We start from the raw sequence: 72,089 nt of genomic DNA, 5'->3' as shown, positions 1-72,089 counted from the left end.
CAGGCTGAACGCCATACACACACTGCCCAGCGAGTGCAGCAAGGTGGAGGTTCCCTGCTGTTTTGGGGTGGCATTATGTGGGTCCGACGCACGCCACTGGTGCTTATGGAAGGCGCCGTAATGGCTGTGCGATACGTGAATGCCATGCTCCGACCGACAGTGCAACTATATCGGCAGCATACTGGCGAGGCATTCGTCTCCACGGACGCCAATTCGCGCCCCCATTGTGCACATCTTGTGAATGACTTCTTTCAGGATAACGACATCGCTCGACTAGAGTGGACAGCATGTTCTCCAGACATGAACCCTATCGAACATGCCTGGGATAGATTGAAAAGGGCTGTTTATGGACGACGTGACCGACCAACCACTCTGAGGGATCTACGCCGAATCGCCGTTGAGGAGTGGGACAATGTGGACCAACAGTGCCTTGATGAACTTGTGGATAGTATGCCACGATCAATACAGGCATGCATCAATGCAAGAGGACGTGCAACTTGGTGTTAGAGGTACCGGTGTGTACAGCAGTCTGGACCACCACGTCTCAAGGTCTCGCTGCATGGTGGTACAACATGCAATGTGTGGTTTTCACGAGCAATAAAAAGGGCGTATATGATATTTATGTTGATCTCTATTCCAATTTTCTGTACAGGTTCCGGAATTCTCGGAACTGAGGTAATGCAAAACATTTTGGATGTGTGTACAAAAAATTTTCGATTGCGTAACAACGAAGTCTGACTTTCATGTTAAAAATCGTCTCTTGCAATGACCAAGCCAATATTTAGTCATTTGATGTCGGCGAGGCTTGGCGGCACTATCTTTCCCTGTCTCATTTCGTTTGAGGGCACTTTACCGTATGTGATTGAGAGGTAGCTCCTGGACCTGCTTATGAGATATCTATCGGCAAACTTAAATCCTTGTGACTTGTGGAGCGCCCTGAGTCCAAGTTGTGATTTATTCAGGCCATTACTTCTGGACACTGCAGTTCTCGATGCTATCTGCAGGTAGTGGCTTACAGAAGGAAAACGTAAAAGATGTATAGGCACTTGTCAGTTCTCTTGTGCTTCAATTCGGTGGAACACTTTTTATTGTTAAATAATTCTACGCCCCAATCCTTGCCTGTTCGTTTCTGACTGCTAAGGTACGAAACTGTCATACCTGCTGTAATTATTTCACGGTTACAGTTGGGATGTTTTTATTAACAGACTTAACAAAACTTAGACTTTAATTTCTATCTGTGGTACAGGCTGTTCAGAAACTGTTGGCGTATTTCAGTGGTAGTAAAGTGACTGGATATTAATGATTTCCAGATGCAAACAAGACACTCTCTTCAGTGCTCTTCTTGTCTGAAGTTTCTTCTGGCCTCTCCATTGTATACCAATGGAGAAGACTTGATCAGATAAGTTTGTTGATATGCATAGGTAAGCCTCGTATGAGATTTCGAATTTCGTCTACTATTTGTGTTGAGAAAATGTAAAATAGAAAGTCTAAATTACCCTTACTGCTAAAACGAAACTAAATCAAACGAAGACAACTGTTCATGAGAGTTCAGAGGAATAGCAACCTCGTCAAAGAATCCCGTAACGCTTGTTGAAAAATGTATGAATAGGAAGACGGGTAGCATACTGAATTACTAAGAGCAACACAATGACTAAGTTATTCTCCCCAGAATTATTACAAGACGGACCACCCATCAATATACAATTTGATGTGGCCAAGTTAGAAGCTGATTAATAATTGAGGAACTGATAAAATTTTAACACGAGATGGAAATATTACATTATTTGCGGATTTTAACAGATAGCAGAATTGCCAAAAGTTATGGATGAGGTAAATAAGTGAGAGAACAAACACATAGAAAGCATTTATAGTGAACATCTTCCTTGTACCTCGTAAGTGAGAAAGCTCTATTGGGAAAGGAGAAGGACATGCAAGTAGTATTAGAAGAATCGCGCATTGTTGAATAGGGATTTGGACAGAAACACTAGTGCTGCAGCCAGTGATTCAAATGGTTCAAATGGCTCTGAGCACTATGAGACTTAACATCTGAGGTCATCAGTCCCCTACAACTTAGAACTACTTAAACATAACTAACCTAAGGACATAACACACATTCAGGCCCGAGGCAGAATTCGAACCGTGGCGATCGCGCGGTTCCAGACTATACCGCCTAGAACCGCTCGGCTACTCCAGCCGGCCCAGCGATGCAGCTAGCTAGACTATGTACTGGCTCCTACAACTGGTGACCCACGTATGTGCAGCACACTGCAGTGGGCCAGAGACACGCCCTCCTCCACCTCGTCACAATGCGTCGCGTAATCTGGTGATCTCTGAAGTGGGATAATGCAACCCGGACTGTGGCAACACACTAGTGTCGTATTCAGTATAAATGCTTAAAACATACACACCGGATACCCTCTTGTTGACGAACTACATAATGAGCCCTGACTCTGGCTGGTCCTTTGATAGCGAGACGACCGACTTGGAATTTGCTAACGACCTTCCAGAATTTCGCATTGTTCATTTGTGGTGCACATGCAGATAGTGAGAAATTTGTCTTTTGCGATTAACTTTCAACCTTGACAGAACTTTTCACTAGTATTTTTGTGCAAATAAAGGGAACGTAAGAAAAATTTATTGAGGTGTGGATACATATTTTTATTCCAAATATTCCTTATTGGACCCCCCCCCCACGCCCCCCCCCCAGTGTTAAATATGCAGCGAGAGAAAAATCGGTAAAATGCGTAGCCTAGCAATGATGTAACATAGGATGAAATGCAAGGAAACAAATAAACACTGAATTAAAAGTGGGGATAGTCTGAGTTTGTGTGTAATAGACGACTAAATGTATGTAAGATACGTCAGTAGAATGGTAATAAGATGAATTAATTTATCATAAATGGTATATTGTCCACTATATACACTACTGGCCATTATAATTGCTACACCACGAAGATGACGTACTACAGACGCGAAAATTTAACCGACGGGAAGAAGATGGCGTGATATGCAAATGATTAGCTTTTCAGAGCATTCACACAAGGTTGGCGCGAGTGGCGACACCTACAAAGTGCTGACATGAGGAAAGTTTCCAACCGATTTCTCATACACAAACAGTAGTTGACCGGCGTTGTCTGGTGAAAGGTTGTTGTGATGCCTCGTGTAACGATGAGAAATGCGTACCATCACGTTTCCGACTTTGATAAAGGACAGATTGTAGCCTACTGTGATTGCGGTTCATCGTATCGCGACATTGCTGCTCGCGTTGGTCGAGATCCAATGACTGTTAGCAGAATATGGAATCGGTGGGTTCAGGAGGTTAATACGGAACGCCGTGCTGGATCCCAACGGCCTCGTATCACTAGCAGTCGAGATGACAGGCATCTTATCAGCATGACTGTAACGTATCGTGCAGCCACGTCTCGATCCATGAGTCAACAGATGTGGGCGTTTGCAAGACAACAACCATCTGCACGAACAGTTCGACGACGTTTGCAGCAGCATGGACTATCAGTTCGGAGACCATGGTTGCGGTTACCCTTGACGCTGCATCATAGACAGGAGCGCCTGCGATGGTGTACTCAAGGATGAACCTCGGTGCAAGAATGGCAAAACGTCATTTTTTCGGATGAATCCAGGTTCTGTTTACAGCATCATGATGGTCGCATCCGTGTTTTGCGACATCGCGGTGAACGCACATTGATAACGTGTATTCCTCATCACCCGGCGTGATGGTATGGGGTGCCACTGGTTACACGTCTCGGTCACCTCTTGTTCGCATTGACGGCACTTCGAACAATGGACGTTACATTTCAGATGTGTTACGACCCGTGGCTCTACCCTTCATTCGATCCCTGCGAAACCCTACATTTCAGCAGGATAATGCACGACCGCATGTTGTAGGTCCTGTACGGGCCTTTCTGGATACAGAAAATGTTCAGCATATTCTCCAGATCTCTCACCAACTGAAACCGTCTGGTCAATGGTGGCCAAGCAACTGGCTCATCACAATACGCCAATCACTACTCTTGATGAACTTTGGTATCGTGTTGAAGCTGTATGGGCAGCTGTACCTGTACACGCCATCCAAGCTCTGTTTGACTCAATGCCCAGGTGTATCAACGCCGTTATTACGGCCAGAGGTGGTTGTTCTGGGTACTGGTTTCTCAGGATCTATGCACCCAAACTGCGTGAAAATGTAATCACATGTCAGTTCAAGTATAATATATTTGTCCAACGAATACCCATTTATCATCTGCATTTCTTCTTGGTGTAGCAATTTTAATGGGCAGTAGTGTACATTGCAAGGTAAAAGCTATAGGTAGCTCATGATGTCATCAACACTGATGAATAAGGGAACTGCAAGATGCACAAGATATATAAGTCATGAGAGGAAAATCATAGTTGTAATAACCTCAGAGATGAAATCAGCACCCACTTCTCTTTGCTATCAATTTAACCATATTAAAAGTAGACTTCCTCCTTGACAAAGGTGTATTCATAGGTTCAGCATACAGATAGTTTTATTACTTCCTACTCTCATGGTATCACATTCCATGTAATCTCTCTTTATCGTTCGTAACTGTACAGGCCGACCCCTGTGGCCGAGCGGTTCTAGGCGCTCCAGTCCGGAACCGCGCTGCTGCTAAGGTCGCAGGATCGAATCCTGCCTCGGGCACGGATGTGTGTGATGTCCTTAGGTTAGTTAGGTTTAAGTAGTTCGAAGTGTAGGGGACTGATGACCTCAAATCTTAAGTCCCATAGTGCTTAGAGCAATTTGAACCATTTTCGTAAGTGTATATGGGCAGGGAAGGGGGAAGAAGGTTGTTGCGCGACAACGTCCAGCAGGACGAGCGGTCTGGACTTGTGAGTGGGCATCCTGGGCTGCCGTTAAATGACAGAACAGGAAATAAGATAAAATAAGCAGAATATATTTCAGTGTACGGTATACAAAGTGCCCGCCTAGGGTCGGAAGTTACCAGGTTCAGGCCAGTCTAGGAGGTCGAACAACTACGTGAAATGGGCAACGGAAGAGGAGGCGGTTCATGTTAACTTACGTTGGTAGCCGGTCGTGGAACGCAGAGCCAGATGCTCTGCCTCCCATGAAAGACATCTATTCTGCTCGAGGTCTGGATCACAACAGAGCGAAGCAACTGTGTTCCACACTGCAGAATCCTCCAGAATCCACACACGTGACCTGTATCCCACGCACGCTATTGGCTAAAACCGATGGCGTGAATCCGCTAGCCATTCCAGCATAGGGCTCAGGGCGTCTCTTTGTCAGCAGCCTTAACTGGACAGAACTGGCTCGGTTCTGAAACGCAGGCCTCTTGTGTCACGTAGGCACAGCGGAAGTTGCTCTGGGAGAAAACTTGTAAGGATTTGACTGGTCTTTTGACATAAATTTTTTAAACCAATTCCCTAAAATATTCCTCGACTACCTGTCACCCTGTGCATTCCTTCCTCTTCCAGAGGAGGGTGATTCACATAGTTTACAAAAGAATGTCAGTCACTCCCCGGAAAGACGGTTTGCCGCAGTAGGGGCCTTAAAGCTATGGGAGGGATTTCTTTTCATTTAGTGTAAGTGGGAAGGGACCTACATTTAGTCAAGTTTATCAGATTACACGAGTTACGAAAATGGTAAAATATTAAATGTTCAAAATTTGTGCAGAAATGCAATATCTCCTGTAATAACTTAAAACATCACTGTCTACATAATCAAATCTTAAAATAAATGAATTTAAATGGTGCCAGGGAGCTTCACAAAAGAGGACTGAACTATTATTGTTTCTCTTAAGTTGAGGGAGAAAAATCCGTTATTAATTTACTGTTGCAGTACTAAACTCATTCTCATAGAAAGTAGATGCTGGCCGAACTGAATCAGCACTGATCTTTTAATGATTTACAGGCCTCTCTAGAAATGTGTAGCTGTTTGTATTGTCTGGAAGATAATAATCTCGTTGCTACATAGTGGAACTAATACCAAAACACAAAATGTATAAAAAAAACAATAGAATACTTAATTCTATGGCAATCAAAGTATTTAGGGGAAAAAAACATAATAAATGTACCTTAAAGCACATAACCCAAACCTTATCTTATTAACCCACGTTAAAATACAGAGTAGAAAGCCTTTTCTTATACCGACAAAACACTGGGATTATAGAAAAAATAAGGGGATAGCAAAGGCTACACATCAAAACCCGTGAATTTCTAATATTGACATTCTACCTACACAATTTAAAATACCTTATATCACCTCGTAGAGTGACAGTCCTTCAAAACATTGCACATTATGACATACTTAGGAGGACACAGTAAGAGAGAGAGACAGTGAAATATTACACCTAGGTCAAAATTATTCAGTAGTTTCAATCGGATAGCTATAAGCAATATTTCTCTTCAGTTTGTGCTCAAGATACAGCACAATATTGTCCAATTACCAAATGAGTGTATGGTGTGACTTCAAATATTTGTGGGTTGAATACACCTAGTGAAGGGCTTCCGTGTCATAAAACATTTTCGATATATACTCATTGATTGTAGAAACCACATACTCCTTTAAATGCTTATCTAATTCCCAGACCACAAAATGAAATCATCAACATGTGTCACATCATTGCATCACATTTATAAAAAGAATATAAGGCAAAAGTGCTTGAGGGTTGTGGTAAATTGTTAATATCCATTATGTTACATAAAAATACTGCTCATTAACTCATCAAAAATATGGTGTCACTCAAAGCATCTTTTGCAGGAAACACATGAAAAATGACTAATTCCCATTATCTATTAAGATAAAATATGAAAATACTCCAAGAAAGTACAAGATCTAGTGTTCTGGATAACACAGAGATTTAATGTTTTTCTCAAGAGCGTCATTCGACCACAATGCTCTGAAAAAATGTTACAATAATTATTAACAAACTACCCACTACAACTAAAATTACAACTAGAAATTCAGAAGTACAAAGCCAGAAACAGCACTTATTGGATTGTCAATTGAAAATAAGGAACGCTCACAACCTTATTTTTTCCTCTAAAACAACAAAATTCCAGAAAAATATATGTCCTGTCTAGAGTTTACAGTTTTCAGATTAACAGGGGACCTTCATTGGCATAACATAAGCTTGTAAAACAAAGTTATAGGCATGAAGAAACACAAGGCAAAACCCTACAAAAGATAATTAAAATGTGTGGCCACAGTGACAAAACAGCTAACAATATCCTCGCCCTGTTCATAAAACTTCACACAAAAGATGGGAAAGAATGCAGTTAGTTTATAATCAGTTCATAAAATTCGAGAAGACTCGCAACTAGAAAGTGATTCTGCGCGACAGAAGCGCATGCACTGTTTGTAAACAAACTTCCGAATGACGGGAGATGAGCACATGGTTTGTCCGGCGGGGAAAGAGAGATATACGTGTATGACCTCGACAAGCTTTAATGGCGCATCTATCCAGTAGGGTGATGGAGGGGGTACTATCTGAGGCGTAACTCAAGTCTTGCGGAGGGAAAAAGAGCGGAGAAGTAGGCGCAAGGGAGGTGTAAGGGCGGGAGGGGTGAGGGGGAGGTAGCACTTGCAACACTCGGCACAGAACACTTATGCTTACTAAGGCGATCTTGAAGAAATCATTTTTTTTGAAGCAGAGCTGCTGGCGTGTACTGACGGTAAAACACTAAGAACGCGCAGAAACAGAGTAGGACAATGCTATCTGACAGCAGGTTAGACACCAAGCACAGGACGACACCAAATCTGAACATGAGAGGATCTTAACTTTTGTAGGACAAAACGAAATGCGTGGCAGCACACTAAACAACGTTTAAGAAATCTCAGTTCAGATCGTTAGCACAACGCGCATTAATTCAGAAACAGACATAGGATGATTGACTGTATCTCTTTGTCGGTTTTCAGCAAACATCTTGTCTGTATAAAAACTACAACAGAGTCGCCTCAAGACGAATAAAATTCCGATACGTAACGGTCGGAGGGTGCGATAGAGTACTGCAGAACTTAATATACAGTGCCGTGTAAAACACGTAGGTCAGAAAAAGTCAATATTAATTTCACGGGACACAGTACAAGAAAGCTTTGTAAAGACAGACTGAAGGGAAATAGTTAATTCGGCGGCTACGAGAACTAAAAACATGGAATCATCTTTAACTCCTAGTGACAGCTTGAAAGAAAACAGTGGACTAAATGCTTCTAAACGGTAACTGGAATTAGCTCGTGTGAAGAGCAGTGGAATGTCAGTTATGAAAATCAGATGAAGATTCGAAATATAATCGTCCTTTGAACAATAAAAAACAGTAGAATAGACACCGCAATGACAGCTGCACATTCTAGGTTTGACAACAAAACGAAACATTCAACGACGTAGGCTTGTAAAAAGTAGCATTCTAGAAAAAGTTTAGTAAGCTTAAATTATACATTCTTTCAAAAGACAAAACAGAAACCTTGTCAATAAAAGAGACCTACAAGTGAATACAATACAACATCAAAATTCTACGACAAAGCTGAACAACGCAGATAGCTTAATTCATCACATGACATCTATCCTGGCCGACCGAAGTGGCCGTGCGGTTCTGGCGCTGCAGTCTGGAACCGCGAGACCGCTACGGTCGCAGGTTCGAATCCTGCCTCGGGCATGGATGTGTGTGATGTCCTTAGGTTAGTTAGGTTTAACTAGTTCTAAGTTCTAGGGGACTAATGACCTCAGCAGTTGAGTCCCATAGTGCTCAGAGCCACTTGAACCACATCTATCCTCTAGATGAGAGAGAGTACCTTTAACCACCTCAAAATTTTCAAACTAATACAAATAGACAAGTACCAGGGCCATCCTTCTCACAAAAATTTTCAAATGTTACTTGCAGTCACTTAATGGTTCAAATGGCTCTGAGCACTATGGGACTTAACTTCTAAGGTCATCAGTCCCCTATAACTTAGAACTACTTAAACCTCACTAACCTAAGGACAACACACACATCCATGCCCGAGGCAGGATTCGACCCTGCAACCGTAGCGGTCGCGCGGTTCCAGACTGCAGCGCCTAGAACCGCTCGGCCAGCCCGGCGCAGTCACTTAATATTTGTGCTCTACATAATACTCTCAGTAGATTGTCACTGAAAACCTATGCAATAAATGAATTATAAATCACATAAAAATATAAAAGTTACACACTATTATGGCAGACAAGGCGAAGGAGAGAGAGAGAAGTGTTAGCGTGTGGGGGCGTGGCTGGCTTATGGCAAGACGACGGCTGTGGCAGTCCACGTGTTTGCACCATGTGGGCTCTGCTTATAGTAAGCGTTCACCAGTAACATAACCTGCAATTTAAACGACTAAAAAAACATAGTGTGAACTGAAAATTCGCTGCATGGTAGAATGAATCGCGGGTAACGGTTCCGCTCTGACCTCTGACGGCGACAGCGTAAAATACACCATTTAAAATCACTGAATCATCTCCTCTCACACAATTAGAAACGTAAGTAGCGATCATTATATGCTCCTCAGCTTCCACAACAAAACATTATCTGTGCAGCAGAATTTTAGAACATGTTTTTTGCTCGCGTATCATGTCATTTCTGGAAACCTAGAATCTACTCTGTAGGAATCAACATGGATTCCGGAAACAGCGATCGTGTGAGACCCAACTCGCTTTATTTGTTCATGAGACCCAGAAAATATTACATACAGGCTCCCAGGTAGATGCCATTTTCCTTCACTTCCGGAAGGCGTTCGATACAGTTCCGCACTGTCGCCTGATAAACAAAGTAAGAGCCTACGGAATATCAGACCAGCTGTGTGGCTGGATTGAAGACTTTTTAGCAAACAGAACACAGCATGTTGTTATCAATGGAGAGACGTCTACAGACGTTAAAGTAACCTCTGGCGTGCCATAGGGGAGTGTTATGGGACCATTGCTTTTCACAATATATATAAATGACCTAGTAGGCCGGCCGCGGTGGTCTAGCGGTTCTGCACTGCAGTCCGGAACCGCGGGACTGCTACGGTCGCAGGTTCGAATCCTGCCTCGGGCATGGGTGTGTGTGATGTCCTCAGGTTAGTTGGGTTTAAGTAGTTCTAAGTTCTAGGGGACTTATGACCTAAGATGTTGAGTTCCAAAGTGCTCAGAGCCATTTGACCCATTTTTTTGTCCTAGTAGATAGTGTCGGAAGTTCCATGCGGCTTTTCGCGGATGATGCTGTAGTATACAGAGAAGTTGCAGGATTAGAAAATTGCAGCGAAATGCAGGAAGATCTGAAGCGAATAGGCACTAGGTGCTGGGAGTGGCAACTGACCCTTAACAATGACAAATGTAATGTATTGCGATTACATAGAAAGAAGTATCCTTTATTGTATGGTTATATGATAGCGGAACGAACACGGGTAGCAGTTACTTCTGTAAAATATCTGGGAGTATGCGTGGGTAACGATTTGAAGTGGAATGATCATATGAAATTAATTGTTGGTAAGGCGGGTGCCAGGTTGAGATTCATTGGGAGTGTCCATAGAAAATGTAGTCCATCAACAACGGAAGTGGCTTACAAAACACTCGTTCGACCTATACTTGAGTATTGCTCACCAGTGGTGGATCCGTACCAGGTCAGGTTGACAGAGGAGATAAAGAAGGTCCAAAGAAGAGCGGCGCGTTTCGTCACAGGGTTATTTGGCAAGCGTGACAGCGTTACGGAGATGTTTAGCAAACTCAAGTGGTAGACTCTGCAAGAGAGGCGTTAGCTTTCTGTCCAGATTTCGAGAGGGTGCGTTTCTGGATGAGGTATCGAATATATTGCTTCCCCCTACTTATACCTCCCGAGGAGATCACGAATGTAAAATTAGAGAGATTCGAGCGCGCACAGAGGCTTTCCGGCAGTCGTTCTTCCCGCGAACCATTCGCGACTGGAACGGGAAAGGGAGGTCATGACAGAGGCACGTATAGTGCCCTCCGCCACATACCGTTTGGTGGCTTGCGGAGTATAAATGTAGATGTAGACGAACAACATCACTTAAAACTACTGACACTAGAATTCATTCCTGCACAAAAGTATCTCCAACCACATGAACCACAGGACTTCTTGCCTGCTCACGAATAATCTCAATGAAACAACCTCATCCATGTTTTCGTATCAACAAAAATTCGCTGTCCCTGGGGGATAACAGCAGGGAGTCATCATATCCTCCCTCATCAACTTAAAGGGGTACAACAGATCAATTCTCCTTCATCATTCATTATAACTCTGGTTACGGCACTTAACTTAATACACCTTAGCTTCGTGTATTGAGGTAACCAGTTAAGCAATTACCACTTAGGAAAGACAGACGGAATGGACAGAAAAAGAATAAAAAGTCAGGAAAGATAATGTAGAGAGACGAGAAAGAATAGAAAGAGAAGGCAGGAGAAGGTCATTCATTTCGTTCCGCAGTCCGGCACACCATTCAGTGTCCTATCGGTTTCGGCAACACATCAGTTAATCGTGTAATTACGACTGTGTTTGCGCTTGAGGCCTCAAGTCGCCTAGCACCAATATTAAACTATGGACAATACCAGGATCGTCAGAATTTAATGGTTTGATGCTTTTCGTACAAGACTTAGATGTTGTTTTCGCATCTGTGCTGGTCTAGCAGTAAAAACAAATTCCCACCAAGGAAAAGAGATTTAGAGCGCCAACAACTTCGGAAACCTTGAAGACGTAGTTTGGAGGCGAAGGGGGTTACAGAGCCCTTAAGGCGCTCACGTCTGTGGAACAAGGAGTTTCCATCAGGGGGTGAAGAAATGATGCTTATAGAAAATATGAAAGAAAAAAGAATTGATCGTGACACGAAAACGAAATGGAAGAAAATGCCATGAACGGCTGGGAGACTGTGGTTACCAAACACATTTTGCAAGCTACAAGTCTCTGGAGATTAATCGAATACTGTCGAAGATGTACCTTAAGATATTTCTCATCACAACTAAGATGACATACTTCGACAACAACACAGCTTAAAACAAGTATAAGAAATTTACTGCAGTACACAGGTTAAACGGAAGTGTTACACAGGCATTAACTATCCTTTGAAAAACATCTAAGTGCTTATTTAGGACTAATTACACATTCAACGTACCTCATAATAATTGGACTCGCAAAAATTTATAGGTCAAAACGTCCTAAATATAGACATCTCAAAAAAAAAAAAAAAAAAAAAAAAAAAACAGGCAATAACTGCATAAGATGCAAAATTTAACTGTTTACTGTAATTTACTAATCTCTACTTCTTCTCTGAACAAATGGCTCCAAGCGCCTCACTGCATATCAACACTCACAGTAGAGTCGAAGCGTCGCGACGAGCAGAAGCGGCGGCGACGGTGGGGTGGCAGCTGAGGGCCGTACGCGCGTGGTACTCGTTTAGCAGCGGCATGGGTAGCGGGGCGGCTGGATGCACCGCGGCTAAAGTACCGCCCCGGGCGTTGAGGCCAGGACCCTAACGCAGATGGCAGCGAGGGACTGACCGGTGGCGGAAGCGGGGCGGCGCCTCTGGTCGGCGCGGCAGCAGGTGGGCGGCGCAGGTGGGCGGCAACAGCTGAGCCCGCGACGCCGACATCTCGGCCGATGCGTGACGGCAAAGCTGTGTGATTTGCCACATTGCACTCAGCGAACGCACGTCGTCAGTGGGCGACGCAGATGGTGGGCGGCAACAGCGGCAGTGGGTAGCACGCCCGTGCGCTCATTGAACCACGGGAGCGATACGAACGCAACTCCTGTTTTTTGTTTATGTCTCGGCTCCACGCTCAGAGACAGGGGGGGGGGGGGGGGCGACTGAGAATCTGGGTCGGCGACGGCGCTCAAATGGGGCCGGAGCGAACGCAGCCCACACGTGTGCTGCGAGGCACGGCTCGCTTTATCCGGCGCGCACGTGTTGGTACGGCGCGCTTGCGCTCCGGGCGCTGGCACGGCATCGTAGCCGACGCGCTGCAGCACACAGGCTTGGCTCGTAACGGAATAACAGCGGAAGCGAACCAGAAGTAAACGGTCGCCCTATGGACCGAACGATGGGAACGAACCGCGTTTCTGACACCAACGTACAGTCGTGGACAAAAGGAGCGAGACCCCTCGCCTTTTCGTTATGCTGATCCGCACAGCTTTAAAGTCTGCTACACAGCATAACAGGCAAGGCGACGAAGTGCTACCAACATACTATGCACAGGCGTGAAACTGAAGAACTATCCGAACTTTGTCAGACTGTCTAAGACTATATTAATGCTGATTAGTGTGTTAAACACAACACGTAATTATTAGATATAAGTGAAACGGCCTGTGTCAAGGTTCAGACCAGTCACACTAGATTACTGTTGCGTAAATTTGCTTTACATAAACAGCCGTATCTTTAGATTGTGATCACATAGAAGCTCAATTTTTTGCACCACCAAGGGTCGTATACCGCAGGAAGTGCGATACGTTTCCGCTTATTATGTCTACCCGTTCACGAGGTAAACGGGTTTTAAGGGTTGGGTAGACAAACAGACGGACAAGAAAGTGAGACTAGTAGGGTTCCATTTTTACCGATTTAGGTGACTAAATCCTAACAACGAAAATAGCTACGACAATTACTGAAGACGAGCGCCGCATAAATAATTCCCTCTACTCTTTATTCGAAATTTTCTAGATGTAGTCGATTCATCAGCATATTAATCGTAGCTACGCTTTCGATCCAAATCACGTTTACAGGAAAGCAAATAAAATCCATTTGCTTATACACATGGTAAGTCAGATCCTAGTATTAATGCCACCGCGTTTTAGAAGTGCTAGCATTCCCATAGCTTAAGAAACATTTCGGCTAATGAACGTTTCCTGGCTGTAGCGAGTCTAATGGAGAATTCGAAACATTGTAGTATACGTTTGGCAGCTACGTCGCCTTTTATTTCCTGGGGTGGTGCAGAATTATCCTACTACGTTTACTCGCTAATAATAGTATTTGGTATTTCGATAAACATCCCGAATGGCTGTCACATATGTGGTGACATAAAGGTAGAAATGTCATGTTTTTGAGTCCAGAAAGCTCTATGCAACAGAAACTGCAAATCATTTTGCCATTTTCATTGCGAAATTGCCAGCTTATTCATGTCAGGGGTAATAATAGAGGGCTATTTGCCTAGGCAGTCTGCTAGCGTAATGAAAGGTGTTTGCTACTGCAAAGGAGGTCTGGTTTGTTTTCGGTTCTAATATCGATGAAGGGAGATAGACTATCAATAAAGCAATTTTAAGAACTTCTCGCGCCCCCAATACGTTTCATTGCTACCTATATTATGTACCGGCGCCCTGTGGATGTCAATATGAAACTGTTGTAGAATTTCATACTTGTTACTGCGTAGTTTTTCCGATTCTGTCAGTAATTGAATTTCGTTATGAATCTTCACGCATTGCTAAATTTGCACACTTTCATGGCAGGTCATCAACGGTTATCCAATATGACTGGACTGAACTTTGAGACAGACCGTTTCGCGGCCGAATGTGCATAATATTTTGCTAATTCGTAGCGATCTGGGGTATTTTGTCTTATTAAAACAGTTATGGTATCTCGATAAGCTGAAATTCATTTTTATTAGTACAGTTCATACTAATTAGCATTTCTTCTTTCATTTATATGTTATATTTACGTGTTGTGTTTAACACACTAATCAGCATTAATGTAGTCTTAGACACGACTGATAAGAGTCTGACGAAGTTAGAGTAATTTTTCAATTTCTCGCCTGTACATAGTATGTTGGTAGCACTTCGTCGCCTTGCCTGTTATGCTGTGTAGCAGACTTTAAAGCTGTGCGGATCAGCATAACGAAAAGGCGAGGGGTCTCGCTCGTTTTGTCCACGACTGTACGTGGGCTGCGAACGGGGAAGAAGGTTGTTGCGTCCAGCTTACGACGACAACGTATAGTAGGTCCAGCGGTCAAGACTTGTGAGTGGGCATCCAGACCTGCCGTTAAATGACAGAACAGGAAATGAGGTAAAAATGATAATATATTTCAGTGTACGGTATACAAATTAAGCGCCTAGGGTCGGAAGTTAGCAGGTTTAGGCCAGTCTAGAATGTTCTGCCTCCCAAGAAAGACATCTGTTCTGCTCGAATTCTGGATAACAGTAGAGCGAAGCAACTATGTTCTGCACTGCAGAATCCTTCAGACGTGACCTGTACCCCACGCACATCACTAGGTAGCGTGAACTCGCTCGCCATTTCAGCATAAGGCTCAAGGCATCTTTTGTCACCAGCCTTAACTGGACAGATCTGCCTCGCTTCTGAAACGCAGACGACCTGGGTCACGTAGGCACAGCGGAAGTTGCTGTGGGAGAAACCTTGTAAAGATTTGACTTGTCCTTTGAAATAATTTTTCTTTAAACCAGTCCCCTAAAATATTCCTTGAGTGGCTGCAACCCTGTACATAACACTACTCTATCGACAAATAATGTTTTCCACCGATAGCCAAACAGATAATGTGGTATTAGGAGCGTTAGAGCTCCCCCACAGGTTCGAACCCGAGAGGAAACATGTCATGTTGCCCAACGTGTTATACAGCTCATAACATGTTACGTGGGACACCGACACAATTAGACTGCTTCTGAAGAATGACTTTGTTCGTTGCCCTAAATGTATACACTATGTGATCAAAAGTATCCGGACACATGGATGAAAATGACTTACAAGTTCGTGGCGTCCTCCATCGGTAATGCTGGAATTGGACCACCCTTCGCCTACATGACAGCTTCCACTCTCGCAGGCATGTGTCCTATCAGGTGCCGTAAGGTTTCTTGGGGAATGGCAGCCCATTATTCACGGAGTGCTGCACTGAGGAGAGTTATCGATGTCGGCTTTCCAAAACATCCCAAAGGTATTCTATAGGATTCAGGTCAGGACTATGTGCAGGCCAGTCAATTACACGGATGTTATTGTCGTCTAACCACTCCGCCACAGGCCGCGCATTATGAACAGGTGCTCGATCGTGTTGAAAGATGGAATCGCCATCCTCGAGTTGTTCTTTAACAGTGGGAAGCAAGAAGGTGCTTAAAACATCGATGTAGGCCTGTGCTGTGATAGTGCCACTCAAAACAACAAGAGGTGCAAGACCCCTCCATGAAAAACACTACCACACCATAACACCACCGCCTCCGAATTTTACTGTTGGCACTACACCGCTGGCAGATGACGTTCACAGGGCATTCGCCATACCCACACCCTGCCATCGGATCGCCACATTGTGTACCGTGATTCGTCACTCTACACAAAGTTTTTCCACAGTTCAATCGTCCAATGTTTACGCTTCTTGCACCAAGCGAGACGTCGTTTTGCATTTACCGGCGTGGTGTGTGGCTTCTAGACAGCCGCTCGACCATGAAATCCAAGTTTTCTCACTTCCCGCCTAACTGTCATAGTACTTGCAGTGGACCCTCATGCAGGTTGGAATTCCTGTGTGATGGTCTGGATAGATGTCTGCCTATTACACATTATGACCCTTTTCAACTGTCGGCGCTCTCTGTCAGTCAACAGACGAGGTCTGCCTGTACACTTTTTGTGCTGTACGTGTCCGTTCACGTTTCCACTTCACTATCACATCGGAAACAGTGGACCTAGGAATGTTTAGGAGTGTAGAAATCTCGCGTACGGACGTATGACACAAGTTACACCCAATCAAATGACCACGTTACAAGTCCGTGAGTTCTGCTGAGCGCCCCATTCTGCTCTCTCACGATGTCTGACTACTGAGGTCGCTGATACGGAGTACCTAGCAGTAGGTGGCAGCACAATGCACCTGATATGAAAAACGTATGTTTTTGGGTTTGGTCGGATACTTCTGATCACATAGTGTATATCTATATTCAGCCGACAACCATGTCGTTGAACACCATAAAATCAACATCATCAAATGAACAGCATAGGCCGAGAATCATAATCAGGTAAGGTGAGAGGAAGTATGAAATAGCTGGAACACAGACAAACTGTACTTCATATGGAGACAAAAGTAAATATTAAAACCTACAAAGCGTACGATAAATGGGAATTCAGTGTGCAATACATGAGACGTAATTACCTAATGGACATATTGTGCACCCTGCAAAAGTTAAACAAATTCTACACCACAGGTGGCTGTAGAGGAGCTGAACGTTTATCGGAATGTATGAAGTTCACACCCATAAATGGGAAGCACTCAATCCAGTTATTTGCATTTAAATTGCTTTATTGCCAATACTTTACTCTGCAGGCATTATTATAGGAATGTAACAACTGTTTTATATTGTTCCCTTTGTTAATTTTGTAACTCTACCATATATTAAAGTAACAGTATGTTTACACGTTGTAGATCTAGTGCGACAAGGATAGGTCAGGTAGTCGGCTGGGGACTTGCCTCAAGTAGTGTAGAGAAACCACGGAAAAAAATGCAGATGGCCAGATGAAGATTAGAGCTGTCATCCTTAAGAATTAAAGTCCAGTCTTAACAGCCCCTAATTTGCGATATTGTCTCGCTTATACATTATTAAAAAGAAAATATCTCGTAATATAAAAAGATAATGCAACAGTGTTCATTTATTTCTTAACATGTCTGACACAAAACTCACACATTAACAGCTGACTTCAGGATCATGACTATCAGGTTCGGCTTTCAATTTGCTTACCACAACTCCCGATTTCCTCATGCCAAAAATTGTCAGTCAGCATACTTCCATAGTGAGTGAGATATAGAGTTCAGAAAGAGACAAATATGTCAGCATTATTAACTAACGAATTTTGGTATAATATTTTTTAGAAAAAAACACTTTGAAAATAAAATAACAGTGTTTTATTTTTATTTACTGGTGCTACAGTTCTGTCCAAACTTCAGCTCTGTGTAGTCTAATCAGTCTTTCGCCACATAGAATGTACTGCTTAAAAGATACATTTTAACTATCATTCTCAATAAATATGTTTTGGTAAGCACGTTACGTCCTTAGTCAATTTGTTGTACAAAATACTGTTTTGCTGTTTATATTTATTGATTGCTGCTAAATGTGAAACGTCCCCTTAGAACAATTATACATGACTGTGCTTAAACTGACACACAATATTTTTAGCGCAACGTAATCTGACTTTCAATAATCCCTACAAAAGAATGGCCCTGCCTAACATTAACCTATACCTTTCACAAATCACTTACCTCACAAAAATCTTCGTTACTCGAACTACTGCAATACAGCGAGCGCCATTACTGCCAGCTAAATAAAAGATTCAAACTACGGAAGGCACTAACTACTGACAGGCATAGTTAGCAAATGAAAGATTTTAATAGAGATCAAACAATGTATTTACCTTAATAGTCATAATATATATAGCAGTTCATGACATCCAGTCTTACAAATTTCAAAACTCCGCAATCTCTCTCCCCACATCCACCACTGCTGGCGGCTCACCTCCAACTGCGCAACGCTACACGCTGCTAAAATCCAGCTGCCCAACACTACAATGGCAGACAACAATGCAAACTAGCCACAGACTGCACACAGCACACAGCACAGCCAGTGATTTTCATACAGAGCGCTACGTAACGTTGCCAATAAGAAAACATAAACAGCCTACTTACATAGCCCCCATGCTCCCCACAAAAAATTTTACAAATTGTTTTGGGCAGTGGCCAATAATGATTTGATAAATTTTTTCATAATTACAGTAACAAAGATATCAAATGCACACACTTATTGATACAATGTTGGTCAAAAGCTAAAATTTTCTCACAGTCCATAAAGACAGTCCTGATCGTTTATCACAGTAAAATAGCAGTGTTTTTCTCAAAGTCTGAGCAGTAAAAGAAAATGCACATGGAAGTAGTGGATTTCCATGCAGTCTCGAAGAATAGTGTTGTCCTTCCAACGGAAAGACAGTGCTGACTCTCGACATGCAGACAGGTAATGGGTCACAACAGAGAAAACCCACAACGGAGTCGAAGTTTTGAAGATTATTGCTACGTAGGTCATCACAGAGTAGACCCACTGTAGTCCTGGTAGAGATTACGGTATTTTTGGGCCACCAGAGGTGCAGACCCACTGCAGTCCTTGTAGAAATAATGGTATTGGTGGGCCACAAGAGATGCAGACCCACTGCAGTCCTTGTAGAAATAATGGTATTGGTGAGTCATCAAAGATGCAGACCCACTACAGTCCTTGTAGAGATGGCCAGCACCCATCTGTTGTGACTGTGCAGGTGCACAATCACCATTGAAGAGTCTTGCAGATAATATAGCAAGTCCATGAACCACCACTTGTGCACTCACAAAAATTTTTTTTGAAATGTCCTTCGAACCAGCAATGCTGTTATCCAGTCCCTTGCTGAATTATTAACACACGTGCAAACACTATCAGTCCCTACTTCTCACATATTGTCCATAAACTACGACCAACAGAAACGTGTGCAGTGAAATGTAACTTACAAGTTACTTAATTTGATGAACTGGTGTCAATTACAATTTTATAACATAAGAATACAATAACAAAGGTACAAAATACATCATTAAAACATAACAATACAGATAACATTTGTAGTAATACAGGCTTTACAAAAGAATAGAAATAGACATATACATCAGTGTTACAGGAATTATGACATAAGTAAATACATAAAAGATCAGAATAATTATTGAAGCATCAACTTCACACATGAGCATTAAAACAGAACAGAATTAATAATGTGTAACATCTTTAGAAAGTAAATAACATATTATTAATGCAAATTATATTTGAGGATAACAGTATTCCTCATCATAGTTCATGTAGCTGAGTATTAGAAAAATTCTACAACATAAGTCTTATCAGATAAACATATAAAGACAGGAAGCACATAAATACACAAGGGTACACAAACACATAGTGGGATAACACAAAAGGAAAGGACAGGGTTTGTTTTCAGTGCAACATTTGGTACTGCAGTCCAACCCAAAATTTCATTCCATAGATCTTTCGTCTTATTTCAACCTTTGCTTCCACCAAAAAATCCTATCCAAGCATGCTTTCTGTATTTATTTCACATATTTCTTACCTCATTATTTATTTCCAAGAAAATCCTACCTAAACCTGTTGTCCCTAAACCCAACTTTTTTTGTTCATATCCTCTTTCAAAATACTTTTTTGGCCAAACCGTTTTCTTATAGCTTCTCAATGCATTTCTTCCGATTCATCACAACTCGTTCACTTATATAGCCTACCCCATCTTAAGCTAACTTATATCTACTGAGCTCAGATGCTAAACTAAGGGACGAGGCAATGCAGCAGCATAAAACAATTAATACAAACAGCAATGAAAAAAATGGAAATCGTCAAAGCAAGCTGCAATAAATCTAAATTACCAAGCAATGCAACATTACAACTAATATGAGCCGATGTGCAACAACAAGAAAAATAAATCAGTAGTAAAACTAGCTTAACAGAGTAATACAAAGTGAAATTTAGTAGCACTATGCCGGGCACACAGCAGCAGCAAATGTAATAACTTATATCTAAACATTACAAAGCTCAAGCAAAAAAATATTACACTAAAGATGGCCATGTCTAATACCTATGTCACATCTTAATACTAGAGTGATGCATCACGATAAGTTACTACAGCAGACAAGTTACCAAATCGTTTAAAAAATTATTTATGTAGTTCCTGTGAAGGAAAATGTCTATTTGTGCTCTCTTTTCTAAGAAAGTCCATCATAAATGTATTCTTTCCTGGGTATTAATAGTCATCAAAAGTCATAATATATACAGCAGTTAATGACATCCAGTCTTACAAATTTAAAACCCCGCCATCTCTCTCCCCACATCCACCACTGCTGGCGGCTCACCTCCAACTGCGCAACGCTACGCGCTGTTAACATCCAGCTGCCCAACACTACAATGGCAGACAACAATGCAAACTAGCCACAGACTGCACACAGCACAGCCAGTGATTTTCATACAGAGCGCTATGTAACGTTGCCAATAAGAAAACATAAACAGCCTACTTACAAATGTAAGTTTCTGTTGTGAACAGAACTGGTTGTGCAGTAATTACCTAGTTTTTTTTCATATGCGTCAGCTATTGGTAAATGTGCTAACATGATGCAGTAAAACACCCCTATACTTTTAAAATATCTTTACAATGCCTCCAATTAGTACTTTTGGTTATTAATGTGATGGTGCTTTTCCATAGTCCGAAAACTGTTCATTTTTATACTGAGAGCTGAGTGTACATACGATTAATATGTAATTAAAGCAACTGTTTGTTACACATTCATGTTAGGACTTTTAAGTGGATTACATGCGGACAGTAACGTAATAGTGGGCCGCTAATTGGAACCACACATCGTCTGTCGCTAGGAGCTGTTGCGCAGAGGTGTCAATCCGTGGAGATGTAAGGAGGTGCACTCAGTGGGTTGCTTGAATAATTGTGGTGAAATGTACATTTGTGACGTGATTAGCGAAATATTACAGGAGTGAGCTACGATGTGCCTGATTTGTTACAGGAATACTGAAGTGTTACACGCTTTGATGCTCCTAAGAGTAAGCACTGTGCAATGCTTGTACTCATAATTAACTGTGATAAAGGGCACTAAATTAGCAAGGTTATGGAACTTGTGCCAGTCTAAATAGTTTTCGTGGTACTACCAGTTAGACTAACTCCCTCACAAGGAATTACAGTCGTGTGAAACTGTAGTTTAATGCTTGCTGTGGAGAAAAGCAACTGAGGTACCACTATAACCTTTTGCAATTGAATATACGAAAGAAAGGGCCTCTTTTTGTCGGACTTTATCGCAGTTTGTTAAAACAGTGCAACGTCCCACGTGATAGGGAAACGAATAAGACTTGCCAGTGTACATAGACTCGCAAGACAGTTGCTCACAACTGTATATCTGTCTCTTGTCGTCTGTCTTGTACCAGAATAACTGAATTATGTACTTCTGTGCAATCGTGAACAACTGCTTGATAGAATCAACGCCGATTCTGCGAGCAGCAATCGTACGAAATGTAGTTTGCTCTCTCCATTCAGTCTTCCCTTACATTAGCAAGATTGTTCAGAGAACCTATTGGTGATAGATCGTACGTACTGAGCGAGGTTGCTGATGGAGACACGCACGTCCGGCAAATCTCGCTGTAGATACTTGAAATACACTGACCTGTGCCTTTCACATAATGATGTGTCCCCTGTACAGTAGAAGCGCTGGTCCCGGTTTCGCGGAGGTCAGGATCTGGATGAATGTCTGTTTCTGTGTAGAATGACGTGATGTCTGACAGGAGTTAGTGGTAGTATAACAGCGCGCACGTCTTTTGAAGGGCTGCACTTTTAATACTAGTAATTTCCTTTGTGGCGGTTTACAAAACACTTTTACCCAATCACTTATCATACATCAGCACCTTATACAGATAACAGTGGAATTACACTCGCTTCGCGCGACAAAACAATGACAGTTGCGTTTAACGAACACGAAACAGTGCCACAATTTAACTGATACGTCATATTCTATCTTGAGCAAAGGGATCTAGCGTCGACACTCAACCGCTCAACTCGGCCCTTCCAGACTACCACTTTGTTACCTTGACGCAGAGTAGAATAGTATTTTTTTGTGTTTTGGGCCAATCAGAGTACTCCGTTTTGTTGCCTTTGTGTATGTTTCCTCCTGAGGACGACCAATGGCCGTCTTCTTACGTGACTGATGTTATGCAACGTCACCAGGGAAACTCTCTCTCTCTCTCACAATCCAGTGGCAACATATTACCCAACAATGCGCAACTTAAGGTATTTTTGTGCACTCATGTTCAGAAAAAACAGAACACTTTGAATTTCTAGTGGTAGGACGTTCCTATTCACAGGACATGCACATTAGTATGTTATGCAGAAATGATAATCATTTGAACAACGTCAGTGGTATGGTTCAAGGTCAACTTTGACATCACGTTGCAACACTACCTACCGGTAAAATGTGCCTGCGGCTCTCATTGTCCCTATGAACCTAGGGTAAAGGATCACTCTGATTTGAACAGATGTGCAGAATGCCTTGCAGACGTATTGGTGAACCGTACTGTAAAATCAGTGAGTTTGAAAGAGGGCGCATTATTAGCATGACAGACTGCGATGCATCAGTTCGGTAAATTGCTGCTTACGGGGGGGAAAGTGTTTCAGCAGTGCTACAGGTGTGTGCAGAATTGTTCATGGAAGCCCGTAGGACATGACGAGGTGGATCACGTCGCACCTCCAAGAAGATCGACACCTCATCCAAATGTCACTGCAGGACGGATCTGTATACTCGGCTCCAGCGCAAGACTGGAGCAGTGTAATACATTGTGCTCTACCAGGGGTGACAGACCATCGCATGTGATAAGTGCGCATCATCCACTCCTCCGCCTACTTTTGACGCATGTGCAGAAACATGCTAGACAACAATTGTGTATGAAACGACGTGGCAGGGGACAGGAATGGCATCAGATAGTGTTTTCGGATGAATCCACGTTCTGTCATTTGAAAACGATGGCCGCATTTTAGTTTGCCGTAGAGGGGAGAGAGAGAGGGGGGGGGGGGGGGGTGCGGCACCACAGTGACTGCACTCACACAAGCATACAGCGCCAATTCAAAGCCTTATTGAGTGGGATGCTATTGTGTACAACCACAAATCACATGTGATGCATATTCAGGGCACTGTGACCAGTGTGACCTACGTAAATCGCTTCTGCAGTACATGTTAATGTACATGTCCTGTCTCTGGTTGTTGAAAGTGTTTTGTTTTTCCTGAATATGAATATATTAAACTTGACGCATAGCCATCCATTTTTGTATCTATCATCATTACAATTCTCATAGCATTCAACTTCACATCATTAATTATATAATTATTTCTTAACTTTATCGTTTCTGTTGATTGATGTGTCAGTACGTAATCTTGATTGCACGTAAAAGCCGCGCGGGATTAGCCGAGTGGTCTGAGGCGCTGCAGTCATGGACTGTGCGGCTGGTCCCGGCGGAGGTTCGTGTCCTCCCTTGTGCATGGGTGTGTGTGTGTTTGTCCTTAGGATAATTTAGGTTAAGTAGCGTGTAAGCTTAGGGACTGATGACCTTAGCAGTTAAGTCCCATAACATTTCACACACATTTGAACATTTTTTTGCACGTAGAATAACTAAAAAAGTTCTTTAGGTTGAGGCCTTATCTTTCATGTATTTGGTTGACTGGATGTGACTGTTGTATTGTGGCCGAGGCATCTGGTTTTGTGATGAAGACCTCGATTGTTGTCGATGTTGACAGACAGATCAGGCAGCAGTTTTTCACAGCTTATTATATCTCGTAAACATGAATGATAAATAAAATTCATAGGTTTGTGACAGATAAAAATCCATTAAACTCACAAGAGAATACATAATTAGTTACATAACATATTTAGTTACTGATGGTTTATATTGGTCAACAGTTGCCATTATTAACATATTTTCGTACATTCGTGTTTTCGTGTCATAGACCCTCCATTCTGTTAATTCTTTCGTGTGCGCCACTGACCTATACTCGGTGTTTTGTCCCTTCTAGTTCGCAAGGGATAGGACACACCTCCCGATGCGACCTGCTTTACGACGACCTGGCAAGCTCTGAGTCACCCGCTCACCTGGCCGTGTCTCCCCGACGCTCAGACGATCTCCGCCGTTCCGCGTATACTTGTTTCTAACAAGACTTGTATCTAACAATGGTTTGCTCTATTTGGTACCACGGCATCCTACACCAACGATACATGATTCTTCTCTCAGCTAGTTTTAATACTAAATGCACACGTTCTTCCTCAGTCTGAAAGAAGTTACTTTCTATTATACCAAGTTTGTACTTCTTTTTCTATTGCTAATTTGTTTTTTATTTTGTATTTTTTTCCAAATTTCGTAGTCTTGCCTTATGTACTTGCCTCTAATTTTTCTTTCATTATTCGATTATTATGTTGCATTACGTTACATGTATTTTCCAGATTTACTTGCTACTTCCTGATTGGTATTTCTCAGCTTCAGCTTCATAATTATCATACAAAAAGCATATTCTGATACCGGTATCGTTACTAGTGATTAACACCTTCTGTGGTTACCAGAATAATAAATTCTTATTTCCCTGTTTCTTATTATTGGGTAGTACATTACCTGGTTACCTGTGCCATATTTATTTACGTAGGTTAATGTGGCCAACACTGGTTATCTACATTTTACATTCACTCTTTCTCTTTCCTCTACCTTGTTACTCTCTCATTTCTCCTTATTCGAATAATTTTAACAATTTGCTTCAGCCAGTTTTACATCAGAACCTCTCTTAGTTGTCCCTGTCATAACATTATACCTTATTATAATTCTTCTCTTACCTGCTATTTCGGCTTTTAAGTGTCATTTGAACATTTATGTAGTTTATATTATATCCACCATCCTAATACTTTCTTTCTCTTTGTTGTTTGTGCGGTGTTTTGTGTTTATTCTTCTCTAGGTACCAAGTGCTTTTCTTATCTTTTATATTCATTAATTACTATTCTGGTTCGTTGCTACTGATCTGCTACTGACCTTCGAAATTTGATTTATCTCATGTACGAGTGTCTTGTAATTACCTATCGTGTTTTTAATTTCCCTCGCCTTATTTTTGCTGTTTCTTCTTTTGTTTCACTTAGCTTCGACAGTTACAGAGTGTTTCAGAGTCGTGAGTTCTCTGAGTTTGTTCTCCTGGGCCCCCATTCAGTAGTTAAAGAGTCTATTTTATAGATTTATAAATAGTACAAGAGTAGACAATAGTGCAGAAAACTAAGTAAGGAAACAACATCACTGTAGCTCGAGGAAATGTAGTCGCCAATTACATATTCACAAAAGAACTGTGAGTCCTCTGACGTTGTTCGTATCAATCGTATAATTCTTGGCCTCTATCTCTGGTGTTATTGTTATCTTTTTTCTCTCATTACTTAAGTTAAATATCGTGCTCATTTCGTTTCTGTAACATTGCCAACTTTTGGTCAGATTCCTCAACCCTATTCCCACTGTTTTTCCTCTCTGTTGCCATTCACGTGGAACTAATTAATTTACAACGGACCTCTGAATTGTCATTTTCTTTTATCTTTATATCATTGTTAGTACCTACCTGTTTTGTTTTCTTTGTCTTCTCGGATTCGTCACTCCATGGGTTTATACACGTCTTTCCAAATCGACTGTATACTGCATTACTGTCGGTTCAGATCTATGTAACTTTGATGGTCGATTTCTTTCACTGATTGGCACTTACCTTTTGGAATCCTCCTCTAAACCTCTTACTTGCATCGTTTCGGTCGACCAGTGGCCTGTGATATGTATAAACGTAAATTTTCCTTCCTCCAAGGTAATACCTCAATTTATGAATTGTGCTGACATCACATTTGGCTACAGCAGTTAGCTTCTCCAGAACTTACACTGGCAGTTTAATTATTACGATTTTAATTAGGTCCTGTTCTTTAAGTGCATCGTCCAGATAGAAATTCTTTTCTAAATATGTTTGAAAGAACTCCTTGTAACTCTTAGAATTAATGCTGTTGAAACTTCGACCTTAAAATAAATCCATTCTGACGCAGTTTTGAGCAATGCTTGACCCACACTGATTAGCAAACGCTTTCGTGAACTGATTATAGGTCTCACACTGCAGCCCAGTTCGATTGTCATGCTAATGCGTCACCTTCCACTCTGCTAGTTACATCATCCCATTTTTTCCTTATGATCCCACTGTTCGGGAAATATGCCTGTGAGTTAATAGTTAAATGCTGCCGGGAGAATCTGATAAACAAAGTAAGAGCCTACGAAATATCAGACGTTTTTAACAAACAGAAAACAGCATGTTGTTCTCAATGAAGAAACGTCTACAGACGTTAAACTAACGTCTGGCGTGCCACAGTTGAGTGTTAAGGGACCATTGCTTTTCACAATATATATATATATAAATGACCCAGTAGATAGTGTCGGAAGTTCCATGCGGTTTTTCACGGATGATGCTGTAGTATACAGAGAAGTTGCAGCATTAGAAAATTGCAGCGAAATGCAGGAATATCTGCAGCAACTAGGCATTTGGTGCAGGGAGTGGCAACTGACACTTAATATAGAAAAATATAATGTATTGCGAATACACAGAAAGAAGGATCCTTTATTGTATGATTATATGATAGTGGAACAAACACTGGTAGCAGTTACTTCTGTAAAATATCTGGGAGTATGCGTACGAAACGATTTGAAGTGGAATGATCATATAAAATTAATTGTTGGTAAGGCGGGTGCCGGGTTGAGATTCATTGGGAGAGTCCTTAGAAAATGTAGTCCATCAACGAAGGAGGTGGCTTACACTCGTTCGACCTGTACTTGAGTATTACTCATCATGGGACCGTACCAGGTCTGGTTGACGGAGGAGATAGAGAAGATTCAAAGAAGAGCGGCGCGTTTCGTCACAGGGTTATTTGGTAAGCATGATAGTGTTACGGAGATGTTTAGCAAACTCAAGTGGCAGACTCTGCAAGAGAGGCGCTCTGCATCACGATGTAGCTTGCTCGCCAGGTTTCGAGAGGGTGTGTTTCTGGATGAGGTATATTGCTTCCCCCTACTTATACCGCTCGAGAAGATCATAAATGCAAAATTAGAGAGATTCGAGCGCGCTCGGAGGCTTTCCGGCAGTCGTTCTTCCCGCGAACCATACGCGACTGGAAGAGGAAAGGGAGGTAATGGCAGTGGCACGTAAAGTGCCCTCCGCCACACACCGTTGGGTGGCTTGCGGAGTATAAATGTAGATGTAGATGTAGATTGCTGCCTCTGCCAGAAAAACGGTGGAATTTGCATCCCTTGAATACTGATCGTCAAACATAACATAACTCTTATTTTTGTTTTTGGATCTTTGTTCCTCACACCACGACTCTAACCGAGCTGTGCCGGGCCCGCTGCCGCTGCCGCCGCGCGCTGGCTGCGTCCACTGCCCGCTGGCTGCGTCCTTCCGCCGCGACCGCTGTGTCCGCGCCTCGCTAAGCGCTGCGACACTGTCCGATGGCGTCGCGTCGTTTCGCGAAGCAAATTGCTGCACTCTTCTGTCATTGATGCCAGTTTATTTATTCATCGCTTAAGATAACGGGCTCATTTACACTGTTTCCTACCACTCCACTGTCACGCTCTTCTACACTGTTTTTGACCACTCCACCGTCACTGTTCAACACGAAAATTGTTCCGAGAAATTTTTTTTTCTATTCAGTTTATGCACTGTTATAGTCAGCAGCCATCCATCTTGTCCCTATTCATTCATTCATGCACGCAAAGCATGCCATGCTCTGCACTGCGCTACAACACCGCTCACGGAACCTATTGGTGACAGGTTGTCTGAACCCGGCGAGGTTCCTGATGAAGGCAAGCGCCTCCCGCGTATCTCGCTGTAGGTACTTGAAATACGCTGACCTGCATCTGTCAGATAACGGCGTGTCCTCCGCGCACTAGAAGTGCTGGTTATGGATTCGCTGGACTCAGAAACTGGATGAAAGGCTGTAGCTGAGCAGAATGATATGAAATCTAACAGAAGTTAGTTGTGGAATACTAGTGCGCAGGTTTTTTGAAGGGATGTCACTGTTAATTCCAGTAACTTCGTTTTTTATGGCTTACGAAACACGTTTACACAATCATCTTTCATCCACCTGCGGGGTATGTCGATTGCAACGATCGTACACTCGCGTATCGCCTCCTTGTGTTTTGGACCAATCAGAGACGTCAGTCGTGTTGCCTACGTGTATATGTTGACTTCTCGGGTCGACCAATGGACGCCTTCTTACGTGGCTGAGGTAATGCCACGTCACCAGGGACACTAAGCAAGATGCTCCCTGTCCACAAGTTTATTTACCGTCTCTCTCACAATCCAGTGGCAACATATTGCCCAACATTGCGTAATATTATCACTCATTGAGTACCTAATATTAACTTAATCATTATATCTGTTTACGAAGTGTGAAGTTTAAAAGGGAATAAGATTGGCCGTGTTTACTGAAGACCAGAAACAGTTTGCAACGACATTCAAGTGGCCTTCCTAAACCAAATAGGTAATTGAGAACATCCATACACAAATTGTTTGAGACTTGCTAGAAAACAAGGAGGTGAGGCCATTAACCAATTGTTAATAAATGCAGGAAGACTTGCTGGTGATCAACACTTAGAGAAAAACTGGCAGTTGACCGTAAACATAAATAAATGTTATTTGACACAAACAAATACACGAAAAGATGTGACATCATTTGAATACGCGATAGACGGCAGATTTGTGGTTTCACTCACAGCCATCAAACATGTGAAAGTATCTACTCGGAGTGCTTCACAAATTATTGTCCACAAAAATTAGCTATAGTGAATGTAGGTACCAGGTTCAGTTTTATGGGCAGCGTCCTAGAGGACTGACATCCGCCCATATTAGTTACAAAACCTTGTTCAGAAAATTCTTCAACATTTTCCAACGGTTTGGAATATTCAACAATTTCTGTTAACTGAAGAGAGAGTGTAGATCCAAAGGAGAACTATGCGGATCATGGAGGATGTGTTTAGGCATGGTGATACTGTCACTGTGGCTGTTTCATTTTCATTATCCCTAAAATACTTCACTGCGACTGTCTGGAGAGAGTGAGGGAGGTGGTTGAGAGGACAACTGTGCCAGCTCCACCATCTGGGACTTTTTTTTTAATTTCGCACTAGCTGAAGTGGACTAGATCAGTCATCTTGGGTATTGACTGGCTGGAGGTAGTGGGACAGGAGAAAGGGGATATGGTTTAATGACATCATTGGTAAGAGTCATTGGTAGGAGTGATGATGTCACTTATAACAAAAGTGGCAGGGCTAATGAGGTCATGGGACAGGGACATGTGATGAACTTCATCACTGCCACCAGATGGTTAGAGGGGAGTGTGTTCCAGAGTCCCCATAGATGTACTACCGTGATCATCTATAACTTCGTAGATTAGTTTATTTATGCTGTTATGATTCAAAAATCCATCTGTTAAGTTCCATAATACATAATCCTCAGAGAGTTAAATGCATACATTATTTTTTGAAAATTCCTTCCTTCCTTATGCTTGACTGAACCATTCCTCCAATCATTATTTTTTGGAGTATTCTAGTCCATATACTCACATGAGATTGTCAATACACAAAGTGATTAATTCAGATAACAGGCCATGTCCTTGTTTAAATACATTGCTAATGTGCTCATAGTAATGTCAGTGATTGTCGTCTATTGTTATAGGGATTTTCTTATCATGTTAGAATGCTGTTTATGGATATTGCACGGATGATGTAGGAGGAATTAATTGACAATTCCTATGGGATCTAACTTAATACAGTACTTTCTAGAATTATGAAGTCCAGACACTAATTAACACCTGGTACTTATTCCCGATTATTTCTGGTGAGCAATAAGCACAAGGAAATGCAGTATTCATATGATCTAAATTTCCATAAAATAACGATTAAGGCACAACGTGCGAGTGCCCGTTTAAGTTATGAAACTCATGCCAGCGCTCTCCTGCAGATCGACTACGATTGCCTGTTTCAATATTACAGTGAGCCCCACAAAAATGTCTAAAATTTAACCTCATTCATTCAAAATTATTCAAACCTTTGCACTCTTAAAACTGTGACAATGTACGGGAGCCTCGCTGTGTGTGTGAACTTCATTATAACTTTTATGGCGTGGATTAGAAAACCCTAATTAGTTGTATAATTCTCACAGCTTTTTCTCTTGCAGTACTGTCATGTCCTTTGTGGAAATCATTCTGAACAATTTTCATTGAAAGGGGTAAAGTTTTTAATTTTCTAAGGGTAGAACATATTCGCTGAACAAAGCACACAGAAAATTCTCTCTGAGACGAATTTGGAAACAGCAATTTTAAATACTCAAAAAATAAACTTTTTTTCTTTTTTCAGCCTCTCCTCTTAATATAGTCATGTGACAGATTACTACGACTACGTATCATCTTCCATCCCTATGACGCAAAGGTTCCGTCTTTACAACACAGATGTCTGCAATAAACCGACGTCAGCAGGATGAGTCTATGGTACTGTACACCTGAACTGTCGCTTTAGAGACTGGACCGACCTCTATCTGTTGCTAATAATGTGACACACTCGGTTGTTCAGCCGGTCGTTGTGGCCGAGCGGTTCTAGGCGCTTCAGTCCGGAACTGCGCTGCCACTACGGTCGCCTCGGGCATGGATGTGGGTGATGTCCTTAGGTTAGTTAGGTTTAATTAGTTCTCAGTCTAGGGGACTGATGACCTCAAATATTAAGTCCCATAGTGCTTCGAGCCTTTTTTTGTTGTTCCAGCCATGTGCAATAATGAAGTCATTGTCAGTGCAGGTACTCAAACGTCTTAAAGTATTAAAAGTTTACCCTAAACAACGCACACCAAACTGCATACATCTGCAGGTCATCACATCATTTGCGAAAAGTAGTTCCACTGAACAAATGTTACACAGTGCACCAGCGACGTTTTCTTTTGCCTTATTTTTCAGTTCACGGCTGGCGTGGAAGGAAAACGATTGTTGTAACTACTGTGTGTAAAGCCGAATTTTACTTATTTTACCGTTGTGGGCAAGGGGCGAAACCTATTAGAGGGTCTATACGTTCAGAGTGGGAAAAATAGACTGGCTCGTAAAAATATTTGTAAGACTGACGCACAACTTCTCCTTGTTAACGAACAAGAAATGCTGAAAACCGTGAGCAACAGCACGCACCGCCTTGATAAATTTGTCACCAATACATCAGGTGTTCGATAAGGACAGGACAACCAGAAATGAAAATAGAAAAATTCCTGGCCACATCGATCGCCTGATCTTTCTCCCTGTGATTTTTACCTGTAGGGAAAAATGAAGGGTCAGCTGTTCTCAAAACAATCTCTCGTACTGGAAGATCTGCAACAGAACATTCAAAACATTATTGCTACTATCCCTCTGGCAAACTGCTAATCATGTCTCACAGCTTGACGAATCGAGAACAGTGCTGCATCGACGTCAGCGATAGCAATTCCCAGCATCTCCTGTGACGTTTATAACAAGAGTCAATTCTGCATCCGCCAGATTGTAATTGCCATATGTATCATTGTAAATATCTTTGGGGCAAGTTTTATTTTGTCCACCCCGTAGTTGGTAATTTTACCATTGTGGAGAATACGCAAACTGCATCTTTCATATATTTATTGACTCATATTGGAGTGTTGCCTCAGCATCATTCACCGGAGTTTGTTGAGAATTTCTGTGACAGTACCATGACTAAACACATCTTCCATGATCCGTGTAGTTCTCCGTCGGGTCTACACTCTCTCTTGAAATTGTTGAATATTCCGAACCGTTTGCTGAACGAGGTTTTGTAACTAATATGGGTGAATGCCAAAAAAAAAAAAAAAAAAACAATGGCTCTGAGCACTATGGGACTTAACATCTGAGGTCATCAGTCCCCTAGAACTTAGAACTACTTAAACCTAACTAACCTAAAGACATGACACACATCCATGCCCGAGGCAGGATTCAAACCTGCGAGCGTAGCGGTCGCGTGGTTCCAGACTGAAGCGCCTAGAACCGCTCGGCCACACCGGCCGGCCGGTGAATGTCAGTTTTCCAGGATGCTACCCATAAAATTCAACCTGGTACCTACATTCACCACAGCAATTTTTGTGGGTGACAAAGCACTCCAGTTAGATACTTTTACATATTTAATGACTGTGAGTAAGACCACTAACCTGCCGACTATAGAGTACTGAAATGATATCACAGCTCTTCGTGTATTTACTTGTGTCAAATAACATTTAATTATGTTTACAGTCAACTGCCAGTTTTTCTCTAAGTGTTGATCACTTACAATAATTTTTCAGTGGCCTCCCCTCCCTGTTTTCTAGCAAGTCTCAAACCAGTTGTATATGGATGTTCCCAATCACCTAATTAGTTTACGAGGGGCAGTTGAATGTCATTGCAAACTGTTTCTGGTCGTTATTCCCTTTTAAACATTGCACTTGGTAAACAGATACGATGATTAAGTTAATATGAGGTACTCAATGAATGACACTTAACATTACGCAGTGTTGGGCAGTATGTTGCCACTGGATTGTGAGAAAGAGGGTAAATAAACTTGTGCACTGAGAGCATGTGTGTGTGTGTGTGTGTGTGTGTGTGTGTCAAACTGGTATGTAAAACATGTTTGTGGTCTCTAAAGTATGTGCACCAATGCTGTTTTCATGCCAAAACACATGTGGCTAAAACAGTGACTTGCTTAACAGACATGTAAACTTCCAGTGGAATGTAAGAATAAATGTAAAGAGTACTATGAGTCTATGAGTATAAAACATGCATTATATATATATCATTTTTTTTTTCGAGAAGCTGACATCATCTCTGTGATTTGTACAGCTGTGTAAATTCTCTCTCTCTCTCTCTCTCTGTGATCATCACTTACTTTAAAAAGGCAACAATAGTTTAATATGTTTTATAGATGGAGTGAAAAGAATTTTCCAGTATGTAACAGCATAAGATACAACGTTTTAAGCTCCATGATGAAGTCAGAGTCACTATAGTGTTTGATGGACATTTATGTCAAACGAGTTTTTGACACTGAAATAATTTGGTTTACTTTGCTGATTCTCAGCTGACAATAGGCTGTAAGATTACCAATAGTTCGTATATGTGTTTTCCCGCCTATTTCTATACATTTAGACGACTTTAATATACTCAGATCGAATTACGATCGTTTATTAAACTATAATTAATTTAAGTCTGCCAATAAGCAAGTTACGTATATTTTAATAAGTAATACAGAATATTTAGATGAGGACATAGATATGTCTAAAGATCCTTATGCCTTCAAAGTATGGAGCTGCACTCGAACTTTGGCCATTAACAAGTGCTACTTATTCGAAAACATTCATCAGTTGTGCCAATATGCAAGTAGAGTGAGGTTTAATGAGTAATACAGACACTTTAAATGTCGAAATGTTTGATCTGAAGGTCCCCTAATCATTAGGCATCGTGAGAGAGCAGAATGGGGCGGTCCACCGAACTCACGGATTTCGACTGTGGTCATTGGATTGGGTGTCATTTGTGTAATACGTCTGTACGCGAGATTTCCACACTCCTAAACATCCCTAGGTTCCCAGTGCAGATATGATAAAGCGGTTGAAACGTGAAGGGACACGTACAGCACAAAATCGTTCAGGCCGACCTCGTCTAATGACTGACGGAGACCGCCGACAGTTGAAGAGAGTCGTAATGTGTAATAGGCAGACATCTATCCAGACCATCACACAGGAATTCCAAACTTCATCAGGATCCACTGCAAGTACTATGACTGTTAGGCGGGAGGTGACAAAACTTGGATTTTATGGTCGAGCAGATGCTCAGAAGTCACACACCACACCGGTAAATGCCAAACGACGCCTCGCTTGGTGTAAGGAGCGTAAACATTGGACGATTGAACAGTGGAAAAACGTTGTGTGGAGTGGCGAATCACTGTACACAATTTGGTGATCCGACGGCAGGCTGTGGGTATGGCGAATGCCCGGTGGACGTCATCTGCCAGCATGTGTAGTGCCAACAGTAAACTTCGGAAGCTGTGGTGTTATGGAGTGATCGTGTTTTTCATGGAGGATGCTTGCACCTCTTGTCGCCTTGCGTGGTACCATCACAGCACAGGCCGACATTGAAGTTTTAATAACCTTCTTGCTTCCCAAAGTTGATTATCAATTCGGGGATGGCGATTGCATCTTTCAACACGATCGAACACCAGTTCATAATGAACAGCCTGTATCCGAGTGGTTACACGACAGTAACATCCCTGTAATGGAATGGCCTGCACAGAGTCCTGACCTGAATCTCATGGAACAGGTTTGCGATGTTTTGGAACACCGACTTCGTGCCAGGCCTCACCGACCGACATCGGTACCTCCCGTCAGTACAGCACTCCGTGAAGAATGGGCTTCCATTCCCCAAGAAACCTTCCAGCACCTGATTGAACTCATGCCTGCAAGAGTGGAAGTTGTCATCAAGGCTAAGGGTGGTCCACCACCAGATTGAATTCCAGCATTCCAGCAGGGCGCTACGAACTTGTTAGTCACTTTCAGCCAGGTGTGCGGATACTTCTGATCACATAGTGTATGTCGTGTCTATAATATAATTTCGTTTTGCAACAAGGTTCAAATGTTCGAAATCTGTGATCATACCCATGAGTTTTAATAAACAATTTTACTTTCCAGATATCAAATTTGTCATCATCTTTAGTGACATTTCGTCTCTGTTACCATACTTGGTCATGTTGCACTAAAGCAAAGCAGATGTTCTTGTTATGTACCACAGTATAAGTAATACATCATTATAAAAACCCCTTCCCCCTTCCTAAATTGGTGTTTTTATGAATGTGGAGTTGTTTAGTAGTTGATTATAGCTGAAGAATGCTATAGTTCCAACTGGTAAATAGTGCAGCAATGTGTTTTACGCTTGATTTCTATTATGTCTAGTTCAAATGCAATATTAGGGACTGACTTTATTTTATAGCGATACAATATCTTTTTCCCACTAAAATGGTGGTGAAACCGATCTGGAAAAGATTAGGTGATAACAGTATTTTGTGTGATAAAACATCTAAATGAAATTTCAACACATTTTCCATATTTAGATGCTGTTGTAACACTTATAGATGTAGAGCATTGTGCAGTGTGGCTTACACCAAGAGTCATCATCTTGGACAGTTTCCAACCTCTGGCCGGGTCTGTATGGAACAGGCCTCTCCATCGACTTCCGTCTCGCCACCATCTCTCCGTCTTCACCTTGGTCCAGTCTTCTCCTTTCTTCTGGACTCATTCCTCTACTTCTTTTAGCCATCCGTCTTCCTCTTGGTCTCTTTCCTTCCAGATCCATCACGTGTGTCCTCCTGTGTATCCTCTTCTCCTCCATTCTGTTAACGTGTCCACACCATCACAGCCTTGATTTCTCTATCTCCTCCTGTAATGGTTCCACCTTCATTAACTCCTGTCATTTCTTAACCTGTTTATCTTTGTCCCTCCAATACTGATTCTCAGGAATTTTGTCTCACTAGATTGTACTTTGCTTTTCTCTCTCCCTTTCACAACTCAGTTTTCTCATGCGTATGTCAGGATCGGGTCATAGTATGACCGGTATATAACCTTTTTACTGATTTGGGGTACATCCTTGCTCCATATCAGGCTTCTGACACTCTTCCGAAATGCTTCTGCTTTTCTCCCCCGCTCGTTTATTTCTCTGTCGTTTTTTCCATCTTCCTGTATCAGGCTTCCCATGTACTAGAAAATATCCAAGTTTTTCAGAATACTACTTGAAGTGAATCTCATTTCAGGCAAAACGTATCTCAAATTCATTAACCAAATTGTGCAAGCAAAAATTGTTTTTTAAATATTTATGAAGAGCATGTTTCATACTTTTCTCATACTGCACAGGAATGGCTTTAGGTATACTACTGATAATGGCGATGATGACGACTAGAAACGAAGAGTTTACCTTTCGTATCACAGACTGCACAATGATAATTGAAACTTCTTACGTAGTTAAGGAAACTTAATCATAATGAAATCAGTAAACCTAAATTTAAGTACCAATAGCTTAATTTCACAGGTCGTTCACTGACACAATTCATGAAGAAATGCTGTACCTGGCTTTGTGATCTGAGGTTGAATTTCATTGTGTTGCTAGCGAACACCTCCCCTGAACACTAGCAAAGTAGGTCCCGCTGAGATACTACACTGTGACTGTATCTTCAGATTCTAGTTTTATTTTAATTCATTTCTGTATTTATTTTTTCATACATATTTATTGAACAGTGAATTACATATACTATTTTGTTTTTAAATGCAGACGTGTAATAAAGAAAAGTTTCACACAGCTTTCAAAATCGTACTGTGATGCTTTGATGAAAAATCGCACCCAATATTCATCACGACGTCCCGATGACTATGGTATTACGCCCATTTTCAGAATAATATTTCCATACAGAGAAGTCTCCCTGCAACAGAAACGGCGTAAGCTGCACTCTAAAAAATGTTACCTTAATATAGGCTACAATGCGAATGAGAGACGCATGTACATGCACTGAAATTTGATTTCATACATGTTTTATTTGAATGTTTCACACATGTTTAATATCACCTTTGTTTAGCGAAGTTTATTTACAGCAATACACAGCAAATTTTCACACTTTTACTGTCAATCAATCACTCGTAGGACACCAGAATAATGATTCAGTGAATGCGGATTGAGATATAAAAAACTTAATAGAATTATTTGAGTAAAACAGTCTAGAAGCAGAAGTTTACCAACAGCGTGATAAATTATTTAGTTTAGTGGACTTTCCGGACTGAAGTTTGCCTAAGCTTAAGGAGCTACCATCCTGTCACCATTGCCTTATTGGCGACAATACCATTACGACAAAAACATACAAATGATTTTATTGTTATTACGGGGTGACAATTATTGAACTCTATGAAATAAAATCGTATGGTTTGATTTAGCGCGAAGCCCACTTTTATTTGGATGGGTTCATCAATAAGCAAAAATGTCGCATTTGGGGGACTGAGAATTCACATTTCGCGACCGAGAAGTCTCTTCACACTCAACAGGTGGCTGTGTGGTGTGCAGTGTCCAGTCACGGAATAATCCGTGTCATCTTCCTTGATATCACGGTGACTACCAAACGGTACATGAAGGTTTTTGAAGATGATTTCATGCCCATTATCCAAAGTGACCCTGATTTCGACAATATACACTCCTGGAAATTGAAATAAGAACACCGTGAATTCATTGTCCCAGGAAGGGGAAACTTTATTGACACATTCCTGGGGTCAGATACATCACATGATCACACTGACAGAACCACAGGCACATAGACACAGGCAACAGAGCATGCACAATGTTGGCATTAGTACAGTGTATATCCACCTTTCGCAGCAATGCAGGCTGCTATTCTCCCATGGAGACGATCGTAGAGATGCTGGTTGTAGTCCTGTGGAACGGCTTGCCATGCCATTTCCACCTGGCGCCTCAGTTGGACCAGCGTTCGTGCTGGACGTGCAGACCGCGTGAGACGACGCTTCATCCAGTCCCAAACATGCTCAATGGGGGACAGATCCGGAGATCTTGCTGGCCAGGGTAGTTGACTTACACCTTCTAGAGCACGTTGGGTGGCACGGGATACATGCGGACGTGCATTGTCCTGTTGGAACAGCAAGTTCCCTTGCCGGTCTAGGAATGGTAGAACGATGGGTTCGATGACGGTTTGGATGTACCGTGCACTATTCAGTGTCCCCTCGACGATCACCAGTGGTGTACGGCCAGTGTAGGAGATCGCTCCCCACACCATGATGCCGGGTGTTGGCCCTGTGTGCCTCGGTCGTATGCAGTCCTGATTGTGGCGCTCACCTGCACGGCGCCAAACACGCATACGACCATCATTGGCACCAAGGCAGAAGCGACTCTCATCGCTGAAGACGACACGTCTCCATTCGTCCCTCCATTCACGCCTGTCGCGACACCACTGGAGGCGGGCTGAACGATGTTGGGGCGTCAGCGGAAGACGGCCTAACGGTGTGCGGGACCGTAGCCCAGCTTCATGGAGACGGTTGCGAATGGTCCTCGCCGATACCCCAGGAGCAACAGTGTCCCTAATTTGCTGGGAAGAGGCGGTGCCGTCCCCTACGGCACTGCGTAGGATCCTACGGTCTTGGCGTGCATCCGTGCGTCGCTGCGGTCCGGTCCCAGGTCGACGGGCACGTGCACCTTCCGCCGACCACTGGCGACAACATCGATGTACTGTGGAGACCTCACGCCCCACGTGTTGAGAAATTCGGCGGTACGCCCACCCGGCCTCCCGTATGCCCACTATACGCCCTCGCTCAAAGTCCGTCAACTGCACATACGGTTCACGTCCACGCTGTCGCGGCATGCTACCAGTGTTAAAGACTGCGATGGAGCTCCGTATGCCACGGCAAACTGGCTGACACTGACGGCGGCGGTGCACAAATGCTGCGCAGCTAGCGCCATTCGACGGCCAACACCGCGGTTCCTGGTGTGTCCGCTGTGCCGTGCGTGTGATCATTGCTTGTACAGCCCTCTCGGAGTGTCCGGAGCAAGTATGGTGGGTCTGACACACCGGTATCAATGTGTTCTTTTTTCCATTTCCAGGAGTGTATTATTCATGCAAGACGGAGTTCAACCCCATCGAAGCAGGAGAATGTTTGATGTCCTGGAGGAGCACTTCGGGGATCGCATTTTGACTCAGAGGTACCCAGAGGCCACTGGCATGGGCCTCGATTGGCCGACATATTCTCCGGATCTGAACACATGCGACTCCTATTTTGTGGGACTGTATTAAAGACAAGGTGTACAGCGATAATCCCAAAACCATTACTGAGCTGAAAACAGCCATTCAGAAGGTCATCGACAGCATAAATGTTCCGACATTTCAGCGGGTCATGCAGAATTTCGCTATTCGTCTGTGCCACATCATCGCCAATGATGGCAGACATTTCGAACTTGTCATAACCTAAATCCGAATACCTGTAGTGACGTTTACATGTTGAATAAACTGTGTGCACGCCGTAGTTTGTAACTAATTTACGTTTTTTCGTAGAGTTCAATAACTCTCACCCTGTAGATATTGCTTATGATGTGAAAGACAGTTAAAAATGATTCAAGTCAAGGACTTTGATTTAGGTAGCGCTAATGTGCATGGAACACAGAATAATCTATGGGCTCAGTAGTAAAGCTGTAATTATTAGTCAGTGTGCAGAATTGTACTCAGGAAGCCTCAGAGACTTACCTTAATGTGGACCATGGCGCACAGCTGTATGTTTCTCCCGTGAAACTGGAGGCTTTATTCCTTGAATGGGAGCAGTAACAGTTCAGCTTCCAAGACTTACCCTGTGCGATTCAAGGCGTTCGCCCTTGTGTTCCTCCCGTCCAAATGGAAGCGTTATTTCACGAGCAGGAACAGTACCTCGCAGCTTCCAAATATTTACCCTGTATAGACTATGGTATACGCCTTTCTGTTCCTCTCATGACACTAGAAACATTATTTCTTGAGTAGAACAATGAGACCTACCCTGTGTGGACTACGGCGTACGCCTTTTTGGCTCTCTCGTAGAACTGGAAGCGTTCTTCTTCATGGAGCAGAGGTTCATCACCAGCCTTCTTTATCTCCTCACAGTACTTTTTCCAGACGGGCATGGTAGTGGGGAATCCTTTCTTCACATCTTCTTCAACCACAGCCATAACGACAGCCTGCGTGCAGATAAAATTGCTGCACTTTAAATGTATTGTACTCCGTGATATCACGGATGTTTCTGCGATAACTACATACTAACGTTTGTGGAACGATTGTTACTCATGAACAGTTGACAGACAACAACCGATGTTTCAGAAATTCTAAAACAGTATTCAGACAATGACTAACAGTTGTGGAGGATAAAGTGATCATTGCAAGATTCTCTAACTATACGACTTCACATACAGTGATTTTTTTCATTACGTCCTATTTACGACCGCCGCCGAGGAGAGGGAGTTGGCGGGGTTCTGGTAGGTTATTCCCCTACAGCTATATTGCGAGTGAACCTTCAGCCCATGGAAGTATCCCAGGCGTCTAGCCGGTATTCTGCATTACAGCTTCCTGAGGTAAACAAACCAGTGGCATTCGCTTACACCCTAATCTGCCCCATATCTCTGACGGGCCAGGAGGCAAAGAGGATCGCTCATTCCACCTCCCGGAATCGTCTGCTCACTGACTACTCCGTCGAAATCTGTGCTGATTCCTCAGAAGGTAGTTCCTGATTTCAAGCACCATATACGACATCAGGACAGTGCAATAATTGAGTTAAGACGCAGACTTGAAAGACGTCCTTTAAGAGTATCTTAAAGACATTTGGTAATGTTTGCAATCCTAGTTTAATTCGCAATCTTCAGCATTGTTCAGTGAATCCATGACCATGCCTTTTTGCATGTGTGAAGTGTCTATAGATATCATTAAATGTTTGTACTTAACTGTAGCTATTGTCTTAAAAGCATAGTTAGAGGCACTCACGGAGAGAGCGATAGGAAAATGTCTTTAATCACATGTCGGAAAGGAAATATTTTCTCACGCCACCCTGATAGTTATCATGTAACACAAACGTGTTTTATGAGCGGGTTTGTAGCGTGGACCAAAAGCACGCGTTGGCAGGCTACGAAACTAAGCTCTTATTCGTTTGAATGCAAAACTGAAATGCGAGGGGTGTACTCAGCTTTAGCCTATGCAGAATGACAAGACAAAGTGACGACTATCAATATTCCAGGCGCTCTCCATAACGTCCTCGTAAATAGAAATTTCTCCTAGTGTACAATCAGTTTTACACTTCAAATTTAGTAGAGTCAGTATTACTTCAGAGTTTCACTATTTGTTCTCCGTCTACTGACCTGTTCCACTTAAGTAGGAGCTGCGACTGCAAAAATTACCTTGAGTTATATTATTCAGCACACTATCTTCGTGGACTAATAAGATATTTAGTGACCGTTCATCTAGGGTTGCCAGAAAAAAACAGAAAATCATCTGAGTATGAATATTAGGTGTAAGCCTTTTTAATTAGATACGTACAGTAAAAGCCAGTTTCGTCAGTCCATTAAGAAGTCATACGCATTGCGAGACCGCTGATTTCTCGCTCACTGATTGCGAATTAGAGGTACAAAGCGACGCAGTCACGTACCATCGGTAAGCGAACACCCCAAAATGCATGTAGAGGTCCTCAAATTTCAGGTAGAGTCCCAAACCGAGAAGAGTTGCGGACAGAGAAGAGTTCCAGACCGAGTAGAGTTCCAGAAAACAGCCTCGGATGATTAACTGCATACAGCAGACACTGTGTGAGTGATTATTATACACAATGAAGCTTGCACTTCAGGAAGGACTCGCAAAGCTCGCCTGTACGTAGCTCTCTAGGGTTATTGGATTCAAACTTATGAGTACGTTTGTCTTCTTATAGCTACGTCTGTAAGTGAATGTCACTGTGAATTGTACCTGAATCTACGGTTTCCATTACAGCAGTCCAATCTGGCATTTACGTGGTTCGTGGTCTGTAGCGCTATCAGAAACACAGAATCTGGCACTTCCATGGTTCGTGGTCTGTAGTACCATACGTTACTGCGTATACCCGAATCCTAATAACGTCATGCGCCGAGGTGGCCATCTGTTCTGGTAACTGCTCGCAGAATCTAGTAAGCCTCACCTATGTTTCACATTTACCGAAGTTATAAATTAGTTACACTTTAGGATATACTATAAACAGCTACACGATTTTTAGAATGGTTCAGATGACTCTGAACACTATGGGACTTAACATCTGAGGTCATCAGTCCCCTAGAACTTAGAACTATTTAAACCTAACTAACCTAAGGACATCACACACATCCATGCCCGAGGCGGGATTCGAACCTGCGAAGGTAGCGGTCGCACGGTTCCAGACTGAAGCGCCTAGAACCGCTCGGCCACACGATTTTTAGAAATGATACTATTGTACCGTTATTAGTTTGGTTCGGAGCCCACCGCCAGACGGTAGCGTTGATTTCTTGGCAAGTTTTACATTTGTGTCTGAAATATAACGAAGTTTTAGTGATTTGCAAACGATTTCAAGACGTAAATGTAGAAACTTTTGTAACTATTTAATCACAAATGCTTTGTTATATCTTAGGACACAAAGGTAAACCTTGACAAGAAATCAACGCTACCATCTGGCGTTGGGCTCAGGCCCGGAACCACTAACGGTACAATTAAATCATTTCTAAAAATCATGTAGCTGGTTGCAGTATTTCCTACAGCGTAATTTATGAAAACATCTTCCGTGTTACCTAACTGTAATAGGTCAAATAACATAATAAACTAGTGTCTATGCTCCTCTGTATGTTCATTGCAAACACGTCAAGAAGCAACAAAAAGCAGACCAGTAAACCAGTTTCACTTCCCTATCATCGTGCACCAAGAAACGGATGACCTAATACTGATCTCACAATTAGCTTCCGAGTATGTTGTGACCCCACTTCGGGCTATGAAAAATAAGAAGTGAGGAGATTAAAAAAATGGCACTATGGGACTTAACATCTCAGGTCATCAGTCCCCTAGAACTTAGAACTACTTAAACCTAACTAACCTAAGGACATCACAAAATCCAGGCCCGAGGGAGGATTCGAACCAGCGACCGTAGCGGTAACACGGTTCCAGACTGAAGCGCCTAGAACCGCTCGGCCACAGCGGCCGGCGAGGGGATTCAGCACAGAGTCGGTGATGAAAGGAATACGTAAGGAAACACTGACCGGAAAGAGGATGGCACTGTCTTGGAAGATTCAAGAAATATCCTAATCCGAGAATCTAAGAGGTCCTGGCAATTCCTCGATTACTTAATTGGAAGATGAAGGTCGACGATTGCAAAGACACAGATATTATCTAGTCAATCAATACATTATATATCTACTGGCATACAACGTGACTTGCTTGAGATCAACGTCTATTTGAAAATGACATGACATGCACTCTTACTCATGGAGTAGACCTACCAGTCTCTTATTTCCTCCAGTAAATGTACGACCTTCAAAGAAAAACTGTGTTAATGTGACACTTTACGAATTATTCTCATTTCAAATTGCGTGCACTGTCTATAACTGCATTGCTGTGCTGAATTGTCCATATTCAGGAGTACCACAAAAGTACTAAAAACAACCAGTTGACTGTTCGATTATTAAAGTCTCTCCCAATTACGACAGTATGAATATGGAGCTTACGTGTTAGTGAACTTAGGTTTTCTGTGAAGTTTTCGGTTACATCTGTGGATGAATCTGGCGGTCGATAGAAGGATCCGATTATAAATTTATGCCAACCCTTGACAATGAGTATTGGCCAGACAATATCGCATCCAGTTTGCAACACTTCCTGTTCATCACTGTAAAAACACATACTAGTTATGTAAAAAACCGCCAAAACACATTTACACTTGCTGTATACACGTACACATACACATACACACACACACACTCACACATGTATGAGTTCGGTATGGTAGATCTGCTTTAAATTACCAGCGAAGGGGATTAGTGTTTATGGGAACGGGACATGGGCTCACCCTGTAGGGCACATGGCGGTCCAGAGGCATCAGCTGGAGGACGGCTGCCAGCAGCTGTGGGATCTCGTGGCCGTCGGCTCGAACCTCGCGGGGGCCCTGGCGGCAAATATGGCTGGTGGGAAAATTGGCGTCTGCGAACACTGCAAAAAATAAAAGTCACCGTACAGCACTGAACCAGTGGGCGCAATCGGGACTGTCAGACTAGGACATATTTCTACTCAAGACCCAACTGGTCACAGAGAGCTATACTAAACGAAAATACTATCTACCAAGGAGAGGTCCCCAGCGGTGCAATCGACGTTTTGTAGATTAAGACCCCAGGTATCACACACTGGAGCCATTCACCTGGGTGGGCTCTCGTTTGCCAGTAACTGACGAAAAAAATTGGAAATTTTGTGTGTCATTCAAGAGCGTTGAAAGAGGTCCATTATAGAGTCTGGTTGCGTGGTGGATTGGATATAGTAAGCACTTCACGTGCAGGAGAATATGGGTTAGAATCTTGTTTCATTGTTAAATCTTTATCGAAATGACTGACTATTTTTTCATTTAATCGATTTAAATATAATCTTTTAAATTCCATTTTAATCATAATATCAACTTCTTCATTTGGTTTCATTTTCTTCCTATCATTCTTTCTTAAATTGAAATCTTTGTGCGTGTGTTTTTAATTAATTTCGTGTATTAATTTCGATTTAATTTCTTTTGTTTCATCACCTTGGTTTTGCGTCCATATTATTGCGTTCATTATATCTATTTGACATCTTGCTTGAATTTTGCTTAACTTATTTATCCGTATTTCATTTAAATTTTTATCTGCGTTATTTTGGCCACAGTGCAATAGGTATTCAGGCTATGTTTCAAATGTTTGTATGGCGATTACTGTGCAAAAAAATTGCACATCTGGTAACAAAAATACTTTTTCAGACCACTCTATAAACATAACTAGATTATTTCGTCTTTTGTTTTTTTAATAATAATCGGAATTTTCAAATAATTGAATATTATAATACATACATATAATTAAATTCGTATTTACAAAAATTGTGATCGGAAAAAGAATGATATAAAGAAAAAATGAATCGAATGAAAAAGTTCTTAAATAAAAATTATCTTTAAACCAATTAGCTGAATAAAAATTTTGATCGAAGTAATTTCTATAAACATTTAAAAATAAAAAGAATTATGTATGTGATGGGAATTGTATTTACAAATTCCTGCTGGCGAAGCTGTTATCCTACCCCTTACACCACACAGCGGGACTACACAATGCGACTATTTTAATTCTATTATGTAGCACACAAAATTCCGAATACCTTTTTTCGTCATTTACTCGCAAACGAGGACCCACCAGCGTGAATGCCTGCAATGTGTGATACCTGAGATCTTAACCTACATCACTGTGTATATAGTTTCAAAAAGTCTGTCACACCGCTGAGGAACTCTCCTCGTAAGACAAAAAGATGACGCACTATCTCAGTTAACCGAATGGAACGGAAATCGGTACATTTGATCTATGTGCACAGAGAAATAAATGATTTTTCAGGAAAACTGGATGGTTTATTCAACAGAAAGAGCTTGACAAGTTGAGCAAGGGTGTTTATCGACTTCTGGCCCTTAGTTAAGCATTTATTCGGCTTGACACTGATTCACAGAGTAGTTGGACGTCTTCCTGAGGAATATAGCGCAAACTTCTGTCTAACTGGTGCTTTAGATCGTCAAAATACCGAGCTGTTTCGAGGGCCCTGCCCACGATGCTCCAAACGTTCTGATTTCGGCAGGGATCCGGCGACTTCGTTGGCTAAGGTAGGGTTTGACAAGCGTGAAGACGAGCAGAAGAAACTCTCGCCATATGTGACCGAGTATTACGACTGGCCATCGGTGACCGACTCACGATTCATCGCATTCACTTCCCATCGTTCATCACGTGAGTTGTTGCCAAGAGTCGTCGACACCGTTAAGTCCACTTTTACATTGTACAGGAAAGGAATTAAATCTGCCGAGATGGAATGAACAGATCTAGCTGGACGAGATCAGTGAACTGTCAGTGATATTAAATAATAACAGTGACAACCGTTCAGGTACGCTGAAACTTCTTTGTACTGAATGTGTAGTGACAACCAAACTTTTGCGCCAGACTGGGACGCAAATCGTCAACAGTATTATCCCCACATGCCTCGTGCAAGCAAGATCAATGATAGCGAAATTTTCAGTCAGTCCTGGAGGTATACAATTACTGACCAAATGTAGAATCCTTTCATAATGTGCATCGTGAGAGGCACAATAAGTCTAGCAATAACTTTAGAAACTGTGTATATGTCAGGAGCCAAAATAAATTTGCGTACAGAAATTACGGAGACTATATTAATCCAGTATACGAGAATGAAATCACGTAGCGATTTCCACCAAACTTTACTCGTTGAGTAAAACTACTTCTCGGTTACACCCTTTATAAAAGCATCAAAGGAAAACATTTCATCGCTTACTAAATTTTCGCTGCTCGCACAGTACAACTTCAGCCTCAGGCATGATGATTTTATCTTTATTTCTTTACTATCGACTCTGTTCACAACATATGTCACTGAATGCACCTACAAGTGTCATTGTACGACACTTACTTCAGGATGTATGACGTCATAAACACTGAAGAATCGACACGATTTTGTTCTATTATCGGCGCCGCTCTACGGTCGTTTAAAGGACGACTATAAGTCTAACTTCATATGTTATAAATGTTGTTTACTTGTTTAGTTCTACACACCCATCCTTAGTTAACAGCATGGACGAAAGCAGGGAAATAACCAACGCTATGTAGGGCGCCGATGGAAGAATGTCCCAGTTCGATTGCAAGTGTTGTAGAGTTGGTTTAAGGTCACAGTTAGAAGAGTAACTGAAACAGTTTTGGATTAGACGTGCTCGAGTATTACTCTGTTGTTCTCCCACTTGCAGCGCCACATATGTCACGTACCCAAAATGGCGACACCTGAGTGTAAAGCGTTTTGTGTTCTGCAGTTTCCTAAGAGTGACTCTGTGATTTCAGTTCAACGTGCGTTTCTGTTTAAAGGTTAATTGTGATCCCCCCTACCCCTGTTCATTTTCAGAGAAGCAACTGAAATCCTTGTGGCTGATTATTTAATCAACAGGGGCATTGCCTTCCAGCTGTGGGTGCCAGTACTAAGCCCCATCAAAGCAGGACGTGACATCGGGGCCCCAGAAGCAACACGAACGGCGGGCGGAAGGCAACTGTGACGTCCCCCTCCCAGACACACTGCAGCTACACCCCTTTCTCCCCTCGCCCCATTCCACCACCCATTCCCCCTCACACACACACACACACAACGGAGCATGGCGCTGCTAGCGGCAAGGCCCAAACTCTGGAACGCCAGGTATAAATACTGCCAGCACGCAGCAAACACTTCATTGTGCCAGCACCACATGCTGATACCGAAACTGTTGTTCGCCGAAATATCGTGGACCTTCGACGACTGGATCCGGCAGTACTCCCGAGAACCTTCGAAGAAAGATACTTTTTATCCATTACATTCGTATTGTAAAAGGTTATTCTCTTTCCATTACTGTGCTATTGTATCCGACCACTTTTGCTTCTGTACATGTGCAATGGTCTAATAATGAATTTTAGCTTGGGGCAGTCTGATACCCCCCCCCCTTCCCACTCCACCATTTAGAATATTGTGGTTTTTTTTTTAAAAAAAGCACAAAGGTAACCAAAGTGCGAGAACAATTCGATTTTAGGTTGAATGTGTGCCATGTAACTGAAGATGCATAATTCAACGTTAGAAAGTAATACTAGGTTAATCTATCTGAGTTTGATGTATGATTTGTTGTAAATAAACGAAATTAAACGCTTAAAACACATCATTCAAACTCGGACATTCTTTATGGACATCCTGTACCGGAACTATTGTGAACTAATGAAACCTACCTAATTAGGGTTTTGTGTCTTCTACTATAAAGGTTTTACTTGCTTAATGTCCCATACTTAATGCATTAGCTCATTTGTAATCAGACGTCTGAAGTTGTTTTAAACATTGTAGCTCGATTACTTAAGAAATCGAGGTTTGAGGGTTACTGGCAGTTTCTCACACGTTGGAGCGGGTTCAGCCAGTCAGTTGCGTGCCAACCAGGGTGTTACTTGACTGATTTTGCAGACATAAAGCTTTTGTCAGTAAGATGATGATGATGATGATGAAGACGTTTCGTTTGTGGGGCGCTCAACTGTGCTGTTCTCAGCGACCCTACAATTTCCCAACCTTTGCTCAGTCCATTCTCACCACTTTCATGAATGATGATGAAATGATGAGGACAACACAAACACCCAGTCATCTCGAGGCAGATGAAAATCCCTGACCCCACCAAGAATCGAACCCGGAAACCCGTGCTCGTGAAGCGAGAACGCGACCGCGAGGCCACGAGCTACGGACATTGTCAGAGGGAAAAGTGATACTACGTGAAACAAAAATAACCGCATGATGAACCGTTCTCTAACTTCCAAACAACACGAACGAAAAAAGACGCAGCAGCTACGTCGTTTTGTTTGTCGTTCCGTGCAATCAATTCTGCGAGAAACGTGCGTTATCTTCTTGTGACAACAGTGTCCATACCTTTACCTTAAGGAAACTGCGATGTAACCGTGAAGATATTATGATGATAAGAGTACGTGACTTACCTATTTCATCTCCGTGGCCCATGCAGGCTAGGACATGCAGTAGTTCAGGAGATATGATGGTGGGAATTCCCTTAAGCCGTCCCATTGCGGTGTGTCGCGTAACCGCTCGTGTCCTAACGCAACTAACTCTAGTGGCCTTCGGACGACCTTCTCAGCGTATCAGCAGCCAAGGAGCGTCTCACAGACATTCCACTCCGGCCAGGCAGAGATTAGCTTGCGCTGCTGCAGCCGGCGAGGTCGAGTATCACAGCCGGCCGCCAGTGATCTTGCCGACAGCAACTGTGTTGTATGTGCAGCGCTACTGAATGCGAAACAACTCTAAAGCCTGGCTAACACCGGAGTGAAAGAGAGTTTCTTTCAGGTGTAAACGTAAGTGAGCGAGCAGCATTCGGTCTTGTTGGGTTCGCTTCACTGGTGCCCGCACATATTCTGTTGGTTGTCGGTCTTTTGTTGAACCATCCACGGAGGGTTGCGTTCTCTTCATTTCCGCTGTACAGGGAACAATCGTCCGCTGTTTTGCGTGTGAACTATGAACTAGTTTTCTGACAAAACCCTAATTAGGTAGGTTTCATTAGTTTCACAATAGTTCCGGTACAGGATGTCCATAAAGAATGTCCGAGTTTGAATGATGTGTTTTAAGCGTTTAATTTCGTTTATTTACAACAAATCATACATCAAACTTAGATAGATTAACCTAGTATTACTTTCTTTAACGAGGGAGTGGTCTGAAGTGAATCTAATGTTGGTGATAGAAGAATGTGGACGTCGGAGGTGCTTCTGAGGTCCAAAAAATCCGAAGGACAAATACTGGACAGAAATAAATATGACTGACAGAAAATTGCCAAAGCACTCAAAGGTCATACTGGAGGCGTGAAAGAGACGATAGTTCATTACATGCCCCATCACCACGGGACAGAGTGAATAAGCGCAAGCTTGGTATTTTCTTTTATTAAAAAGAAACAGCACAGTACATTTCCTTGAAAGTAAACTAATACGAGTATGTATATATTATGCTTATTAAAACTGAAAATATTCGAAAAACCTGACCATTCGCATTGCTTACGTCTTTGGTGACTATAATTGTACAGCTTACGCATCACTGCCATTTTAGAGATTTTTGATGTGATAACATAATAATTAATTATTTTCCTTTCGTGTACTTTAATAAAATCTTTGAATTGCTTCACATAAAGAGTGATACCATGATAACGTTACAACTTTCAGGCATAATGGAGGAGGGTAAACGTATGAACTTGAGGTCAGGGGCCCTGATTCGGAAACGACCGAGTCGAAAGTTGTAAATGAAAATTGTTCTGATACCTCCGACAGTGGAGCTTGTTGCTATGAGTTGCGTTCTGCAAGTTGTTTCTTTACATGTTTTGAAAGGATGTAGTATGGATCATAGCGAGAAAAAAAGTCCAGTAAACATGAGCTCTAAAACGCATACCGTAAGAGCTATTAGCACTTTTTTATCCCTTGCTACTGTGAAACACTTCTGCTCAGTACTCATAGTTCTTGTGCTATGCATTTCAGAGCACATATTCACTGAACATTTTTTCTCGCTGTAGACCATATTTCCTCTTTCGAAAATATGGAAAGCAAAGGGCTTACACTAGAAGAGGTTCACTGTCAGAGGAATCAGAGCGATTTTCGCTTATAACTTTTCTGTCGGTCGTTTCCTAACTAGACTTTAAATTCATACTTTTACCCTCTCCATCATCTCTGAAGGTTAGTAACATCATCACGGAATCAACCAGTGTGTCACTACCGACATCAGAAACTATTAGAGACATAGTAGCTACTGAAATGCGGAACAGTTAATGTCTCTAGGTGCTAATAGCAAAAGTATAAATGGTAGCTTTTCTTCACGTTAAAGTGCTCGTTCTGGTTTTAAAATTCCTCAAGGACTATATTGAGAAATCAGCGATGAGCATCAGCCGACGTATGTGCAAAGTTTTAGAATAATGGTAAGGAAGGTTGGAGTTGGAGTTCGAATTAAATGACAAGTAAATGCGTTTCACGCTTACGCACAATTTCAGACACGTACATTCTTCTTTTCCTACGTCATTAGCTTGCTTTTCCAAAAACAAAGCGCTGGATATACAACATGATGTGAGACTACGGCTAGGTGCTCAGCATACCCATGCCTGTAACCTAATCAGCGAACAGATAGCACCACCCATGAAATCATGTGAAAATATTTAACGAAAAGTCGCGCAACGGAAACTAAGGCGATCTGGGCTGACGAAAGTGGTGGTTCTAACAAACATTTTAACATGGGTCCTTAGTTCACATAGATGTATTAAAGAAGGGTTTCATCAAGTTATGGAATGAAAGAAGCTCACATCTACTTAAATTTGTTACAAAACTGCGAAAGTTCGTTAATAAACTTGGACTGAATTAAGAGTCAGCACAGAACGCACTGTGATTCAATGGGTTTCAGAAAAGGACATGTGAAGACCTTGGCATGAGTGGGGGGGGGGGGGGAATAAGATTGCGAATAAAATGATGAAAAATCCCAACGTAGACGTCAGTTATTGCTAATGGAAGACCAGACCAGAAATAAAGGACCCAGAAAGTGATGCTAAAGCACCTGTTCCCTCACCTAAGCGCGTAGTGAGTCAGGCAAGCTGCCAGTGTGTATTAAGTTAAGTCAAACACGTCTCCAGGTAAGCAAATTCGCGATCCCCTCGTCTCGACGAACGCAGTTACTACACATTCTCACCATACCTGTATGCCGTAGTTGTTGACTGAAGTGGTGACTGCGAACTTTGACGCAGGCCACGGCGTTTGCGTCAGTTTTCCGACAGAGTCCCAACTCTGAAAGATGGAGGCGAGGAAGGCCACTGAGCTTCCAAAGTCGTAAAGTTCTCGGTATCCGCCTAACATGAAATGTTATCTCTGCCTGCCTGGTCTAAGATGAAGTGTGCTCTCCCGTTTCCCCGCCTAAGATGAAGTGTTTTCTCCCTGCACCAAGATGTGTTTATTACCGAACTTGTGCTGTCTTTCCCAGTATCGGAAACTCTCTAGCCAATGACGGAAAAGACTGCGTGTTTCGACCGACGAAAAGTTCCAAAATACACCAAGAAAAGCGACGACCCATCAAGGAATTGCCCGAATGGGATAGAAATCGGTAGATGTACAGTACATGCACGGAAAGACAAATGATTACAATTTCAGAAAAGTTGGATGATTTATTCAAGAGAAAGAAGTTCACAAATTGAGCAAGGAAAAAACCGTGTTGTTCCACTTCCGGCTCTTATGCAAGCAGTTGTACTGCTTGGCATTGATTGACAGAGTTGTTGGATGTTCTTCTGAGGGCCATCGTGCCAAATTATGTCCCACTGGCACGTTATATCGTCAAAATACCTTTCTGGTTTGAAGGCCCTGCCCATAATACTCCAAAAGTTCTCAATTGGGGAGTGATACGGCGACCTTGCTGTCCAAGGCAGAATTTGCCATGCACGAAGACAAACAGTAGAAACCTTCTTCTATGTGGGCGGACATTATCTTGCTGAAAAGTAAGCCCAGGATTGCTTACCAGAATGGGCAAAAAACCGCGGTGTAGAATATCGTCGACCTAGCGCTGTGCTGTAAATGGCTCGGGATGACAACCAAAGGGGTACTGCTATCAAACGAAATGGCGCCCCAGGCTATCAGTCCTAGTTGTCGGGCCGTTTTTGCGGCGATAGTCAGGTTGGTACCCCACCGCTGTCTGTGGCGTCTCTAGACACGTCTTTGGTGGTCATCACATCCCCAATTCGAAGCGGGACTCATCAGTGAAGACAATTCTGCTCTAGCTAATGAGATTCCAGGCCGAAGACGAGTCTGGAGGCGCCCTTGAAAGCAGTAGGATACCAACCAGTCTCTCGCCTGACATACGGCCCTACAACGAGGAGTGATGGGCTGAGGTGCCTTTTTTCTTTTCGTAGCAGTACTCCTTTCTCTGTCATTGGCGACACCCTTACAGCACAGCGATACGGCAACCATATTCTATGCCCCTGTTCGTTGCCCTTCTTAGTAAGCCATCCTGCGCTTACTTTTCAGCAAGATCATACCGCCTGCTCACGTGGAGAGTTTTTACTGCTTGTCTTCGTGCTACCAAACCATATGCTGGTCAGCAAGGTCGCTGGACCTCTCCCCAATTGAGAACGTGCAGCATTATGGGCGGGGCCCTCCAACCATCTCGGGTTTTTTACGCGTCCAGGAGTACCTTTTTAACCCAATATTGACCCCTGTGCGGAAATGTCCCACAGCGGCTCGCATAACTTGCTGGCAGAAAGAAAGTAATCTAGAGAGTAAAGAGACGGAACAGAAACTAAAGGGTTTTACAATGGTTTTAATAACCCGTATCCTCAGCTCGTGGTTTTGCGGTAGCGTTCTCGCATCTCGCGTACGGGGTCCCGTGTTCGATCCCCGGCGGGGCCGGGGATTTTCTCTGCCTCGTGATGACTGTGTGTTATTGTGTCGTTTTCATCATCATCATTCATCCCCATTACGATCGGAAGAAGGCAATGGCAAACCACTTCCGCTAGGACATTGCCTAGTACGGCGGTGCGGTTCCCCCGCATCGTTCCCTGCTCTCCTTGGAGTATGGGACGTCATCATCACTTGCATGCGAACTCAAGTGCACTGCTCATATTACGACTTTATCGGGGTCTCCTACGTTAAATACATGAATGATAATTAGGTTATGCGTCAGTTTGTCGAAAACTGCGACGTAACGATAACCCTATCCGAATATCAAAGCATTGCAGCGTGGCTACAGCTAGTGTATCGCGTGAAACCTGTGCGACAGTTATTAGCGCCAGAAAAATAATGAATCAGCGTTGGGCACCCTATGCTTATTCTCTCCCGTTCTCTTTTGTTCCCTCCAGTACAAACGCTTATTTACAGGCACATGCGAATGGTAGTGAAGCCTGGCGAATCGTCTACGAATGCTCGTTGACCTTTTGTTCCGTCCGGTGTAACTGAGGTTTTATATTCCTCAGTAGTTTACTTGTTATTGTTTTCTCAGATCCTGTAGGAGCAATCAAGCGAAGGCTGTATGGCCATGAAATGACTCAGCACAAATACAGTTCACAGAATGCTAATATATACTCATATGAATCAAGGATAATTGCAGAATGTGGTGCCACACAACGTGGCACTACACAAAACTGGCGCTAATAGCATAGGTACATAGTGAACATACACGACACAGATCTGTAAGTCCACGGTATTGGTGATAAGTTGAGAAAATCGTCCCGAAACACATGTGCTACAAAACGCCACTGTTTCCCGCGCATGTACCCGACATCAATATGGGATATGATCACCATGCACATGTACACAGGCCGCACACCGGGTTGCCATACTCTGGATCAGGTGGTCGAACAGATGCTGCGGTATAGCCTCCCATTTTTGCACCAGTGTCTGTCGGAACTCCTGAAGTGTCATGGGGTTTGAAGACGTGCAGCGATACGTCGACAGAGAGCATCCGAGACGTGCTCGATGGGGTTTAGGTCTGGAGAACAGGCAGGCCACTACATTCGCCTGACATCTTCTGTTTCAAGTCACTCCTCCACGATGGCAGCTCGGTGGAGCCGTGCATTATCATCCATCAGGAGGAAGATGGGACCTACTGCACCCCTGAAAAGGCGGACCTACTGGTGCAAAATGACGTCCAGATGCACCTGATCTGTTACAGTTCCTCTGTCAAAGACATGCAGGAGTGTAAGTGCACCAATCATAATTCCACCCCACACCATCAAACCACGACCTCCATACAGATCCCTTTCAAGGACATTAAGGGGTTGGTATCTGGTTCCTGGTTCACGCTAGATGAAAACCCGGCGACGATCACTGTTCAAACTAGACCTGGACTCGTCCGTGAACATAACCCGGGACCACAGTTCCAATGACCATGTATTGTGTTCTTGACACCAGGCTTTAGGGGCTCTCCTGTGACTAGGGGTCAGTGGAATGCACTTTGAAGCTCTCCAGACGAATAAACCATGTCTTTTCAGTAGTCTGTAGACTGTGTGTCTGGAGACAACTGTTCCAGTGGCTCCGGTAAGGTCCCGAGCAAGGGTACCTGCAGTACTCCGTGGCCGTCTGCGGGCACTGATGGTGAGATATCGGTCTTCTTGTGGAGTTTTACACTGTGGACGTCTCGTACTGTAGCGCCTGGACACGTTTCCTGTCTGGTGGAATCGTTGTCATAATCTTGAAATCACACTTTGTGGCACACGGAGGGCCCGTGCTACGACCTGCTGTGTTTGACCAGCCTCCAGTCGGCCTGGTATTCTACCCCTCATAACGTCATCAATATGTGTTCTTTGAGCCATTTTCAACACACCGTCACCATTAGTACGTCTGAAAACGTCTGCACACTTACTCGCTGCACTGTAATGTGACATGCACCTACACACCTCTGCTTATGTGGACTGCTGCCAGCGCCACCGTGCGACGACCGCAGGTCAAATGCACCGCATGGTCATACCCCGAGGTGGTTTATACCCGCAAACCGCCTACCAGAGCGTTGTTTCATCATGTATCAGCATTATCCTTAATTTATGAGCATGGGTGTATGTGTAAAAACTCAGATAAACAAGACACTTGCGGTAGAATACACGCAGTCCAGTCACGTCAAAATGATCACCTGCCAAAAGCAAAGACCACTGTGAGTCATGCAGGAACAGCGAGTTCCTGGAAGGCACCGACAGGGATGTGGAGCCACGCCGACTCATGTGCCGTCATCAGCTGCGCTAGGTTTCTCGGTTGAGGATCCGTGGCGCGGACAGCCCGATCGAGGTGGTCCCACGGGGTCTTAATGCGGGAATTTCGTGGCCAGGGAGAATGATAAATTCATCCTAGTACTCTTCGAACCATGTAAGTGCACTGCGAGCTGTGTGACACTTTGCATTGCCCTGCTGGTAGATGCCATCGTGCTGAGGGAAAAGAAACTCCAAGTAGTAATCGACATTTTCCCCAAAGATCGATGCGTACACATGTTGACCTATTGTACGTTCCAGGGTGACGTGATCACACGGGCAATGCGACAAAGAAGTCCCCAGATCATAACGCTCCCCCCTTGTTTACTTTCAGACTCTTCATGCTGTACGCGCCATCAGTTATCGGTTCAATGGAGGAAAGAACGTGATTCATCTGAGAAGGTCGCCTCTCCTTGGACTTTCAGTTGCGGTGTTGGCGTGCAAATTCCAGCATTCGTCGCCAGTGAACAGCAGTCAGCATGGATGTATGAACCAAGTGCCTGCTGTGGAGACCCATACGCACCAACGTTCGCTGAACGGTCGTCGAGATACACTGTTGGTAGGTCCTTGGTTCATCTGACCTGTCGGTTGCTGAACAGTTGCACGTACACATCTCCGCCTGTAGACATCTCTGCAGCAACCGTACATCCCTGTCACCTATGGATCGTGGTGCACCACGGATGCCTCCAAGACACTTTTCGATAGCGGCATGTTGTCATGTACGGTATACTTTGACCACATCCGTACGCGGACAGTTTACATACTTAGCCATTTCGAGGATGCTTCCACCCTTGGCCCGGAAGCCAATGACACTCCCCTTTTGGACTCAGATGAACAGCTCTGTCTCCGCATCACGACAACGGCCGCACTCATTCTACCGCGTGCCACCGACACGCTTTCCATGGCAGAGCTGCAACGTGCCATATGTGAGAGCTCACTGCAAAAAAAATTGTTCAAATGGCTCTGAGCACTATGGGACTTAACATCTATGGTCATCAGTCCCCTAGAACTTAGAACTACTTAAACCTAACTAACCTAAGGACAGCACACAACACCCAGCCATCACGAGGCAGAGAAAATCCCTGACCCCGCCGGGAATCGAACCCGGGAACCCGGGCGTGGGAAGCGAGAACACTACCGCACGACCACGAGATGCGGGCAGAGCTCACTGCACGTTGACTCGAACATAGGCAGCAGATTAATCTGACTGGACGGCGCACAAATAAGTACTGGTCCACCCTTAAAACTATTTACCTGATGCATACATTTTTATTCTGCAAAGAAACTACTGAAATTATCTTTGGTAAGGAAAGTGAATATTATCTACTACGCGATTATGATGAAGAAAGATTGTGGTAAAAGGTTAACTATTTTCTGAAAGATACAACTAAACATATCAATAAAAATTATATAAGAGAGGTAGCGGATTGCTACTAACTCCCTGTTGACACAATCATTGGGTTTAGTTCTGAGAAAGTAATGGGTATCGCAAACTGCATGCTTTCACACCAATATCAGCAGATTCCACACCATCTCTAAACTTGCTTAGGAACTACATAAAATGCAAATGTATATGGCAGGAATAATTATGCCATCTAGGAAAGATGTTTCGCCTATTGTCAAAAAGAAGAAGCTTCAGAAATGTGATCTGTGTGCCTATCAATATGTAAATAACGTCTGTGTGTCTTACCACGACATTAAGTTAGTGGCAATGTTGAGTACATTCTCTAGTCCTGAAACATAGTTGATAACTGGTTACAGAAAGAAACAGCCTGCTTAATTTGAGAAAAATGGTTCAAATGGCTCTAAGCACCATGGGACTTAGCATCTGAGGTCATCAGTACCCTAGAACTTAGAACCACTTAAACGTAACTAACCTAAGGGCATCACACACATCCATGCCCGAGGCAGGATTCGAACCTGCCACCGTAGCAGCCGCGCGGTTCCGGACTGAAGCGCCTACAACCTCTCGGCCACCGCGGCTGGCACCTAGTTTGAAAAACCTACAGTTATTTTAGAACACACAAAGTTTATGGGAGGGGTGGGCAGCACGTATCAGTACTGTGGGTGTTATGGATTTATGAGGATATTGTACAAATGATGGAAAATTTTTTCTTCTCGTTTGTAGAAGTTGCAACTGTAAACAGCAACATCCTTTACTCAACAAACGGTGAGGAGAGGGGAAATGGGAGTGAAGAGAGAAGGGGTAGACAGATCTTTCCCATATCAGAAATCTCGTCACATAGCTTGTGGGCACCCTTAGGAATAGAAATTCAAGGACGAGAAGAAACAGTGGGCCAGGTGTTAGTTGATTTCCAGGGCTTCCAACAGTTCAAGTTTTTTTTTTTTTTTTTTTTTTTTTTTTTTTTTTTTTTTTTTTTTTTTTACTTTTGTTTCACAAGTGAGGAGACATAGGACTATGGATGGTAGCTGTGCCCCTCACTCAGTACATGCTCAGCAAATGTAGTCATAATGCTGCAACCTCCAGATGTGTTCAGGTTGAGCCAACCTAATTGCTATGTGTCTCCTAACAGACAAAAATGCAACTTATCACAATCAAGATAAGTAATTTTGCATAACCACTATAGGTTACTAATTGGGTCTTATCTTTGTAATTGAAAACACACTGGGCTGTGGTGTTCCTCACATAGTAGGAATTCCTATAGTTGCGATAGTTGCACAAAACAATAGAATTTCCATTCAGCTCGGAGTCAGAAGCACACATTTCGGTACAAGGAAGTGATTTCCGAGAGGAAGTCCTTTTTTCCCTTTAGTCTTCTGTTTACTCAGTTACAGTCTGAGAACACTGGAACTAAGGAGCTTGTTAAATGACACAGCTGATCGTCATGACGACGCCTTTCTGAGCTGGAAATATTCTCGTGGATACGTGTGGTGCCGCATATTACGGTGCCATAAGTAGCACTTGTAACATTTCTGTATCTCGTGAAACAATCCAAACCGCGTTGAGATGGTGGTGAAATCGGAGACAACAACAACGTATTAAAATAAGGTTTTCATTGCCGCCATCAACGAACGAACAAGCCACTGGCGATACAATGGTGACGAAGGGGGGAACAACTAAACCCGCCGCGTCAAGTAAGCGGTCAGGGGCGGTGAGATGTGTGGTCATCGCTGACTGAGCGCTAGTTTAAAGTAACGTCGTTCATACGTAAGTTTCAGGCATCCCGTCACGTGTTAATGCTCATATTTGGAAGTTTACGTTGTTAGTCGTTTTATTTGGAGGGAGGAGACAACACTAAATGACCGGAAAAAAGAAATAATCGTCCCTGTCTCCAAGAAAGGAAACAATAGAGAATTACAGAACTGTACAGGAGTAACAATCATGTGACACTTCGCGAAATTATTTCAGGAAATTTTAGGGAATATTACAGTGGACGAAGTTGTGAACAAAATGAAAGAACAGCAGCCTGGCTTTAGGCTGAGCAGGTCAATGCTACACCCTATATTTGCTGCAAAGCAGCTACCGGAGAAACATTACGGGTATGGGGAAGATATGCTGACGGCGTTTTTTGGATGTTGAAATCGGGTATTATATGGTGTATCCCTAGAGGGAAAAAAGCAGTCAAACATGCGCAACTGGCAAGGTGAAACAAATTTGCCCATGGGGGCATAAATTATGTTAAAATAGGGGACGAGGCAACGGATTCGATAAAGCAAGGAAGGGGTTTGAAATAGAGAAGTACTCCTGGCGGTTGTCATGGACAATATAGTGCGTGTGGTGGCTTGGTAGTAGAAGGAATGGAGAGGGGTATGATAAGGTAATGGCCCTTGCTGATGGGCTAATGAACTGGGAGATCCGTTTAGTAGATGATATATGCACGGGCAGAGCTTTTTTGATTATGTGCTACGAAATTTAATATGAGGAAGAGTTAGCTCATGACAGTGATCTGGCACAATAGCGCACTTCCCCTGGTCTCATGCTGGCTGGGGAACAGCTGGAAAAGTTGACAGATTCAAATAACTTGTTAAGTGTGTGGAAAAAAATTGAAATAATTATGAAGAAGTCAATGTTCAATAAGAGAGGGAGGCAAGGAGGTGTATTTCTGAGTGGTGCTAGCAGGTCGATGTGGAGCAAACATCCACCAAGAGGATAACGTGTATCTTACTAGTTAACGGGTGAAACGTCACCAGGTCCCAGCTGTAGGCACTTATCTAACAACTTTGGAGAGAAACAAAAATTTGATTTTCGGTCCTTCATGTAACTATTGGTGAAATTCAAAATATTTAAAATGTTGTCATAATCTACGTATTAAGAGGTATAAACTTTCCTTAAAAGTTTAACACAATAGGTCAAGTATCAAAGTTAAAAACTGTGGATATGTCTTGAGGCAGAGCAACTGACGGTGTGCAAATAACGCATAATACATTTATCTCATGTTTGAGACTGAGGGCATGCAGTGACTTCCAACAAACTTTATACACAATTTCAAAGCATTTCGAAGCGTCTCCTCGTCGACATCCACCTCAAAATAACGAAAGGAAGAGAGTTAATCACTTATAGAACTATATCGCTGTTAACGAATCTGCCGTCATAAAACTCCTTTACAGATAAGAGCTCCATTCTCTACACCTTTGGTAACCCACAGGCCTGATCGAGACACTTAAAGGGGTAGTCCCCTCTAATTTAAAAAAAATCGATTCCTTGCTTAAAATGTAGCTGGGATGTTTACTGTATTGACGTATTTATCCCAAGTTCAAAAATGGTTCAAATGGCTCTGAGCACTATGGGACTCAACATCTTAGGTCGTAAGTCCCCTAGAACTTAGAACTACTTAAACCTAACTAACCTTAGGACATCACACACACCCATGCCCGAGGCAGGATTCGAACCTGCGACCGTAGCGATCGCGCGGTTCCAGACTGTAGCGCCTATCCCAAGTTCACCAGAAACTCCGTTATCCAGTTACATGGCGATTTGTGAGAAAGTGTCTCCCAGAACAATTCACAGCGGAAAAAAATTGTCGACGTGTAACTCCAACGACGGGGTGACAGCCATTATGGAAATTTGAGACGTGCTCGAACTAGAGATCGGACTAGCCTGTTAATATATCTGCAGAAAATCGGACGAAAAGCGTATGACGCGAGCAGAACGGCAGATGACAGAAGGTGCCAAAGAGGTCCGCAGGGCTACCATTGCCACCAAGAAGACGGAAGAGTACCTCCTTTTGCATCTGGAAAGATCGCCGTATAGTCCTGGGATCACTGCCTAGAGGTACGTTTAACATAACTACAGAAATGTAACCCAGAAATTTAAACTTATTTTTTCTGGAAACGATGGTTTTCAAGCTGGCGGGAAACATAACTTGAGAAGGGTACATACGATTTTGATCGGAAGTTGAGGCCGGCATTCTACATTGAATTCTCTATGAGCGTACGTAGCCATTTTGTGATATGCTCAAAAGTCGATTTTCGGTGCAAGCTTTTGTTCTGATTTTGTGAGCAAAAAAAATGACATTTGTTTCAAAACGTCTCCATTTTGTTAGAATTTAATATTTTTCAATTCTATTTAGGCTAATACAAAAGTATTGAAAAGTACTTATACAAAATTATGTTGTTACAGGTCCAATTGCAGGCTTTCGGGAATTACCGCCGATGACCTATGTTCCAGTTGCAAAGGGTCCTTCCACCTGGTGCAGCGATTACAGAGAGTGTCCGATGTGGACAGGAAAATGAAGGAATAAAACTGCACTATCAGATTTAGCAATACTGTTTATTTTACTTGAAAATATCACTAAAATCGCCTAGTTTTCGTGCGTTAAAAGAGGACTGCCCACTTAATGAAGTTCACGGACCGCCTCGTCATATGACAAGACCGCAGCGCTACTTGCGCATCAAGTCAGAGCGTTATTGTTCTCGTGGTAACGTATCGATATGAATGTCACTCCTTTTCCGACACGACACGACAACAAAAGGAAAGTTTTCAACACGTTCATTTTATGTTCGCCTCGTCTTCAGATGTTTACATTTATTTGCACGTCGTGAACATTGTTTCTTTATTTACGACGTTTACCAATAGCTGTCATAAAACACCCGCTGGAAAATTCTACTGTGCCGTTAGTGAAGAAACGGTGCGTGAATGAATGTAAACACCTGAAGATGGGACGCCAGGCACACTAAAATGTCACCATGGAGAAATGAAAGTCTATAGGAGCAACTGGCTGAAGCTAATTCATTATAACTTATCTACAGTTTCAATAGCTTCACTGTTTTAATACGTCCACGCTTTTTGTCCCACAAATTTTTTCCCCGGACTCAAATCAATTGCGGGCCGTGTCCGACCTGCGGGACGCCGTTTGACCACCTGTGCTTTGAAGAACCAGAGGTCGGCGGTTTCAGTTAGGTGTGTTGCCTTCTGAGTGCTTCTGAAAGCTGGACGATAAAGAAATGTGTTGACATGCGAAGTGCAATTTCACAAAAGCAAAGTGGGAGTAACAAGATAGGAAGAGAAAGGAATGAAGTGATCAGAAGAACGGTAAAGTATGGACATGTAAGGAGAATGAAGTGTCACAGAACACCATGGAAGATGCATAAATTGAGCACCATCGCAAAAGGCCAAAAGAAAGTACAGGGCATAGTTCAAGAAAGGAGTGGAGCCGAGTATTGCGACTTAAATGAGAGAGACCTGGCGAACAGTGTTGGCAGACTGGTGTGGGAGGACAGGGAAATTGGAGAGACGTATGTGCAACAAAGAGTCGGTAAGTGGCTAGAAATATTCGAGAGGATAATGATGAAAAAGCTCTATTGGATAATTTTAATACACATTTTTGGAACAGCGATCAAAAAATTAAAAAAAATTATTTTTAAAATTCAGTCTTGATCGCACCACGTATGCTACAAGAACATAGGTGACCGGTTTCGGTAGTATCACATGACCATCATCAGACCCATGGCGTCCTTCGAAGATGGTAGGTGGAGCACTCTTCTCAGCTGCTGTGATGTCAACTGGTCTAACGGCAGCTGAGAATAGTGCTCCACCTACCATCTTCGAAGGACGCCATGATGGTCATGTGATATGACCGAAACCGGTCACCTATGTTCTTGCAGCATACGTCGAGCAATCAAGACTCAATTTTAAAAAGTAAAAAAATTGTTACTGGATAGTTAGCTCATACATTTTGACGCATATGTGCAAACTGAAGCGACGAATGAAAATTTGTACCAATACCAGGATTCGAACCCACGTCTCCTACTCACTAGGCAGATGCTCTAAGCAGTAAGCTACCCTACCACAGCGGCTTTGCACAACTTCATGGACTACCCTAGACACTGCCATCCAGAACACAGATTTCGAGTTTAGGGGTAGTATCAAATGGCTGAGGCGTGAATGGGTATTTGGATTGAGGAGGGAGGCATGATAGTGTAGTCTGGACAGTTGTGCGAAGCCCTGTGTCAGGGTGGCGTAGTGGTTGATGCATCTGACTAGTGAGCAGAATACCAGGTTAGAAACGCAGGCTGGATACAAGTTTTCATTCGCCACTTCAGTTTGCAAGTATATGTCATGGATGTCTCAGGCGTGAATGGGTATTTGGATTGAGGAGGGAGGCATGCTAGTGTAGTCCGGACAGTTGTGCAAAGCCCTGTGCCAGGGTGGCGTAGTGGTTGATGCATCTGACTAGTGAGCAGAATACCATGTTAGAATCGCAACCTGGGTACAAGTTTTCATTCATCACTTCAGTTTGCGAGTATACGTCATGGATGTCTGAGGCGTGAATGGGTATTTGGATTGAGGAGGGAGGCATGCTACTGTAGTCTGGACAGTTGTACAAAGCCCTGTGCCAGGGTGGCATAGTGGTCGATGCACCTGACTAGTGAGCAGAATACCAGGTTAGAATTGCAGCCTGTGTACAAGTTTTCATTCGTCACTTCAGTTTGCAAATATACGTCATGGATGTCTGAAGAGTGACTGGGTATTTGGATTGAGGAGGGAGCATGCTAGTGTAGTCTGGACAGGTATGCAAGGCCCTTTGCCAGGGTGGCGTAGTGGTTGATGCATCTGACTAGTGAGCAGAATACCAGGTTAGAATCGCAGCCTAGGTACAAGTTTTCATTCGTCTCTTCAGTTTGCCAGTATAAGTCAGGGATGTTTGAGACTTCGAAGGGTCTCTGGAACCATATAACATGTATTGGTCTGACTAAAACAGTGATAGTGGAGACCATCTTCTCAACAATAATTTTACTTTGTGACTGAATGGTAAGTTTTGAATCCGTCCCCCATAAAATTCCAGTTTTCAACCAAGAGATTGGGAACCGTTGGATTAGAGACTAATGTGGGTGCTTCAGAACGTACTGCGTCGTGATAGTGTTCCAAATGACCACTGGGTTGCCGGCCAGTGTGGCCGAGCGGTTCTAGGCGCTTCAGTCTGGAACCGCGCGACCGCTACGGTCGCAGGTTCGAATCCAGCCTCGGGCATGGATGTGTGTGATGTCCTTAGGTTAGTTAGGTTTAAGTAGTTCTAAGTTCTAGGGGACTGATGACCTCAGATGTTAAGTCCCATAGTGCTCAGAGCCTTTTGAACCATTTGACCTCTGGGTAGCCGACTGCTTCTCCGGTGTTGTCTACTGGAGGTGCGGTACTGACCCGCCAGCTGTCATCCAGTGGTGGCGGCGGTCCAGCTGTTTGGACGCTACCGGTAAGTGACACCTGGCCAGCCGCGACCTTTGCCAAAGGAGCCCCGTCCCGTGCCGTCCCGAGCCGTCGCGACTCGTCTCGTCCCGTAACGGGGAGGGGGACAGACAGTTAGCCGTCGCGCTCTGCTGTGGGAAGACGCGTCGCATTGTGCGCCGCGGCGGTGCAAAAACCGCAATTAGAGGAGAGCAGATACACGGGAGCTGCGGCCGGCGTGCCGAGCTAATTGCGCCGCGGCTCCGCGCGGGACGATGCCTCAAGTCATCTACATGTTTGTGCTCCCGGGAATCCGAGCCCCCTCCCCGTCCCAGCCTCACCCTCTTCCCCGGCTTTCTTTTGCGCGTTTGACGATGATTCCACTGACGTCACAGTCCGAACGTTAGCTGTAATGAACAGCCCTGCTGCTGAATACCGTGAGTACTTCGGAAACTTTTCCGCCTCGACTTATTTAATTATGAAGACATGCAGGCGGATTTTGCGAACAAGCCAAAACATTATGATGACCACTACCCACCGCGACAGGGAATGCCGTCCGGGGGCTTTTCTGGCACGCGACGCGATGCGGAACAGTAATAATTAATGGAGAATTATTCTAGCGACTGTAAAGGATGCTGTCGAGGAAATCCACTGAACATAACCGACTTTGACAAAGGGCAGATACTTATGGCCCGGCACCTGGTAACGTGAGCGTGACCACGGGTAGGCGACAAGATGTTGGACGTTCACGCTTCAGAGAACGTTGACGTCTGGGGTTACCTTCTCTGTAAAGTGCGATAGCCGGCCTGCATTGGGAACTGTAGTAGGGAAGGCGAATGGTCTCCTCCAGTTTGTTGGGAGAATTTTGGAAAGAGTGGTTCATCTATAAAGAGGATCGCGTGTAGGACACTGGTGCGTACTGCTGCGTACAGGTGCGTACTGCTGCGTACTGGTGCGTACTGCTCGAGTGTCTGGGATCCGTACCAGGCTGGACTGAAGAAAGACATCGAAGCAGTTCATATTGTAAGTCAAATATTACCTGCAATTTAGTTATATTTTTGTTTACGAGGGTGAGTCAAATGAAAAAAAATGATTCAAATGGCTCTGAGCACTATGGGACTGAGGTCATCAGTCCCCTAGAACTTAGAACTACTTAAACCTTATTAACCTAACGACATCACACACATCAATGCCCGAGGCAGGATCCGAACCTGCGACTGTAGTGATCGCGCTGTTCCAGACTGAAGCGCCTAGAACCACTCAGCCACATCTGCCGGCAGTCAAATGAAAACCTTAAATATTTTTTTAAAATATTATTTATTGTGCAGAAGTGGTACAAAGCTGTATCACTTTTCAACATAATGTCCCCCACGCTCAATGCAAGTCCTCCAGCGCTTACAAAGCGCATAAATTCCTTTAGAAAAAGAAAATCTTTTGGTAGTCCGTGCAACCACTCATGCACCGCGTGGCGTACCACTTCATCAGAACGGAACTTCTCTCCTCCCATTGCGCCTTTGACCGGCGGAGGTTCGAGTCCTCCCACGGGCATGGGTGTGTGTGTTTGTCCTTAGGATAATTTAGGTTAAGTAGTGTATAAGCGTAGGGACTGATGACCTTAGCAGTTAAGTCCCATAAGATTTCACACACATTTGAACATTTTGCGTCTTTGAGTGGTCGAAACATATGGAAATCACTTGGGGCAAGGTCCGGTGAGTACGGTGGATGAGTAAGACACTCAAAATGCAGGTCTGTGATTGTTGCAACTGTTGTACGGGCAGTGCGGGGCCTTGCATTGTCATGTTGCGAAAGGTCACCTGTTGACAGCAATCCACGTCGCTTTGATTTGACTGCAGGCCGCAGATGATTTTTTAGGAGATCTGTGTATGATGCACTGGTGACAGTGGTCCCTCTAGGCATGTAATGCTCCAAAATGAAGCATTTATCGTCCCAAAAGAGAGTCAGCATAACCTTCTCTGCTGATGGCTCTGTTCGAAATTTCTTTGGTTTTGCTGATGAGGAATGCCGCCAGTCCTTTCTCGCTCTCTTAGTTCCCGTTTGGTGGAAGGGAACCCAAGTTTCGTGCCCAGTAACGATTCTTGCAAGGAAGCCATCACCTTGTCGTTCAAAGCACCGAAGAAGTTCTTCACAAGCATCAACATGTTGTTCTCTCATTTCAGGAGTCAGCTGCCGTGCCAGCCATCTTGCAGACACTTTGTGAAACTGGGGCACATCATGCACAATGTGGTATGCTGACCCATGACTAACCTGTAAACATGCTGCAATGTCATTCAGAGTCACTCGGCGGTTTTCCTTCACTATGGCTTCAAATGCTCCAACGTTCTGTGGAGTCACAACTCGTTGTGCCTGACCTGGACGAGGAGCATCTTCCACTGAAGTCACACCATTTGCGAACTTCCTACTCCATTCGTAGACTTGCTGCTGTGACAAACATTCATCACCGTACTGAACCTTCATTCGTCGATGAATTTCAGTACGTTTCACACCTTCACTACGCAAAAACCGAGTAACAGAACGCTGTTCTTCCCTGGTGCAAGTCGCAAGTGGGGCGGCCATCTTTATACTGATACTGCGACGGTATGTGGTCATCTGCACTATGCTGCCACCTACAGGCCATTCTGCACGCTGTTTGTAGCACGCTTACCAACTTACAAGATAACTGCGTCAAGTTTCGATTTGTTATTACAAATTTAAGGTTATCATTTGACTCACCCTCGTATTTTGGTAGTACTGTCGTTTCAAGTTGATGACGCATGCTTTGTTAATTTATTGTTATATCTTTGCAATTTTCAACCTGCTAGGTTAGTTTCGTTATCGCTGCCGTGCTGTTAGTCACGGCTGCGCCGCTGTCTATTTGCACCAAAGAGGAGCAACGTTCAGTGATCCGTTGTTTGTGGTCGGAAGGCGTATCAGGGGCCGAAATTCATCGAAGACTTTTGGTACAGAACGGGAACAGAGTTTTGCCACAACGGAGTGTCTACGAATGGATTGAAAAATTCCGAAATGGTCGCACAAGTGTTATGTACGATGAAGGAGACAGACGACCGTTTACCGCCACAAATGAAGAAACCATTGAGCGTCCATGTGAAATGATTCTCTTAGATAGACGATTAACTATTGACATGGTGGCACATCGTCTGCAAATTAGTCACGCTTCTGCCTACGAAATCATCTACAACAGACTGGGTTTCATAAAGTTTGTGCAAGATGGGTCCCAAAACAACTCACACAGTTGCATAAACAAACGCGCTTGTACATCTGCAAAAAAACATTTGGATCGCTATGGCAACGAATGGGACAACTTCTTAGACAGGATCATTACTGGTGACGAAACATGGATCCATCAGTACATCAGTACGAGCCGGAGAGTAAACGGCAGAGTGTGGAATAGAAACATCCAAATTCGCAGTGCAAGAAAAAGTTCAAGACCCAACCTCCCGCAGGAAAACTGATGCTGACGGTTGTTTGGGACGCACAAGGTCCAGGACTGGAAAATTACGGGGAAAGGGGCACAACAACAAACAGTGTACCTTACTGCCATATGGTTACTGCTAGGCTAAAGCCTGCAATTCGAAGCAAACGCCGAGGATTGCTGTCAAAATGAATCGTGTTGGTGCACGACAATGCCTGTCCGCATACTGCTGCCACACTGCTGGATCGCTCCAGAAACTCAAATCTGAAGTACTGGATCATCCTCTATATAGTCCCGATCTTGCCCCTTCTGACTATCACTTGTTTGGTCCACTCAAACAGGCATTAAGGGGCCGTCGATTTGCCTCGGACGAAGCAGTGAAAGAAGCGGTGCATTCCAGGCTCGCAGCTCAACCGAGAACCTTGTTTCACGAGGGCATCAGGAAGCTTGTACAACGATGGACCAAGATGGACCAAGTGCGTTGAAACACAAGGAGAATACGTCGAAAAATTATGTTCTTGTAAGTTTCCTATTTGATTACAATAAAATATTATAACTACTTTGCGAATAATAATTGACTTACCCTCGTATGTTGAGCTGTGCTACAGCCTTATACTTTGAGAAGATCGCAATTTCTTTTCAATCTTTTCACGCTTTTATTTCTCTCTGAAGCTGTTGGTTCTGCAGTTGATGTGTACATACAGTATATCGTGGCTGTGATATTCAGATATTACCACAATAGATCTGCCGTGGAAATCTGCAAGTAGGCTCAGGAAACCATCACAGATGTTCATTGTCCTCAGATAAATGGTTAACTGCTATTGTAATGAAGTTGTGCAATAGCTGGGAGGGCGTCCTCGTACACTTGAGCCATGTTTATGCTACTCTGGGACTAGTCCCCGGAATCGCGCCAGTGTGCTTGAGCGGTCCTTTTCCGTAACTCGGTAAGAGCTATGCAGGGAAATGGTGGATGTCAGAGGAAAGCGTGGAGATTCTGTGTCGGCTCTGCATCATAAAGATTCGAGTCCACCTTGTCTGTAAGACGGCGCCGTACCTGCAACCGTGCGAAAGAAAAACCATACTTACCCATGAGGTACAAGACCGCCAGAGAATTCAAGTTATTTAATGGTTGCCAAAGACAGAGTACATATTGACCGTTGCTCCTGGAAGTGGTAAATGAATCTTCGATTTATTATAATCTCAGGCAGTTGTTGTTGTGTTAGAATTTTGTACTGAATAAAAAAGTCTGCCGTCTCGGATTATAGGGTGGAGATAGAGACGAGAGGGGCGAAAGGGTGAAGAGGGTCCATGCCCCTTCTTGCGTCCTCTTGCACATGAGTATGCGCGAACAGAGCAGGAAGGTGCTAACAAGCGAGGGCGCAATAGAGAACTGTTTAAAGGTTATTCGCTATGATACTTCACAAGAAAATGATCCGTAAGAAAGAGATGACTGACGTTAAAAGTAGTAGATGATCAGAAATTTTGGATAGACAAGGAGACAACCGCTAAGTCGTGGTAAATAGCGCCACCAAAAGCAAGAACTGTGTAAGACCAATAAAAGTGAATATTACCTTTGATGCTGGAACACATTTTACCACAAACGTAATAGACGACAATGTGATCAAATCTAGTTTAACACTTATGTGCCAGGTGAGAACGATATGTGTCCGGGTTCTTTTATAAAGTCCATCAGTGCTGTTTTGGACAGAATCAGGACATTTGCACAAAAAATAAAATTCGCTGGCGGCGATATGCTGAGAGACGGCATTGTTGGCAGCCTTAGCTTCCAAACAGTAGAGTGCGTGCGTAGCTGTGTAGACGGCTCGATGGAAAAGGGACAAAAGTAGTGGTAATTGCTCTATAGCTCTATAGCAAAAGCCTTCGTACACAGGCCTATGTCGCAGAACATGCAAACTACAGCTAGCGAGCCTGCAAATAATCATGAGAACAGGTTTTGCCAATACGACAAATAATTCTACAAGTCAACCGCTTATCGTTAAAAATGTGGCCTCGGCATCCTGAGATAGTGGTCATTTGTATGAGAGATGCATATGCATGAATGTTATGTGTGTGTTGTCTAATTCAGAAGAAGGATTTTTGGCAGAAAGCTTACTTGTTTAGCAGTCTTTTTGTTATGTCTGTTTGCGATTCAACATTTCCACTAAATGGTGAGTAGCATTCTATCCTTTTCATGCGACTGTCATTATTCCATCCCGGATTTTCCATTGTTTCACAATGGGTTACATGTTTACGCTGAAACTGGAACAGAGGGAGCAATTTATTTTGGTTCCGACGGTTGAAATGGCTCTAAGCACTACGGGACTTAACACCTGAGGTCATCAGTACCGCCGGCCGCTGTGACCGAGCGGTTCTAGGATCTCCAGTCCGGAACCGCGCTGCTGATACGGTCACAGGTTCGAATCCTGCTTCGGGCATGGGTGAGTGTGATGACCTTAGGTCAGTTAGGTTTAAGTAATTCTAAGTCTGATGATCTCAGATGTTAAGTTCCATAGTGCTTAGAGCTATTTGAACCATTTTTCATCAGTCGCTTAGACTTAGAACTACTTAATCCTAACTAACCTAAGGACATCACTCATGCCCTAGGCAGGATTCGAACTTGTGACCGTAGCAGCACCGCGGCTCCGGACTGAAGCGCCTAGAACCGCTCGGCCACAGCGGGCGGCGATTTATTTTCACCTGTCTTGCCCTTCCTCTTCTCCCCATGTTAAAATTAGCTTTTTTCCCCAAAAATATAGCCGAGTTTACACGATTTCACCTCAGTAACATCCTACTTCGGAAGAATCCTGAAAGCCGGCCGCGGTGGTCTAGCGGTTCTGGCGCTGCAGTCCGGAACCGCGGGACTGCTAAGGTCGCAGGTTCGAATCCTGCCTTGGGCATGGATGTGTGTGATGTCCTTAGGTTAGTTAGGTTTAAGTAGTTCTAAGTTCTCGGGGACTTATGACCTAAGATGTTGAGTCCCTTAGTGCTCAGAGCCATTTGAACCAAGAATCCTGAAACAGTCTGCTATGTATGAAACGGCTGAGGACAAGTGACGTGAACAGCTTATGAAGAGCTCATACTCGGTAAAAAAAAAAGTTTATTTTCCTCATTTATGTTGTTACAAACAAATACTAATTCTCATTTCACCAGCTATCGATCGTCCTTCAAAGAATCATATTGTTTCATTGAAAAAAACCTGTAGTCAACCGTTTATTGCAGTAGATAAGAAAGCGTCGCAAGTTCTCTATCTGGAAAAATACTCTCCGCTTAGCATGCTATCATTAGTCAAAACTTCATTTCAGTATCTCGAACCGTTTGTGAGATATGACGGATGATATTAATATATCACTTCACTCCATCAATCACGCACACGATCGGAAATGAGTGCACTACATACAATCCATTTCCTAGAGATTGACAGTAGATGTACACCTTGTCTCAAGTTTAAAGGAAAATTTAGTTTGTTAGCTCCATTTGGTACGTAGCAATATTGTGGTCTAACATCCACCAAACGCAAATTCATAGCGACTCCTATTTTTCACTGCGAACTTCTCGAATATCGCATTCTACCTTGCTAAACACAGAAATATCGCAATAGCTATGGCTGTTAATGAAATGATTCGCAGTTCATCATGAAGCTGTCAAATGAAGTTACGAGAGGCGTGAGAATCATTTCCTTTACCGAGCAGTTCATTACAAATCGTTTGAAGAAGGTTGCAGTGTAACCGGCGTGCGTATGCCTCGGATCCTGCATCGGAGCCGAGGCGGGCAGAGAATGTCGGGTTCGTAACGGACGATGCTCCCTAGTCAGCAGTTGACAGGTAACTTGGTGCGGCCCCCCATTCAAAACGTAGAGGTGAACTCGCCCAGTGCTGGTAACGAGAATGCGTCTCTGCATAGAGGTCAAGTTATCTTGCGCGGCTTCTCCCATGTGTACCTTTATTTTCTAACACTACGTTTACACGCTGCTGCCAAAACCGGATTTCGTACACCGATTTCCCAACACCGATTCTGCGTGATTTGTAACCACTGCAATATATTGATTCTGAAAATGCAGTTCTAGCTGCTATATTTTCGCTCTGTGTAAAGACACAACTCTTTTTTATTCGTGCTTCAGGCTGTCGGTTCAGATCTTGTTTCTAAAATTTTTCAGCTCATCTGGATGCACTACTTCTGTCAGAGTGAAGCAGAAGAGGAAATATTAGAATGAGCATGAAGCTGTTTGCTCCTAATATTTCACTGGAGAGAAATAGCCATTGTGCTGAGCAAAGCAAAAACCCGAATACCTGATATCCTGTGACTATCTATGTAACTGACGATGGGAAAACATATTTGATCAGTCTCGTAAAACCGCTACATGTCTTAAGAAGTTAATACGACAGCTAAAAACGGTTTCCGAATGTCTGTTTCTATCTTTTGGAAAATGTAGTCTAACGAAATACCGATCCTGGGTAGTGAAGGGTGGCTGTTGAAAGTG

The 72,089-nt window shown here is 43.2% G+C and overlaps 1 protein-coding gene across 1 annotated transcript; it reads right to left on the bottom strand.

Moving 5' to 3' along the window:
• Positions 1-36,782: 36,782 nt before the first annotated feature.
• On the bottom strand, positions 36,783-48,956 carry LOC126187722 (fucose mutarotase-like). The gene is made up of 4 exons (XM_049928966.1): positions 48,805-48,956; positions 44,121-44,260; positions 40,088-40,266; positions 36,783-36,994 (listed from the first exon to the last, which is right to left on the bottom strand). Exons 1-4 carry the CDS (start codon positions 48,887-48,889, stop codon positions 36,943-36,945), a joined length of 456 nt encoding a protein of 151 aa, XP_049784923.1. The 5' UTR covers positions 48,890-48,956; the 3' UTR covers positions 36,783-36,942.
• Between the last annotated feature and the right edge of the window lie 23,133 nt (positions 48,957-72,089).

Source organism: Schistocerca cancellata, chromosome 5, assembly GCF_023864275.1.
Source record: "Schistocerca cancellata isolate TAMUIC-IGC-003103 chromosome 5, iqSchCanc2.1, whole genome shotgun sequence".
Lineage (NCBI taxonomy): Eukaryota > Metazoa > Arthropoda > Insecta > Orthoptera > Acrididae > Schistocerca > Schistocerca cancellata.
Note: the sequence above shows the minus strand (reverse complement) of the source record. Positions and strands in the feature narration are given on the sequence as shown.

What these genes read in the sequence shown, in the direction of transcription:
- LOC126187722 (XM_049928966.1), bottom strand. Translation starts at nt 48,889, where the DNA reads ATGGGACGGCTTAAGGGAATTCCCACCATCATATCTCCTGAACTACTG. An exon ending in ACCGCCATGTGCCCTACAGG is followed by an intron (nt 40,267 to 44,120) that starts GTGAGCCCATGT and finishes ATCTGCACGCAG; the next exon opens with GCTGTCGTTATGGCTGTGGT. An exon ending in TACGCCGTAGTCCACACAGG is followed by an intron (nt 36,995 to 40,087) that starts GTAGGTCTCATT and finishes TTTCTGTTGCAG; the next exon opens with GGAGACTTCTCTGTATGGAA.